At 52.3% G+C, this 67,796-nt stretch overlaps 5 protein-coding genes across 9 annotated transcripts; 1 reads left to right on the top strand and 4 right to left on the bottom strand.

Annotated features, from left to right (window-relative positions):
• Positions 1 to 21,167: 21,167 nt before the first annotated feature.
• On the bottom strand, positions 21,168 to 33,019 carry OSBPL7 (oxysterol binding protein like 7). Of its 3 annotated transcripts, none has more exons than XM_055407684.2 (23): positions 32,866 to 33,019; positions 31,380 to 31,529; positions 31,154 to 31,279; positions 30,922 to 30,975; positions 30,233 to 30,346; positions 29,811 to 29,921; positions 29,599 to 29,716; positions 28,849 to 28,952; positions 28,428 to 28,520; positions 28,218 to 28,350; positions 28,033 to 28,127; positions 27,743 to 27,838; positions 26,984 to 27,121; positions 26,321 to 26,414; positions 25,421 to 25,653; positions 25,146 to 25,283; positions 24,303 to 24,366; positions 24,124 to 24,202; positions 23,151 to 23,295; positions 22,912 to 23,056; positions 22,699 to 22,825; positions 22,361 to 22,483; positions 21,168 to 22,172 (listed from the first exon to the last, which is right to left on the bottom strand). In XM_055407684.2, exons 2-23 carry the CDS (start codon positions 31,452 to 31,454, stop codon positions 22,064 to 22,066), a joined length of 2,514 nt encoding a protein of 837 aa, XP_055263659.2. In that variant the 5' UTR covers positions 31,455 to 31,529; positions 32,866 to 33,019; the 3' UTR covers positions 21,168 to 22,063. The 3 variants fall into 3 exon arrangements, 2 of the variants coding, with proteins under 2 accessions (XP_055263659.2, XP_088685148.1); XM_088829022.1 differs by having other exon boundaries at positions 31,380 to 31,478; positions 32,866 to 32,994; XR_016035525.1 differs by lacking the exon at positions 21,168 to 22,172 and having other exon boundaries at positions 22,699 to 22,781; positions 31,380 to 31,478; positions 32,866 to 32,998.
• Positions 33,020 to 34,628: 1,609 nt separating this feature from the next.
• Positions 34,629 to 39,952, bottom strand: MRPL10 (mitochondrial ribosomal protein L10). The gene is made up of 5 exons (XM_055407683.2): positions 39,816 to 39,952; positions 38,222 to 38,391; positions 36,883 to 37,047; positions 36,485 to 36,629; positions 34,629 to 35,594 (listed from the first exon to the last, which is right to left on the bottom strand). The coding sequence occupies exons 1-5, from the start codon at positions 39,865 to 39,867 to the stop codon at positions 35,338 to 35,340; spliced, it is 789 nt and encodes a 262-aa protein (XP_055263658.1). The 5' UTR covers positions 39,868 to 39,952; the 3' UTR covers positions 34,629 to 35,337.
• Positions 39,953 to 40,034: 82 nt separating this feature from the next.
• LRRC46 (leucine rich repeat containing 46) lies at positions 40,035 to 44,418 on the top strand. Of its 2 annotated transcripts, XM_055407681.2 has the most exons (9): positions 40,035 to 40,191; positions 40,279 to 40,353; positions 40,454 to 40,562; positions 41,843 to 41,951; positions 42,757 to 42,803; positions 43,089 to 43,198; positions 43,387 to 43,456; positions 43,623 to 43,771; positions 43,976 to 44,418. In XM_055407681.2, exons 2-9 carry the CDS (start codon positions 40,344 to 40,346, stop codon positions 44,344 to 44,346), a joined length of 975 nt encoding a protein of 324 aa, XP_055263656.1. In that variant the 5' UTR covers positions 40,035 to 40,191; positions 40,279 to 40,343; the 3' UTR covers positions 44,347 to 44,418. The 2 variants fall into 2 exon arrangements, with proteins under 2 accessions (XP_055263656.1, XP_055263657.1); XM_055407682.2 differs by lacking the exons at positions 41,843 to 41,951; positions 42,757 to 42,803.
• Positions 44,419 to 44,947: 529 nt separating this feature from the next.
• Positions 44,948 to 48,651, bottom strand: SCRN2 (secernin 2). Of its 2 annotated transcripts, XM_055407678.2 has the most exons (8): positions 48,538 to 48,651; positions 47,991 to 48,164; positions 47,503 to 47,684; positions 46,744 to 46,943; positions 46,084 to 46,299; positions 45,798 to 45,963; positions 45,528 to 45,708; positions 44,948 to 45,265 (listed from the first exon to the last, which is right to left on the bottom strand). In XM_055407678.2, the coding sequence occupies exons 2-8, from the start codon at positions 48,162 to 48,164 to the stop codon at positions 45,107 to 45,109; spliced, it is 1,278 nt and encodes a 425-aa protein (XP_055263653.2). In that variant the 5' UTR covers positions 48,538 to 48,651; the 3' UTR covers positions 44,948 to 45,106. The 2 variants fall into 2 exon arrangements, with proteins under 2 accessions (XP_055263653.2, XP_088685147.1); XM_088829021.1 differs by lacking the exon at positions 48,538 to 48,651 and having other exon boundaries at positions 47,991 to 48,230.
• Positions 48,652 to 50,227: 1,576 nt separating this feature from the next.
• Positions 50,228 to 59,040, bottom strand: SP6 (Sp6 transcription factor). The gene is made up of 2 exons (XM_055407676.2): positions 58,808 to 59,040; positions 50,228 to 56,583 (listed from the first exon to the last, which is right to left on the bottom strand). The coding sequence occupies exon 2, from the start codon at positions 56,523 to 56,525 to the stop codon at positions 55,398 to 55,400; it is 1,128 nt and encodes a 375-aa protein (XP_055263651.1). The 5' UTR covers positions 56,526 to 56,583; positions 58,808 to 59,040; the 3' UTR covers positions 50,228 to 55,397.
• Positions 59,041 to 67,796: the final 8,756 nt, after the last annotated feature.

The following is a 67,796-nucleotide window of genomic DNA, read 5'->3' as shown; positions in this document are numbered from 1 at the left end:
CTCTCACGTTGGCTCTGGGCTGGCCAGGGACCTGCTCTAATCAGCACACTATGGTAGAAGTGTGCCAGTTCTGGGTTTAACCTTAAGAAGGTCTGGCATGTTCCTGTTAGTGTTCTTGACAGCCCTGAGCCACCATTTAAGAAGTCCAGCTACCTTGCTGGAGAGATCAAGTCAAGAGACTGAACAAAAGTCACTTAAATTGCATACAGCAAGTGAGATCTGGTCATCCCTGCTTAGTGCAGCTGTATGGACCACTGGCAAGACCAATAGAAGAACCATCCATAGAGCCCTGTTAAGAGGACAGAATCACGAGCAAATAGTTGTTTCAAGACACTGAGATCTGGAGTAGTTTGTCATACTGCAGGGAATGACTGAAAACCAAAGGCAATATATCACATACACACACACACACACACACAGAGTCAGAAATCCTAGAAATTAAATAAATATTTGATTTTCAGGGGGGAGAAAATTTCAAAAAATGTTTGACTAGTAGTTGGAAACAGCTGATTAGTTAACTGGAACATTGAACTGAAGAATCTCCCATAATACAATGCAAAGGAGGATGAAAGTGATAGAAAGAGTAAGTGAGAAGCTTAAGGTATTTGTAGAATTTTCACATACATCTAATAGAAGTTCTATAAGAAGAGAACAGAGGGTAGAGGGTGGGAGGAACAATGAAGAAATACAATAGCATTTCTTATACATCTTCAATTTGAGAGAGTCCACCAAGTCTAGTGGAAGAAAAATTAAAAGATCAACCCACATACACGTTGTGTTGGCATTTTGGAGTCCAGTGATGTTGAGAATATTCTAAAACCAAAAGAGTGGGGAAAGCTAAGCAGATACCCAGCATACTGTAATAGGTGATGGAGAACTGAGCAGGAGTTGACAGAGGTGGGAGGAGAGTTGGCCTCAGAGGGGCAAACCAGGGACTTTTTGAAGTGATGAATCTTGCATGTCTACACTGCTGTAGTGATTAATGACTTACACATTTGTTAAAACTCAGACATATATACCAAAAAGGGTGATTTTTACTATACGTACATTTTTTAAATAAGTAATTTTTAAGGACTATGTGGATAGATCATGAATCAGAATGACTTGAGTCATGAACACAACACAAAGCTGGAAGACGAGAGAGAAGTAACCTAAAAGTTCTAAAGGAAAAGATTTTAAACTTGAAATCTTAAATGCACCCAAAATAACTTTCAAATGAGGAGGCAAAGTAAAGAAGTTCTTGGGTATGCAAACCTTAGTGAAGTTTAGAACTCATGAACTGCTCAGTTGCTCAGTTGTGCCCGACTCTTTTGCAACCCCATGGACTGTAGCCTGCCAGGCTCCTCTGTCTGTGGGATTTCCCAGGCAAGAATACTGGAGTGGGTTGCCATTTCCTCCTCCAGGGGATATTCCCAAGCCAGGGATCGAACCTGAATCTCCTGCCGCTCCTGCATTGGCAGGCAGATTCTCTACCACTGAGTCACCTGGGAAGTTTGTTGCTGCTGCTGCTGCTAAGTCACTTCAGTCGTGTCCGACTCTGTGTGATCCCATAGACGGCAGCCCACCAGGCTCCCTTGTCCCTGGGATTCTCCAGGCGTGAACACTGGAGTGGGTTGCCATTTCCTTCTGAAGCTTACACACTCTCTAAAAGAATGGTTTGAGTATGCACTCAAGAAGTAAAGGCAATGAATCCAAAAAAGAGGGAGATGTGGGGTAAATAAAGGTCAAGGGACAAAGAAATTAGTGTCCTTAAGCCTAATTAATTGTTGATAAACAAAAAGGAAAAGAAATAACAAGCTGAGAGGCACACCTCAGGCTATCTCACTGTGGGGGGTTGGCAGCAGTACTGGTTGGGCTCTGGGGAGAGGATGCTTCTGGGGGTCTTGTTTAGCCCAGGAAAGTATTATGTATCTGTCAGGATGACTGATGTAGTCCTCCTCATATGCAAATGGAAAGATACCTGAAATATACTATTAGGTTCAAAAAGAAACAAAAGTTATAGAAGGATATTTATAGAATGATTGCTGTTTTAAAATACATACACACACACAAATACATACACATATGTAGTTTGCATGTGTAAAAACATCTGGATGATGCAACTGACATAGGACTCAACAATTGCACTCCTGGGCAATTATCCCAGTGGAAAAAAAACATGTTAACACAAACACAGGGATGTACATGAGTGTTCATAGCAGCTTTGTTTGTAATACAAATAAATAGAATATAAGCCAAATGCTGGAGGAGGGCATGGCAACCCACTCCAGTATTCTTGCCAGCAAGATCCCATGGACAGAGGAGCCTGTCAGGCTGCAGTCCATAGGGTTGCTTTTGAACTGTGGTGTTGGAGAAGACTCTTGAGAGTCCCTTGGACTGCAAGGAGATCAAAACTGTCAGTCCTAAAGGAAATCAGTCCTGAATATTCATTAGAAGGACTGATGGTGAAGCTGAAGCTCCAATACTTTGGCTACCTGATGCGAAGAACTGACTTGTTGGAAAAGACACTGATGCTGGGAAAGATTGAAGGCAGGAGGAGAAGGGGACAACAGAGGATGAGATGGTTGGATGGCATCACTGACTCAATGTAAATGAGTTTGAGCAAGCTCCAGGAGTTGATGATGGACAGGGAAGCCTGGCATGCTGCAGTTCATGGGGTCCCAAAGAGTCGGACACGACTGAGCAACTGAACTGACTGACTGACTAAACCCAAACATTGGAATCAGCTCAGATGTACTTCAACAGATAAATGGTTAAACAATTGTGATACATACATACCATAGAAAACTACTCAGCAATAAGAAGGAATGAACTATTGCCACGGACAACAACTTGGATGAATCTCCAGGGAATTAAAAAAAAAAAAAGAGCCCTTCTCAAGTGGTTGTATATTGTATTATTCCAATTATAAAATATTTAAAAATGACAAACATTTGGAAATGGCAGTCAGTTTGTTGTTTGCCAGGGAGTTAGGGGTGGTGGGGAGACAGGATGGAGGAAGGGAGATGTGGTTATAAAAGGGTGGCAGGAGAGGATCATTGCAATATTGGGACTGTCCAGCATCTTGACTGTACTGGTGAATACACAAGCCTGCACAGGTGGTAAAATGGTACAGAACTAAACACACACACACACAAATGATGAGAACAAGTAAAACTAAAGGATTCTGAAAAAATTGCATGGATGGTATCAATATTAACATCATGGCTGTAATACTATAACACTATAGTTTTGCAAAATGTTACCAGCGGGGGACACTGAACCAAATATCAAATCTCTCCATTATTTCTTTTAACTGTAAAATGAACCTCCGATTATCTCAACAACAACAACAAAACCCTTGAACACGTTTACTGCGAAATGATAAGACTGATGACCTTGAAAAGTGGGGATAGGAGGAAGAGTCACTTATACATTTTATTTTGTATGCCTGTAGTGTTTCAATATATTCTACATCAAGAAAGCATCACTTCTGTAACAAAAAAAAAAGCAAATCTTTGTCTAAATCGCTTTAAAGACAGATATATAAACATAAATATGTTAATTTTGTTTGTTGTATTAACAACACATTTGCAGTTTATCTTAGTGTATGGTGTTTGGTAAAAATTTGACTTTATTTTTGACCAAAATGGTTTATAAACTATTGCAGTATTGTTTGTCAGACTCTTCTTTCTTTCCCATTGATTTATGATGCTGCCTTTCAGTTCAGTTCAGTTCAGTCGCTCAGTCGTGTCCGACTCTTTGCGACCCCATGAATCACAGCATGCCAGGCCTCCCTGTCCATCACCAACTCCCGGAGTTCACTCAAACTCATGTCCACAGAGTCGGTGATGCCATCCAGCCATCTTATCCTTTGTCGTCCCCTTCTCCTCCTGCCCCCAAACCCTCCCAGCATCAGGGTCCTTTCCTGTGAGTCAACTCATCGCACGAGGTGGCCAAAATATTGGAGTTTCAGCTTTAGCATCAGTCCTTCCAGTGAACACCCAGGATTGATCTCCTTTAGAATGGACTGGTTGGATCTCCTTGCAGTCCAAGGGACTCTCAAGAGTCTTCTCCAACACCACAGTTCAAAAGCATCGATTCTTCGGCGATCAGCTTTCTTCACAGTCCAACTCTCACATCCATACATGACCACTGGAAAAACCATAGCCTTGACTAGATGGACCTTGGTTGGCAAAGTAATGTCTCTGCTTTTTAATATACTATCTAGGTTGGTCATAACTTTCCTTCCAAGGAGTAAGCATCCAGTCCTGTGGATGCTGCCTTTAGTACAGGCTAAATTCTTACATGTGCTCCTGTCTCCTCTGCTCTGTGTTATTTTTCAAAATACATTTGATGATTAGTAAAAAACACATGTGACCTAATTAATTTAGAAAGTATTTTAATATCTGATACAAATTACTTAATTTAACATCTATTTCTCAAATTTCTTTTCTTAAATGGTCTCATGTTTATTCTTTCAAACATCTAGAAAATCAATAGCATTTAGAATCACATTGTCTTGTTGCAAAGAAGAGGCCATTCTTAATTATTTTACTACAAAATAATTTATGTTCATAATAACAATTCAAACAATGCAAAGTCATAAAGACCATGATATCATTTCTCTCTCTCTCCCCCACCCTATTCCATCCCTCTGACATAAATACCGTTTAGAGTTCAATGTGTATCCCTACACACCATTCTTTATGCTCATGTGAAAATGAAATTTTTAGTTCGCTCAGTCACATCCTACTCTCTGGGACCTCATAGATTGTAGCCCACCAGGCTCCTCTGTCCATGGAATTCTCCAGGCAAGAATACTGGAGTGGGTTGCCATTCCCTTCTCCATGGGATCCTCCCAACCCAAGAATCGAACCCAGGTCTCCTATATTGCAGGCAGATTCTTTACCGTCTGAGCCATTTTATGCTTATATAAACAAATATATATACACATTGATGACTTTTTCCTTTTCATAAAAAAAAATGGATCATATTATTTACATTACTCTGAAATTTGCTTATCTTATTCAAGAGTAAATAATAGAAATGTTTCCTCGTCAACAAACATAGACCTTATTCATCATTTAATTTTATAATCTAGCTTTTCTATCTTTTTATCATACAGTAGTTTAAAGAACTAAATTGTTCTGGAAGATTTGTTATGAAAAGCTTTAGCCTCTCACATTCCCTATTCTTTTTTCCTTGGAGGCAATTCCCTTAACTCTCTTAACTCAAAATAACATATTCATATAGCTACTCAGGAAAGATTTTGCTTTGTTTTTCAATTTTGATAGATTATCTATTTACTTCCCAGGATGGAAAATAAGGATTTACCTTCCTCACCTCCAACCCCTACTCATACCTCCTCACTTCTCCACATAATTACATCATAAATATGGCTGAAACCTGATTGACTAGATCAGTGGTCCGTATTCACATCACTGGGACCATGTAAAGCCCTGTTTACAGCTGAAACTCACAGAAGTCCTATGAGTACTTTTCTGAGCAACATTTTTTGCCCTCCAAAGTCAGTCATTGTTTTTATTTGCTTATTTTTCTAGAAATATATCACTACTTCAACCCCAAACCTTTTGCCAGTTGTCCAAATTGTTTCTCAGTATTTTCAGTTGCATCGGGTAATTTGATCCTTTCATCTTATGGAAGAATCTTTCCTGAGCAGAATATTTCCTTCTGTTCCAGTCTGGGCTGGCCACTCTCCGCAGTCATCCTTCTGCTTCTCCCTTGGGTTGAATTCCTGATGCCTGTTTTCCCTGTTTTTTTCTTTCTTGACCTCCACTCTCATTTTGGTAGAATATATCCTTTAGTAACTTCCTGAGAAGGAGGACATGGCTTGTATTTTCAGAATCTGTACATCTTGAATTCTTGGTTTCAATTCATGTTAAATTGGTAGTTTTTGTGGGTACAAAATTCTAAGAATTAACTTACCCTCAGAGAAGTAATGGTTCATTTTCTTCTGATTTCCGGTGTTATCTTTGGGGTTTAGAGCTTTTCTGGTTTACATTTCATATGGTAAATTTTTTTTTTCTTTCTCAGGAAACTTGTAGGATATTTTCCTGGTATTTGGAAATTTTGAGATCGTGTGCTTTCATGTGAATCTGTTTCAGATTTTTTAGTCAGTTTATATTTTTTTGCTACACGGACTTTTCTCTAGTTTGATGAGTGGGGGCTACTCTCTAGTTGCGGAGGGTGGGCTCTCATTGTGGAGGCGTCTCTTGATGAAGAGGACAGGCTCTGGGGCACTCAGGCTCAGTAGCTGTGACACACAGGCTTAGTTGCTCTGAGATATGTGGGATCTTTCTGGATGAGAGATCGGACACGTGTCTCCTGCACTGGCAGGTGGATTCTTTACTGAGCCACTGGGGAAGCCCTGAGTTTTTAATCAGCTTTATCTTCTTTGAAGAAATCTCTTCTGGGAATTCCCTGATGGTCCAGTGGTTAGGACTCCTCACTTTCACTGCCTGGGTTCGTGGCACCTCTCCACTACCTAAAAAAGAAATCCCTTGTAAAACCTTCTGGTCAAAACTCACACCTGGGAAAGCCTTGTCACCAGACTTTTCCAAGAGCAAGTGACCCTTTTGTCTGCTTATGTTTGAGGATAGGACACGAAACATTGGAGTAGCTGTTAGTGGAGTAGCTGAGCTTCATCTGCTGTGGGCTCATGTAGGGGTCCAGCTGGACCTTTTGAATATTTCCTCATAAGCTAGTTAGATTCCCTAAGAAGGTCCCTTGGACCCCTTGCCTATAAAGTTTAAATCTTGAGGCCAGTGTCTGGGTGCTGAGTAGAAGAGGTCCAGGAAGGGGGTCTCAAAATTGATCAGAATAGTAATTCCATTCTCAGCTGCATCTGGGACCTCACAGGGCAGAAATGATTTATTTTAATCTCTCCACACAATAATTTTTCTTTTGGGAATTGGAAGGGGAAGTTGTTCAGCTGTGTTGAGTATGAAGAGAATCAGAGGATGCAGATGTCTCTTAAACAGGGTTTTAAACAATCTTCCTTTTCCTTTTTTGAATCTTACCTTCTACCCCATTTCCAGAAGTGCCTGGTACCTTCTATGCCAGAGCCTTTGGGAAATTATGTAGAAAACAGGTTCCTTCCTTGGCTTTTCCCACTGCTAACTGTATGGTCATTACCACTCACCATTTGTTCCCAGTTGCCAAAATTTTGTTGATACTGTCTCCCATTTCAATTGCTATGTTTTTCTTTTAATGTCTATAAATAGCTGTTAAAAATAGCCCATGAATGTGATAAGCAGACTGAAGTTTTGCTCCATTAAAGAAACAGAGAATGGTAAAAATGGTAAAAAACTAAAGTAACAATAGGATTACTTTTCCTTATTTTTAATCACTCTAAAAGAGAATTTACTTTAAAAAATAGCTCAATATAGATCACATACCTCAATATAAAACTGTAAAACTTCTAGAAAATGTAGGAAAAAATATTTTTTAACATTAAGTTAGGCAAAAATCTGCTAAATACGATACCAAAAGCAAAAAAAAGAAAAAGCTGATAAAATTGGACTTCCCTGCTGACGCAGTAGATAAGAATTTGCCTGCCACTGTAGGGGACACAGGTTTGATCCCTGGTCTGGGAAGACTCCACATGCCACAGAGCAACTAAGCCTGTGCGCTGCACCAGAACTACTAAGCCAATGCTCTAGGGCCCACCAGCTGCAACTACCAGGCCTGCATGCTGCAACTGCTGAAGCCCATGCACCTAGAACCTATGCTTCACAACAAGTCACTGCAATGAGAAGCCCATGCACTGCAACAAAGAGTAGCCCCCACTTTCCTTAACTAGAGAAAGCCTGAGAAAAAACCAAGGAAGACCCAGCACAGTCAAAAGTAAATATATAAATAAAATAGATACAATTGGACTTTATTAAAATTAAGAACTTATGCTCTTCAAATAATACCAGTAAGAGAATAAGAAGACAAGCTACAGACTAAGAAAATATTTGCAAGATAAATATCTGATGAAGGACTTGACCCTAAATATATAAAGAGCTCTTAGAATGCAATAACAAAAAAACAGCCCAGTGATAAAGGGGCAAAAGATTCAACGAGATGCTTCAATAAAGGAGATATATTAATGAAAAGCACATGAAATGCTAAGATCACTACTCTTTGGAGAAATGCAAATTAAAACCACAATGAGATAACACTACACATCTATTAAAATAGCTCAAAAATGGGAATTCCCCTGGTGATTAGGACTTGGCGCTTTCACTGCTGGGACCCAGGTTCAATCCCTGGTTGGCAAATGGAAATCTTATGAGCCATGCAGCTAGGCTAAATATAAATAAAATAGTGAAAAACAAACAAATTAAAAAATTCTTAATAATACACGTGGTGTTGAGAATGTGGAGCAAGTAGTAATATAATCCATTCTGAGTGGGAATGCAAAATGGTACAGCCACTTTGGGAAACAGTTTGCAGTCTCTAATAAAGTTAAAGATATGACTCAGCAGTTCTACCCCTTTATATCTATCCAAGGGAAAAGAAAACTTAAGTTCACACAAAAATCTGTACTTGGATATTTATAGTGATGTTATTCATAATTGCCAAGAACTGGAAATAATCCAAATATCCTTCAACTGGTGAATGGATAAACTATGATACATCCATACAATAGAAATCTACTCAGCAATAGAAAGAAATGAACCATCGATACACCCAGCCACATGAATCTCAGATGCATTATAGTAAGTGAAAAAAACCAATTCAAAAGGCAATATATATTATACTATTATTCTGTTTATATGGCATGTTGGAACAGGAAAAACTATGTGACAGAAAACAGATCTGAGTTTGCCCGGAATAGGGTAGGGGAAGGAGTTGACAACACAAAAGCACAGGAGAAACTGTGTGTGGGGGTAACAATATGCATTTGTTGAAAATGCATAGAGAAAGTAAAAATGCATAGAAAAAAATTTAAAATGAAACAGTACTTCTAAAATGGTGAATTTTACTGTATATACTATACTATAGTATAGTATACTATATACTATGACTATACTTCAATTATTAATAAATATTGCCCAAATGATTCAATTTGATTTATTATTGGTGATTTGGCAGAGAGAAACATCTTATGCGTGTGTACAATCTGTCGTCTTTACTGAAAGCCATTTCATACACATGTGAAAAGCAGCCTTTCCATTTCTATTTTGCTGGATTAATCCATTTGGGCCCATGTGGGATAGTAAGGTTTTTGCCATCAAAACCAAAGCTGTAACAAACATCCACTTCTTGTTTGTACTTTTACTGTATGGGATATGACTTTAAAATTAGAATGCCAAAATCAGAGGGCACTTCTCTCTCTGACTGGGTGAAAGCAGACAGTGAAGCTTCTAAACCTGAGTGAGGGACCTGGAGTCTGCTACCTAACACAGCAGAGCTCAACACATCACTGCCCAGCCCACTCACCTAGGAGGATATCAAGCCTCTTTCCCAGTGACTGCCAGCCCTACGCTACACAGGCTCAGAAGTTTTAGTAACAGTCAAACAATTAGTCCATTGCTGCAACTAAATTGATGTGTATAAAATTTTAATAACACCTGTAAATTCTTTAGTGGTATTATAAAAATGTCTGTTAATATGACCACAGCAAGGAAAAATGAATGCATAACATGGAAACAAATGATCTAAAAAGTAGCATTTATCATCGCCTTCAGAGACAGGAACACGAGTGATTATTTTCCCCTTTCTGTATTTCTGCATTTTTTCTATATATTAAGTGATAGTCACTCAGCTGTGTCTGACTCCTTGCAACCCCTATGGACTGCAGTTTGTCAGGCTCCTCTGTCCATGGAATTCTCCAGGCAAGAATACTGGAGCAGGTTGCCATTCCCTTCTCTAGGGGATCTTACCTAGCCAGGGATCAAACCCGGGTGACCTGCGTTGTAGGCAGATTCTTTACTGTCTGAGCCACCAGGGAAGCCCATATATTAAGAGGATTGGGTTAATTTGATGAAGTTTCTTTCCATCTAGAGTAGTCCATCTGCCCTGTCCTTACCCTTCTACTATTAAAATTATGTTGCTGAAGAAACCAGGCCAGTTACCTTGTAGAATATCCCATATTCCATATTTCTCTGTGCTTTTGGGATGGAATTTAACTTTTCATTTATCCTCTGTATTCTCAGAACTTAAAGTTAGGTCTAAAGGATTGATTCAATTCAGGTTCAACTTTTCTCTTGGATAAGAACATTTCAAAGGTGGTACTAAGTCGTTCACATCACTTGTCCCCAGAAGGCACATAAGGCACTTTTCGTATGAAAGGTTGATGAGCGGCTTTACAGTGAAGGCTTCAAGCTGTTACCTCCTGAAGCCACAGGTCAATATTGGCACCACGAAGAATGGAACAACCTGACATTATGAGCCTTCTGGGCATGTGCAGGACCTAGCACCACCTCTGAAATGTTCTTATCCAAGAGAAAAGTTGAACCTGAATCGAATCAAGCCTTTAGACCTAACTTTGTGTTCACAGAAAACGCAGAGGACAAAGGAAAAGTTAAATGCCATCCCAAAGGCACAGAGAAATCGGGAATATGGGATATTCTACAAGGTAACTGGCCTGTTTTCTTCAACAGCATATTAACAGTAGAAGGGTGAGGACAGGGTGTACTACTCTGGATGGAAAGACACTTAAGAGATATCATCAAGGACAGTGCATGGACCTTGTCTGAATCCAGATTCAAACGACCCAACTGTAAAAAAATATTTGGAACCCTTGAAAAATTTGAAAATGGACTAGATGTTACATGACACCAAAGACTTATTATTTTTTAAGGCATGATAATGGCACTGGGGTTTTGAAGAAAACATCCATACATTAAGCGCTTTCCCTGGTGGCTCAGTGGTAAAGAATATGTTTGCCAATATAGGAGACTCAGGTTTGATTCCTGAATTGGAAAGATCCCCTGGAGAAGAAAATGGCAACCCACTTCAGTATTCTTGTTGGGAAATCCCACGGACAGAGGAATCTGGAGGGCCATGGGGCTGCAAAGAGTTGGATATGACTTAGCAACTAAACAATGACAATCCATACATTAAAGACACATACTGAAATTTATAGAATTGAAAAGATGTGAGGTCTGGAGTTTAAAACAATCATAGGAAGAATAGATTACGCAAGTGTGGGAAAAGTTTGATAATTGCTAGTTCTGAAGGATGAGAATATGGGGGTTCATTGTATGTTCCTTCTACATTGTTTTATAATGCTTTTGTAATAAAAATTAAACATTTATACAATATATGATTATATTGTGAAGATCACGAATGGTGAGTGGGTATCTTAGGATAACATTTCCAGGGACAACATCATACATGATGCAAACGTTGCTTCTCCTCAAGTAGCTCAGACAGAAGTGCTCAAACAGTCCCAGTAGTGAAAATAAGTACAATGATACCAAAGGAGCAATTTGGATCAAAAAGTTTCATCAAATGAGAATGACAAAGAAATATCTCTATTCTAGTCTATGATAATTTTATATAATGACACTTTCAATATAAAAGTGTAAAGTTTGCAATTTAAACATTTTTGATAGTAAAAAACAGTGTTAGAAATGAAGAAATAAAAACTTTCATTTCTTTCAGCACCAGGTAAATACATCCATAGGCTTAATTTTTTTTTAAGATTCTTTTAAGGAATATTCTTAATCTTCATATCTTTTATATTGCATTTTTGGTTCATGTAAAAATATATATATGTGGCATATGCCTTGGACTTAAAGTGTAATATTAAAATAAATGCCTATGAATCACTCAATTAAGAACCAAAACAATACCAATAACTTTGCATCTATCTGTGTCTTCCTTCCCTTACCCATATGCCTGAGTCTCCCCCAGAGTTTATCATTATCCTGAGTTGTGAGCTTATTACTTTTTTGCTTAAAAATTTTAATCCAATGTTCATATATTCTTAAATTATTATTTAGTTGTACTTATTTTTTAGCTTTCTAACTCTTTTAGAAGTTCCTTGGGATTCTAGTCTATTTGGTCTAAGACATGATGTCTTAAACTCTATTTTCACCAGGGTGAGGGAGGAGTTTGGACCCTTCTTGAGACTGGAAGCCATAAAGCCACTGGAGCTAATTTCATAATTAGCATCAAATCTTTCCAACCTGTTCGGTAGAATGGCTTGTGAGTTGTCAGCACCCTGGACAGATCAGAATCATCTCAAGTGCTCTGCTGCCTTCCCTTCTCCTGAAAAAAAAAAAAAAAAAAAAATTCTTCTCATTTCACCCCTCTGGTTTTTGTAACATTATCCTAAATCATCAGCGTTCTGAATGAGGGACCCATTGACTCTTCTAGTTCTGGTATTTGCCCAAGTTGGGAGCCAAAGGATTTGTACTGAGTCTAGGGGTTTGGAGATAAGATGCTTAAGGCTTCCATCTCCCCTCCACCTGATATTTTTCTCATATGTAAAAATATGCAAGAAAATATTTTCCTTTTAATGTTGACAATATGATTTTCTAGTGTCTGAAAACATATTTTCCTTCCATGTAATGTTTACATCATATTTCAGGCAAAACTTGACCTCTTCAAAATCCTGTCAAATCACAGTGAGCAAAATTAACCCCCTTCAAAAATATTACTATTTGCTAACCTCACATCCATTAAAATGGCTATCATAAAACTACAAGTGTTGGGAAGAAGAGGGAAACCTTGTATGCTGTTTGTGGGAATGCAAATTGGTGCAGCCACTGTGGAAAACATCCTCACCGACATTTATTTGTGGTCTTTTTGGTGATAGCCTTTCTGACAGGTGGGAGGTGATTTCACACTGTGGTTTTGATCTGCATTTCCCTGCTGATTTGTGATGCTGAGCATCTTTTCATGTGTATATTGGTCATCTGTATGTCTTCTTCAGAAAAAAATGTCTATTCACATCTTCTGCTGATTTTTAAATCTTTTTCTGCCTATTTAAAAATCTGTTTATTTGGTTTTGAAATTGAGCTGTTTATATATTTTGGATATTAACTCCTTATCAGTTCAGTTCAGTTCATTTCAGTCGCTCGGTCGTGTCCGACTCTTTGCGACCCCATGAATCACAGCACGCCAGGCCTCCCTGTCCATCACCAACTCCCGGAGATCAGTCATTTCATTTACAGATATTTTCTTCCATTCAGTCTTTTCCTTTTGTGGCTGGGTTCCTTTGCTATGCAAAAGCTTTTAGGTTTAATTAGGTCCCATTTGTTTATTTTTTATTTGTTTCCTTTCCTTTGGGAGACAGATCTTTTTTGTATTTTCTAACTGTCCAAGGATGAACATGCGTTATTTTTAACGGGCGGATGGGGTAAAAAACCAACCAACCAAACAAACAAAAACCAAGGAAAACCCAAGAATCTAGAAAGGGAACTTGGTCACTACCTCCTCTTCTGACAGGGGTCTCTAAATTATCCTGCCTTCAGGCATCTCTGCCTCCACGCCTCTTGTCCTCATCCCTTGCGGGCTCTTCCAGCCCACGCAGCTCCTTCTCTGTCCTCCCCTCGGTCAGGACTTCCTTTTCCAGATGGTCATCCACGGGACACATTTCATACCTATGAGATGGAGAGGATGAGTGGTCTAGGCTGTCGGGGGAGACTGTCCAGAACTGGGTCCCCAGGCCCCTTGCCCCCTCTGCAGCGGGAGCGCTGCAGCCGGAGGCGCGGTCCCGTGTCCCGCAGCGCCAGGTGAACCTGTTGGACCAGGGCACCCGCGATCGTCTGAGCGGAGGAAGAGCGCGGAGACTCCAGCCGTTCTGCGGTCTCCGGGTCTTCCCCGCACCCCAAGCCGCGCAGCTCCTGGGGAAACGCAGAGGCGACTGAGGACTCGGCGCGCCGCTCCCTCCCGCCTGGCTGGCGCCCTAGATCGGGCGTCTGCGGTCCTCGGGCTCCACCCCGCGGCCACGGGGCCAGCTGCACCCGGGCTGCACGGCTCTGGCCCCCAGGGCTACTGCGAATCTGGATCTGGGTGTCCACACGCGCCGGGACCACCTCCCACCCCGGCCACCCTGTATCGGTGCCACAGGTGAAGATGAAGGTTAAAGTGAAGGTGATGCCTGGGGCAGGTGCCCATTTCTGCCCCCTTAACCTTCATCTTCATCAGCCTCGGACGTGTTGCCCTTTCAGGACTTTCTGACCACTTTAGCCTGGAGTGTTTGATGCAGATGGGTCAGGGGCTCCTCACAGTCTGAGGCTCCTTCATTTGGGAGGAGGGTCAGGCTAACAGACACAGGGGTGCTGTTTTCTGTCTCAGGGACTGATGGTGAGGGGCCCACAGAGTCGGGGGTGTCACCCTTCACCCTCCACCAATGCTTGAAGCTCACATCTTTTGGGGAAGATGCTCTGTATCCTTCTTTTCTTGACAAAAGTATTGCGAAACTTAAGGCATCGACTGGTGTCTGCGTGCCCGCACTTGACCTCTGCTTCCTTCTTTCTCAGGAGGTCTTGTACTGCACTAGAAGGCAGCAGAGCTAGTGGTGACTCTGGTCAAGGTCATCTGAAGCCACCCTTGTCCCGAGTCCCACTGCTTAGAGAACGCTGGGTCCCACAATCTCTTTTGAAAAGGAGAGAAACTGGCCCATTATCATTATACCCACCCTGGTGGTGGTTTAGTTGCTAAGTCCTGTCTGACTCTTGAGGCCCCATTGACTGTAGCCCACCAGGCTCCTCTGTCCATGGGATTTCCCAGGCAAGGATATTGGAGTGGGTTGCCATTTCCTTCTCCAGGGGATCGTCCCAGGCCAGGGGTCAAACCCAGGTTTCCTGCATTGTGGGCAGATGCTTTACAGACTGAGCCACCAGGGACTCTCCAATATCCACTCTACAGAAGAATTGGAGAAGGGCAGAAATGGCAGAGCCAGAGCCAGAACTTAGATCTCCTGGTTCTAAGTTCAGGGTTCTCACCTGCCCTCTATGCCTTGAAGGTAGTGGAAGGGGAGTGTGCTGGTTTCTGATGACCTAGCTTGGAGGAGAAAGGCTGCCCTGGGCCTCTCTTGCTAGTATTGCTGGTAGAGATGGGGAGGCCTCTTCTCTAGCTCTGTCCAGGGTCCTAGGCCAGAGGACTTCCCACAGCAGCCAAGACTTCTCTGCTAAAGTGGCACTGGCCTAGCTTCCTTCTCATCCCCAATCTCATCCTTCCCAGGAGGCATAATGACACTCCTTGACACCCCACACCGCTCCCACACACACACCATGCACACACCCTTGAGAAGCACAACACAAAGAGTCTTCCCAGGCCCAGGACAGGAGTACAAATGCAGGCCGATATGCATGTGTACTAAGTTGCTTCAGTCATGTCTGACTCTTTGTGAACCCTATGGGCTGTAGCCCACCAGGGATCCTCTATCTATGGGATTCTCCGGGCAAGAATACTGGAGTATGTTGCCATGCCCTTCTCCAGGGGATCTTCCCAACCCAGGAATCGAACCTGCATCTCCTGCATTGGCCAGTTTGTTCTTTTCCACTAGCACCACGTGGGAACCCCTCATGTATTAAATACTGTAAACCAAGCTAACAAAGAAAATATGATCTATTGTCCAAACTTGACAAAATGTAACTTCATTATGACCTGAAAGGTCAGGTTCCAATTTAGAATTTCCAGACTCCTCCAAGTCCCTTACCAATGAGGGGAGACCTGGCACTAGGCCAGTGGCAGACCCCCATTTCTGTCATGGGTTGGAACTGCTCATGCTGGCAGGCAGTTCACCCTGGACACGGTGTGCCTGGGAAAGATCCCTGCGCTGTGGTCTAGAAGCCAGTTGGTCAGGAATTCCGTCCACCTTACAGACCCCTTTCCCCGTGGGAGGGGCGCTGTCAGAGGAAAGCCAGGACCAGACCTTTCAAAGCTGAGGGCGCTGGCAGGGGCACCTCTTGTCTGGACTGAAGGGTGGCCCGCTTCCTACTCTGCCTTCTACCTGCCTTTCTCTTTGGAAGTTCACAGTTAGGGGACCTGACTAATTCAGTTTCCTGCCCCAGTATGTGATGGATCTAAGGGCTACAGAAGCAGGAAAGGTGTTAATAGAAACTTAGTGGAAGCTTAGGGGCAAATTCTCTTTTAAGGGCTCTGTGTGGGGGGGTTGTCTTAAAACAGCCCCTGGGACAGTTGTCTAACAGTGAGGAGGCACCAGCAAGCGGGGTTTGGCCACATGCCCCCAGACCTCCAGGGCAGTTTCTGGGTATGGTTGGGGACACTTGGGTTTCCCAGGAAAGGGGGTTTCCTGGCCCAGTGAGTGTTTTCTGAAGAATAAAGGAGGGGACTTCACTTAGTCCCTGGTGGTCCAGTGGCTAAGACTGTGCTCCTAATGCAGGGGGCTCGGGTTTCATCCCTGTTCAGGGAACTAGATCCCATATGCCACAACTAAGAGTTCACATGCAATAACTAAGACCTGATGCAGCCAAATAAATAAATATTTGAAAAGAAAAAACAGTGAAGGTGGACGGGGGTTGAGGGCACTGCTGATAAATGGTGTCTGTGCTGTGAGCTGGGCGCCAGCCACTGAAAATTGTAGAGGTCTGATACTCTGAGCCAACAGTGGGTGCAGCCAGCTACTCAGGATGTGCCTGAATCGGTCCTTTCAAGACACCCATTCGCCCTCTAGAGGATGCTTGAAGCATCTCACCGCCTCCATCCTGGATACAGGGACTCTGAGGCCAGCTCTTTGCATTTTCTCCTTCTAGCTCCTGTCCAGACCCTTCCAATTTCTTCTTCCATCTACGGCCTCTGCCATAGTCCAACACACCCATCATTCTGAGAGGCCTCTCCTATTAGGAACCAGCAAGGCCCAGCATCCCCAGCATCCTGGCATCATGGGGCATGGTCCCAACAGTCTAGATTTATCCATAGGAAAGCACCTCTCCAAATACGTTAGGTCCCGAAAGCATCTTCCAGCAACCTGAATATTTTGTACTACATGATGACATATGTTCATGAGACATGGATAGTCTCATTAGCTCCAACTTTCACCGCCAAGATTCTCTCAGCCCCCAGGGGCACCCTGCCCCGAGCCCCATGCCGAGCTGACCCAGTTGTAGTGGGGATCTTGAGAGCTCTCAATAATCCCTCTCTACATGGGCTCTTAGAGAGCAGGTGAGGGGAGGATGGCAAGAAGCAGGGTGGATCAGTCCCTGAACTTTTAGGTTAGTTGGCCAGGTGAAGAGTCTGAATGAGGAAGAGGTAAGCAAGACTCAGCTCAGGCCAGCCTGTGAGGGTCCCTGTGAAGCTCCTCTGCCCTCCCTGATCACTTAAGGGGCACAGAGTTGGCCCCAGTGGGGAGAGTGCTAAGCCCCATCTCCTCCTCTGCCCATGCTGGAACCAGGTGGTCTCTGAAGGGGAGAGTCAGTTGATCAGTGGGTCCTTTCCAGGAAGGGGAGTATCATTAAACTAATGACCAGCTCCCTGAACTTTCCCTAAAAAGGATCCCAGGAAATGTGCTTGTGGAGAATGGAACTAGAATGAGAGCACTGAGGACAGGAGAGCGTGTACCCTTTTGGGGACAGACTGAAACCAGCGGACTTGGAGTCAGGCACCAGGACCTTTGCATCCTGAGTGGGCGTCAGTCAGACCCTGAGGGCATCCCCACCACCACCAATGTGGCGTTCCTTCTCCCAGCCATGGAGCAGGTGGGAAAGCCCCTCTCATGGCCACGTGGGCCACATGATATCAGGGAGCAAGGAAGGGGTGCCTCCAGCTTGAGGTGATCAGATCCACACTCTGTTCTCCAGAAGGGAATAGGAAGTGCCCCCAGAGAGCTACACATCAGCACATAACGACTCCACCCAAACACCTGCACTAGGAGACGATCAAACCCAGGCCCTGCGTCCCTAGGGTGACCCCAGTCCCCCTCAGGATGCCTGCCGGGGAAAGCTCAATGCTGCCAGCAGAATTCACTGCTTTTTCTAGCCAACACCTGACCCAGGCCCCTGACCTCCCTTTCTTAGAGCATTTACTCAACAGGGCTTGTCACTGTGATTCCTTCCTCTGTCCCTCCTCCTCCAATGAGAGTGTTTTTCACAAGAACCTGAACGCCACTTCTCGATGTCACTCATCAGGAAGGACAGAGGCCGTGTCTCCTGGTCTCTCTCGAAGGACAGACTCCTGAGATAGTGGCCGCTCGTGGGCACCCTGGCCTCAGCGCACTGACTCTCCTAACACTGTAGTTTTCTCTTCTCTGAAGCTGCTTGAGACCCCACTGCCCTTCCCCACTCCTTCATGCTGCCCTTAACCGCCCAGGGTCCTCTGCACAGATGAGAACGGAGCCCAGCTCTTTCCACTCCTGTTGGTAGTCAGTGAGGAAAATCTGTTTTCACCACTTTAAAGTTCGACTACATTTACCTTTGACGCAGGCTCCTGGCCTAACCCTGGTTCAGCACTCCCTCCCCTCTGCGGTTCACTACAAACACACACCCACCCCAAACCACCCTTTATTCAGAAGATCCAGGGAATGGGGCCTGGGGGCAAGTTTTAAGTGTTTCTGGCCTTTTTTTTTTGCCCCTTGCTACCTGGGTATCCCCAACAGCAACTCAGTTGTTATGCTGTTTTCTTTTTTTCAAAGATTAAACCACTGAATTGCAACTTTTATTTACAAATTTCATCTATATCTATAAAAACCAAGATAACTGATAACTTGATTTCAACTCGTTTGGACAGCAGTTGAAGTTTTACATTAAAAAAAAATGCAAAATGTCAACTAAAAAAAAGAGACAAAATGCTGGGACATGAGTTTGTACTTAAATTCTACCAACTTCAACAAATAGAGAATGGGAGCGTATCAATTCACATCAGCCCTCTGGTCCGAAACACACTTTCCACTGGACAATTCTTATTCACTCTTCTGGGTGGGCGCGCGGGTGGCTTCTTCAGTCGTTAAGTTTTAAAAGACAACTTGAATCTCTCTAGGTGGAGCGATTTGGGGTTGGAGGGTCCACGGCAGGTGAGCTGAAGACTGACAGCTCTTGCGTGCCTCCCTCACCCTCTGCCACCATCCTCGGGCCCTGGTTTTCCTCTGCTGTTCAAGCTCTGATCTCATCTGGGAAAACAGGCCCCTGGCTTTACAAACTGGTGTGTCCCACCTTTCCTCTTTCCCAAGTTGAGTCAAAATATGGGCCATTGAGCCCACATCCTCCCCTCTGCCAGGGACTGCCGCATCCTCTGAGCAAGACCTGGGGTCTGGGCTGGGCTGCCCTGAGGCCCACAGGGAGCAGTCCTCCTATGCATCCATCCTCAGACTAAATGGAGAGGGCTTGAAAGGGGGCCTGGCCTTCCTTCCTCAGAGCAGACTCGAGCACCCTCCATGCCTGTCTTCCTGGAGCCCGGAAGGTGGCCAGCACCCTCTGTACCCACAGTTGCTTCCTCCCCTCCACACTGTCCACAGAGCGCAGCCTGCAGTCAGAAATCTGGGCCTCCCCTCAGCCTGGCCTGAGCGCCCCCATCAGCAGCTGCGCACCAGGCCCTGGCTGGGTGGGGAGGGCTTCTGAGAGACAAGGGCCCTCCAGCAGGAATGCCACAGCAGGACCAAAACCAGCCTGAGCACCTTCCCTCCCGCCGCTGAGCTGGCACCGGGGAGGATAGAGGATACTGGTCTCCATGGCAAAAGCCACAGATGACCTGGTTCCTGTGGGCAGAGGAGTTGCGCCTAGTCTCCTGTCTCCGTTAGAAAAATACCTTTGGAATTCGGTCTGTTTGAAACTCTAGTTCTTAAAACATGTGGGAGTTGAACACAGGCTGGTCGGTCAGCCTGTGTATGACTCTGGGTAGAAAGGGTCGGGAAGAGAGCACACCTTGTTTTAAAAAGATCCTGAATGTGTGCAGGCTTTGGCTTTTTCTGGAATGGGTTGAGGTTATTTCTGGTGCATGTCAGGACAAACGTGTTCCTTTTAGCACCTTCTGTAAATAAACTGTGGAAATGTGGACCACACACCCCCAGGGGTGGCGGTGGGCCGGGTGGGGGTGGGGCTGGAGGCGAGGGAAGAAGAAAGGGACTAGCACTAGAAGGGCTGTTTTAGCTCAGGGAACCCCTGCTGTTCTTGCTGCTCCCCTGAGAAAGCATGACCTCCTCTTGGGACACCCCTCACACCAGAGCAGAGCCTGTGGGGGCAGTAGGGTGGGCTGAGGGGCTAGGAGACCACTAATGAAATCAGGAGCCTGGACACACGTTCTCCTTTAAGACACAAAGGAAGCCAAATGAGGGAACGGAGTCTCTGAACAGAAAGGTGAAGCGCTTGGTCAAGGTCAGGACAACTCTGGAGTAACAGGGCTGGGGTTTGAACTTGGGAGGTGGTGGGGGTTGGGGCGGAGAAATGCAGCTTGCGCTGTTCTCCCACGCCTTCCAGTCCCTCCCCTCCCCGCACCCTTTCCTTGAAAAGTCACTGAGGGAGTGAGACGGTGAGCACAGACCTGACCAAGGATGCGGGGGTGGGGCCCAGGGGCCACCCAGGTTTCTGCCTGGTTGAAGAGTCTGGGTTTTCCCTGAGGCACTCAGAAGCAATGGATGTGTTTGAAATTTATTTCTCTTTTAAAATATCGGCCGGAAAGCCAGCATTAAAATGGAAGTGATTGGAGGCTCTGAAAGTGAAAGAAAGTGAAGTTGCTCAGTTCTGTCCGACTCCTTGCGACCCCGTGGATTGTAGCCTACTGTCACGTGAGTGTATGCTCCACGATTCTTTGTCTCGTCACAACAAAGATTTGGAGTGACGTTACCAGGCTCCTCAGTCCATGGGATTTTCCCAGGCAAGAATACTTGGAGGATACTGCAATAGTCCAGGTGAAAGTTGATGAGGGCCCAGTCTAAGCCGGGTATCACTGGGGAAGGGGCCAGAGCTGAGAGCCACTGAGGTGCAATCAAGGTGAGGATTAGGGAGAGAGATGACAGTGGGCCTTTAGCCCGGTGAGTGGGGAGCTATGGACTTCCACTGAGCTTGAGCCTGTCTGCCTACTGCCTGCTCGGTCATCTCTTTGTGACCCCATGGACTATGGCTCCAGGCTCCTCCGTCCACAAAATTCTCCAGGCAAGAACACTGGAGTGGGTTGCCATTTCCTTCTCCAGGGGATCTTCCCCACCGAGGGACTAAACCCAAGTCTCTTGTGCCTCCTGCATTAGCAGGTAGGTTTTTTTTACCAGTTGAGCCTCGAGGAAAACCTGAGCTTGAGCACACGTGTTTTTAAAGGAATGCTCACAGGCCAAAGTTTGAGACAGTCTTTATTGGAGCTTGGAATGTCATAGCAATTCACCTTTATCAGAGGCAGACTGGTAAGATGAGCAGCAACAGCAGCAGGATGTCCGGCCTACATGAGGAATCCTGCTTGCCCGCAAGCAGTACACAGACACAGACACACACACACACTTCTACACAGATGCTCACATGTGCTCACTCACTCCTGGTGAGTCAGAGGCCAGGTACCCTGCCTGCCCTGCCTGCTCTGGGGGGATCCGCTGAGCTGAGACTGAAGGAAACCACTTGAGGACCAGGGATGAAGGAGCTGCCGGCTGCAGGCATTTTTGTGGTTTGGGAGAAGGGGATCCGGGAGGATGGGAGAGACTGCCAGGGCCAAGCAAAGGGAGCCCCCCTGGGCCAGGGCATGGAGAGAAGATTCTGGAGATGGGGCATGGGAGGGACAGGGGTGGGAGAAAAGGCCATCCCCTCTCCTTCACTTACTCCAACCTCACAGCCTCACAGCTGGGGCCGGAGTCCTGGGCCGAGGAAGCCTGGGGAGCATCAAGGGGTCCCCTGTGTCCTAGGAAGGCACTGAAATGGGGAAGATCTTGGAGGGCCTGGAGACTCCCCCAGGTACCCCAGGGAGGGAAGGAAGGGGGATGACAGAGCAAGGAGGCTCTTACATGCCGGTTGTCTTAGGGCAACAAGACTGGGGAAGCACGAATCCTGCTTCCCACCCCAAACAAGGGGTGGGTGATGGGCTGAGATGAAGCCCCTCTGGCCGGCAGAGGGGAGAGGGCCAGAGCCAGGGCTGCCCCTTCGGTCTCCAGGGCAGCGAGTGGGAGAGCCTGGCCTCCCAGGCTCTCCATGTGTCCGTGGGGGCAGGAGGGAGGAACCGAGGCCTCCTGCCCCCGGGGCCTGGGCTACCAGAGCACGGCCCCGTCCAAGTTCCCGTAGCCCGGCTCGGCCCGCAGCCGCCAGTACGTGTTGTTAGTCACCCACCACTCCTTCCCGCTGCTGTCCGTCTGCCGCCTGGAGGAAAGGGGCCGGGGAAGGAAAGGAAAGGGGTGAACACCCAGCACTGAGGCCGGTCCCAAGATGCTGCCTCACACTACGGGCCCCACTCAAAGCAGCAAGGGACTAGTGGGGAGGGGGTGGCCCTGAGTTCAGAGAAAGGCAGAGCAGCAAGGGGGTGGTGGCAGAGGGGGGCGGGGAGGCACCTGAAGAAGCGAGCCTGGTGGACAATGTTGTTCTCCTCCATCACTTTGCGCCTGTCTCGCTGAAGCTGCTCGATCCTTCTCTTCTGGGCCTCGGCCGCCTGTATGTTCCCCTCCTCCAGGTACCTGGGCACCCAGACTGCCGTCAGTGGAACTGCCCCACCCTCAGGGGCCCCCAAATCAATCCAAGGCTTCTGTCCCTGCCCAGTTCTGCCCCCAGACAGGTCCCATCTCCCTGAGGCAACACCAAGAAGGAAAGATACAGTCCCAGGTCTGTTCAGAAACCCCCATGGGGAGGGAGAAGCCCGGTGCTTCCAGAGTGGCTCCCGCCTGACACTGACCTCTGGTCTGGCCGGAGCCGCGTGTCCGTGGAAGGCAGGGACCGTTTCAGCTCTGCGGTCAGCTCATTCAGCTCCAAGGCAAACTGAGTGAAGCCGAAGTTTCGCTCATAGTTTGGGGGCATTGAGTCTAGGGGGAAGGCAGGGGGCTGGGGCAGGTGGACTGTGCGCAGCTGCCCTCACTCCTGCCCAGCCCACCCCGAGCACCCCACTTACTGGGCTTCCAGATGCACTGACCACCCGGCGTGGGTCCACGGTACAGCCCCTCATGCCACTTTCCAAAGAGTCGGTGGAGGACACGGCCACTCCGGCTGAACACGGCCCCCTGTACCTCATGGATGTTGGAGCTCCAGTACTTGGCCTGGGGTGGGGGTGCAGCAGGGGGCTTAGGAAGAGGTCCCCTCCCCTCCTGGAGGGGTTACTGGGGCGGAGAGTGGGGGCAAGGGGCCGCCCACCTTGCAGAAGGTGAGCTTGCAGTGGCAGGAGCTGTCCTGCGTGTTCCGGATGAGCACCTCCCCGTAGTGCTCGATCCAGCGCTGGCCACTGAGGATGTTGTGAATGCAGGAGGTCACCTTATTCCACTCAAAGTGGTCTCCAAACCTGAGACAGAGAGAGAGCAGGGCGGGTGAGGGGCAGCTGGCTGGCCCTGGGGAACAAGTGCTACCCTGACCCGGGGAATGTCTCTCTCATCGGAGCCGGTCACGTGGGTCTGGGGAAGGAACCCCGGCGTCCTGGTTCCAGCTCGTGGCCCTTCCATGAAGGATGACATATTTATTAAGTAGAGCGGCCTTCCCAGAGAGTACTCAGCTAACACATCTCCATTTGCTGAGAAAGCTCCTAAGTGCCTAAGTCATGGGAGTGAAGGGGACCATGGTGGGCTGATCATATACAACAGCCTGTTCACTACCTACTTCTGCTGGCTATTACTTATTACTCTTATTTTATAGACGAGCAGACTCAAGTATTTTTGCTGCTGCATAGCTAACTGTTAAGTGGCAGAAGTAAGACTCCCACCCAGGACTCTGGACCCTGAAGCCCAGGGTCTCCTGCACCCCTCGTACTGGCCTCTGGTTGCAGTTCCCCACCTGTAACGTGAGCTAGATGAGGGTGCTTCAAATACAGATTGTGACTTGTCCTAAAACTACTTTAGGTTTCTGTGTGTGTGCATGTGTGTTACAGTACACTCGCTTCAAGTCTCAGATGCATTCCTTACTGTGAGCCACAGTCAAAAACTGAAAGCCTCTTGGTCAGATGGCCTTGATGAGCTCTTCCAGCTCTAAGACTCTCCCCTTTCTTTACTGCTGTAAACACGGGTGTGAAGTGTACAGACACTGCCCCACCCCAAGTAGCTTCAGGCGGCCTCCCCAGCCCAGCCTGGAGTGTGGCCTGTGGGCTGGGCCCGGCTGCCCAGCACTTAGGAACACTCACCTGGGCAGGCTCACGTTGACCGTCCCAACAGGCACAATCTCCAGGGATTTGCCCCAGAACTTGTTCTTCCACTTCATGTCTGGAGTTGGGTTGGGGGAGGGAGAGAGACAGCAGAGGTAAGACCAGAGGGTGTTCCAGCCCCTCCCCATCTGCCCTTCACTCCCAGCTCCAACTTTCACCTTGCCAGAAGATGAAGTTCTCAGATTCTGCATGGCACGCTGAGATGGGGGGGTGGTGGGAGACCTTGAGAAGCAAAGAAGTTCTCGGGAGGCTGCGCCTGAGGACCGTGGGGTCTTGCTCCTGACCCCAGGCCCCCAACACCCCTCACTTTCACCCCCAGTTCCCCTGCGAACCAGAAGACCAGCCAGTTCCAGGTCTCTTGTCCCTGTCATCCTTGGCCACCACCCAATTTCCATCATCCTCTCCTTTCCCACAAGCTCCAAATTTCTCCCTTCTCGCTCACTCCCCTCCAGGGCTCTCCTTGCCTCTCCCCATCCCCTGGCGCCCACCACTGCCTGAGTGTTCTCTACAAAGTGCAATTCTAAGAATGTCACTCTACTGCTTAAAACCCTCCCATAACTCCCTGTGGCCTTCAGGATTTAAAAACCAACCAATCAACCAATCAACTGTTCCTTATCTTCACCCACAGGGCTTCTCAAGGTTTGGTCCTGCCTTGTCTTCCAGGCTTGTCTCTAACTCTTTCCAAACGTGCTCCATCCATTCCTTTACACTGCCTGGAACAGCCTGGTCTCCCACCTCCTTGCACACTTGGCCAACTCCAATCCATCCTTCAAGACTGAGCTCAAGATCATTCACTAGAGCTGAATAACCTTCTATGAGCTTCCTCAACCCAGAAGACGATGCAGGTGTTTCAAGTCTATCTCCTCAAGGAGTGGGGACCTCCTTTCCTGACTGCCCATCTGCGGGGTGTTCTCACCCCTGCCCTGGCCCCTTGAAGCCTGGATCCTCCCTGGCCTCATCCACACGGCTCCCCCAACAGCCCTCTTCTTCCTGGCCTGCACCTGCTCACTGATGAAGCGGAAGCCTCGGTCAGGGCGCTCACACTCATAGGTCTCCCCCAGGACAGGGTTGAAGGGTTTGCAGCCCGCCCGGTGGTACGTGGAGGAGTAGGCAGACACCGCAAAGGCTGCAATGTACACCTGCAGGGGCGGAGCACCAGGGGATCAAAGGAGATGCTACCCCACAGCCACCCAACCCGGGCCAGCACGGGGGCTGGGAGATGGGGTCGTGGGAGGTGGCAGCAGCTGGAGCAGGGTTGGGGCTGGGGCCGGTGTACCATGCGCTCGCAGGGGTCGGCGGTGCGGCTGGCCCGGTCTAAGAGGCTGCTGTACTCCAGCTCCTCGCAGAGCCGCTGCAGGGTGTTGAGCGGCTCGTTGAGCTGCACTGGCATTGACACCTTGGACAGGTCCTTGCCAATGTTGTTCCGCAGGATGTTCCACAAGCTCACGTCAGTGCCGGGCCCACTGGCGGCCGGCAGGCATCGGCGGCGGGGCGGCCCCACGGCTCCTCCTGGAACACAACCCGCCTGTCCCTCTCCGCTGCACGCCACATCAAGGCCCCTCCTAGGCTCCTGTAGCCCCACGAGGTGTGCTCACTCCCAGGCTCCAGGCTCAACTCACTACAAGAAGCTGGGGCAGGTGGCTGGGGGCTAATTCTTGATGAGCTCCGGGGATTTACGTGGGCACAGGGCTAAGAACCAGAGGACGCATCCCACTGTTGGAAACGGAAACCCTGTACCCCAGAATCCCTTCTTGAGTCCCATCCTTGGCTTCTACTCCCTTTCATACACAGAATCCAAGGTCAGGATGTAGATTATCCAGCCCATTGTATAGACAAGGAAACAGGCTCTGAGGAGTAAAATGACACTATAAAGCCATGCTGCTATAATCAAAGGTGGCAAAGTGGGCTCTTCTGCCTCACTGAGGCCCACATGAGCCTGCTCAGAAGCCCAGCATGGAGGCCGGCCCCAAGCTGAGCCAGCCCCACCCCCCAGAGCCACCGCTGGAAGCCAGCCCATAGCTGAGCCTTCCTCACTTCCAAAGTCACCTTGGAGTCAACATCCAAAGCCATCAGCCCACCAGTCCTACATGGGACAACTTCCCAAGGGGCCTGGGCCCAGACACACTCCGTTTCTGGGCCCACCTCCAGCCCTCCCTCCTGCTCGCCCGGTGGGCACCTTTCGGACAGCGCTCGGCTCCCCGGAGATCCAGCACCTCCTCGGACAAGCTGGTGGTGACTTCACTGGTGCACGATTCCTCCTCCTCCGAGCCCTGGGCCAGGACAGATGACAGGCCGGGCAGAATAGGCCTCCCCGGGCAGCTGGGCAGTACCCAGGGCCTGGTGAGAATCTGCCCAGCTAGCCCTTTGGTGGGAAGGGGAAGAGAACATATATGGGGGGCCTGAACCCTAAGACACTGCCCCAGGAGGCCTGGTGTCATGGTGTGCCCTGCCCCATTGGGAGGGAGAGGGCCCCCAGCTCAGGGACCTGGTGGGCATGAAGGGAGGGAAGTAAGGGATTCCTGGGATCCAGGGTTGGGAAGGCAAGGGTCAAGGGAGTGCAGAGGCTGAAATGGGGTCACAGAAAGATGACTGGGGGTAGAGCTGAGGCAGTAGTTTCAGGAGAACCCAGGAAGATAGAGGACATCAAACTGGAAGAAGGGTCCTCAGCAGAGCTTTGTAACAGGGCCACACAAACCCAGCAGGTCTGACCATGTTCCCAGAGAGAGCGGCTGAGCTGATTAGAAAGGGCCTGGGGACCTACTGATTTAGTCTCCCGGAACCCCAGCCCTCTCTTCCCAGGGTCCCTCCCCTCTCACAGGCAACTTCCCCCTTCCCTCACCTCATTCTCAGAAGAGCTGGCAGAGAGGAGAACCTCACAGGCATCAAAGAACTCTGTGTGGGAGTCAGCAAGGGATAGGACGCTGCTCTGGGACAGCTGGGGGGTCAGCTCTCGCCCCTTCAAGTACAGAGCTTCTTGCTGTGGGAGCAAGACTGGTGTCGGCCTGAGGCCCAGCCAGGAGAGTCGGGCCGGGCTCCCCTGGCCTGACAGTTCCCTCGAGAGGAAGTGTGACTGGGGACTTTTACTGTCTGAGCCGTGCAGAGCAGGAGGAGATGTGACGGGGAGTGAGCATCATGCGGTACGAGGTCTGGGGAAAGATCCTGGCCTGGGAGTGAGGAGTCGCGGGTTCCACAATAACTGCCTGCATTTCCCGGCACTGACTCGAGCCCAGCTCCACGCCCTTGGCATGTATCAACTCAATCCCGACATGTAGATTAGGGACTATCACCCCCACTCTGTAGATTAGGAGACTCAGGGTCATGAGGCCAGCATGCAGTACAGCCAAATTCAAACCCATATAGTACAGGAGCCTGGGTCCATCATTAGATCCTTTAAGGCTCAGTTTCCTTATCTGTGATCTTGAGGGTAAGAATCGGCTTCCTCATGAGATCCTGACTTAAAAGTGCTCTACACATTATTAAGAAATGATCCGGATATGGCTGCTGCCTGTGTTCTGTGAAAGGGGCTGGAGTTGTGAAAGCGAACCCTGCCTTCACTCCTGCCGAGAAAGGAGGGCCCCACCGCCCACCCAGCTCCCACCTCCTCGGGATTGAGGGAGCTGAAGGAGTCTGCAGTGGTGTCGGAGGAGACAGACAATGAGTGGAGGCGCCTCGGGCCGGCCGAGGTCTCAGAGACCTGCGGGGAGAGAGTGAGGCTGCAGGTACAGGACAGGGATGGGGGGAGCCCCCCACACACACTGAAGGCCTGTCAGGCAGGGCCTGCCTCAGCCAACCCCCTTCCCGGTCCAGCCCTGCGACCACCCCCAGGCCTGCCCAGGCCTGCCATCTTCAGGCCGCTCCTCCCACTGACCGCCCTGTCCCCAGGCTCACCCCCAGCCTGGATGGCTCCGAACTCTGGTGCAGGTCCCTCAGTCGGTCCCATTCAGCAGTGAGAGCGGCCAGGACGCTGCTGAGCGAGCTGTGCACTATGGGGGGCAGGGCCGGCCATCAGCCTCCCTTCCTCTCCCTCGCCCTCCCCCGACCTGCTCCCAGCCACCCCTCCAGCTCACACTTACCCTTCTGGGCCAGGGCCCAGAAGCTGCGCTGCAAGTGGGCATAGTCTGGGGGCGGCAGCCCTCGGGGGCCCGAGGGGTCTCGGGACTCCAGGTAGCGAGACAGGTTGGGAACTGAGCCATGGAGACGACCCACCTGTGGGTGAAGGGGAAGGGTGGAAGGGCCCAGCCTCCTTCAGCGCCTCCCGCCCAGCGTCTCAGGGGCCACCTCACCCGCCCGATGGAGTCGTCCTTGGCGAAGCTCTGGGTGCACCACATGCGGCTGGTCCGCTTCCCCTTCTTGGGTCTCTCCGCCGTCACCGAGGCCTGGAAAGTCGACGTGGGTGAGTTTTGGTCTCAGGGTGGAGAAGACCCCCAAAGCCAAGAGACAGGCGGACGGCCATGGAGGAAGAGGCAGAAGACCGACAGCCTGGCAGCTGCCTGGGCACAGGGGGAAGGGGTCGCTCCAAAGGGGCAGAGAGACAGCCCGGAGGCGGCCTGGACACGGTGGGGAGGGGCAACTGGGAGACGGTGGCTCTCCAGGAAATGGCGGCATGTAAGGGGGACAGGGGACCTGTCTGGGGAGGTGGTGGAGATTAATACGGCAAGAGGGGAGAGAGCCCTGGGCAGGCCTCTGTCTCCGTCTGGACCTCACCTGGTGTGTGGGGATGACAGGGGCCGAGGGAATCCGGTGCAGGGACTCCAGGCTCTGGAGGAGTCTGTGTAGTTCCTGGAGCTTGCCCTGACACTCTGAGAGCTCTGTGGGAAGGATGGATGAGGAAGGCCCTCTCCCAACACTGGCTGGCTTCCTTCCCTCCTCCAAAGACTTCACCAGCAGCCTGGGGAGTCCCGACAGTGCCTCCCCTATCCTGCTCACGAGCCCACAGCCACCCCCAGCTCCCACCCTAAGGTTTGGCCTCCAGGGAGCACCCGCACCCCAGTCTGCGCTCTGTCCCCAGACCACACTTCACCTCAGCTGCCTCCACACAGGCCAGTGGCCCTCACCCTTGCTCTCCCAACTCGCTCTGCATTTCCCTCTCCCAGGCTAACATCACAGCCCCCAACTCTAGGAACCTGATGCCAGAGCACACCCGTTCCCTGGCACTACTCCTCAGGACCCCGCCCTGTGGTGGCATCCGGGATCTTCTTTGTCACGAGTCCCAGCCCTGTGTCCAGCTCTACGTGCTTAGAGCACGAGCCCCACCATGTCTGTGAGCCTGAGACTCTGGGGGTAGGGCCTGAGAAGACCTGATCAGCCTAGAGGTAGAGGCTGTCTCCCCCACAAGACGGGGGCTCCCAGAGCAGGAAAAGAGGTCACAGTTTCTCCTCCTTGTGACTGCTGACACCACCAAGATACAAGAGCAAGGGCCCTCCCCATGGAGGCACGGGGCCAGGGGTCCCTCACCATGAGAGCAGCGGTCCAGCCCATCACTGTCCCTCAGCCAGGAGGACACCTTCTCCCGAGGTCCAACCCCTGGCAGAGCCAAGGCACTACCCGCTGCCGGAGGCTGGGCACCGGGAACCTGTGGGGCGAGTCAAAGGTCAGGAAGGCGCCTCCTCTCTGAGTCTCAGCCTGAATCCTCACGTGACCGAGTCCTGCCCCGGGGCCCATCTTACCTTCCGGTGGGTGGTGCTGGGCAGCAGGCTTCGGGGCACATCCAGGTGCTGGGCTGAGCGGTGGGCACGTAGCTGGGCCACCCAGCTCTGGAACAGGTCCTGGGACTTGATCTGCAGAGGTGTTGGAGAACGAGAGGGACACATGAAGGGAAGGATTGCTTTCTAGGGGCAAGAAGTTGGGGCTCTGGTCCCCAGCAGGCAGGATCTCTCCCTGCAGCACTAGGATGGCGCAGAGGCCCCTCTCTGGGCCTGTTCACAGAAGAACCAACAGGGCCAGTTTGCCGCTGGCTCTTGCACATGGTGGGAACTCCCCTCTCGTCAAACTCAGGTGGCCCCTCGGCCCTTGCCCCTCTCTCCTGAGTGACCCAGTGCCTCTGCCAGGCTGGGCGGGCAAGCCACCCCCTGCCTCCCACGGATGTCACCTTGAGGTGGTAGATGTTGTCTTCAGTGTCAAGGTCAATGCGCTGGGCCTTTTTGTTGATGGACATGACTGACAGTCGGACATCAATGGAGCCATGGAGCTTCCCCTTGGTGATCTGGGATGGAGAGACCAGAGAGGGAGAGGGAGATGAGTTGAGGCCACCGGGGCCACCATCCCCTTGAGGTCATGCTAGGTTCAAAGGTCAGGCAGCAGGTTCACCCTCAGGCTCAAGTGACAGTGTCAGCAGGACATGTCAGGCGTCCTCCTGTGCACTGGACAGCCTGCCGTGTCACGCCACAACCAGAGCTCCAGGGAGTCACAGAGCGAGGAACACTTCCCACCCTCAGGAGTCCGCAGGCAGGGCTGAGGACAGTGAACCTCCTGGAGAGAGCCTGGGTGTCTAGGCCTTTGGTTCCTGCCTGAGCATGGTACGAGGACAAGGATGATAAAGGCCCTCGGTCTTGGGCACTAATCTGTCCCAAGAGCCCTCACCAAGGACTCTACAAGTGGGTGATCACCTTCTCTCCACCTTAGGGGTGAGGAGTTGAGACCCAGGGAAGTAACCTGCCCAAGACTCCACAACCAGAAAACGGCATACCTGGGATTCGGGCCTTGCTCTGGGGGATTCCAGAAGCCCCCGCCTGCCCAGGGCCCCCACCAATCACACCCGCAGCCGAGGCCCCAACTCACATCTTGCCGAGTTGTCGCGTAGTGAAGAATCCCATCCTCGAGCACGAAGTATCTCTGTGAGGATGCCCAGAGGGAACAGGACCGGGGTTGGGGGCATGGAGAGGAAAGGGTGTGGGGGAGAGCAACCACACGGAAGTTTCTCCTCACACACAGACAGCCTGCGCTGCCCAGCGGCCCCACACATCCCTTCCGGCCCCTGCATCTGGCCCCTCCCTCTGCCCTGCCACCCTACCTTGTGCCAGCCCTTCAGAGGCCACTTCCTCTTCTTGAGCAGGTGGCCTTCCTGCCTCTCGGGCATGATACCCTCTGCCCCCAGCCGGCCCCGAGGCTCCTCCACCACCTCCCACAGCTCGGTGGCCTGCAGTCCAGGGCAAAGGGTGGGGGAGCGGGGAGCGGTGAGGCAACCACATCTGTCTGTCCCCCTGCCCTCTGCCCCCGCCCGCTTCCCAACCTCAGACCTGCTGGGCACTGCTGGGCTTTGCAGACTGAGTGCTCTCGGCCAGGGAGGGAGGGTCCCACTCTTGGAAGTCCATGGGGAAGGGAGTGGCCACTCCCTGCTGTGGACGGAGAGCAAAAGGGGAGGGACGTCACCTTGTCCTGAGGGGGCCCTTGAAGCAGAGAGAGACACTGTTAGCACAGACTTGGCTGTCACCTTCCCCACCTCCACCCCCTCCTGCTCCCTCTGAGTCTTGAGAGCCCTAGCACATCTTCCGCTCACCTGCCAAGCCCATCCCGAGCCCATCCCCACTCTGGGCAGGTCTCCCTGCCCACACCCTCCGGCTGCGGCCGCTGCCCAGAGAGGTGGAGTGCACAGCAGGCAGGCCGGTGCCAAGAGAAAACCTCGAAAAGTCCGCTCCGCCCCACCTTAGGCACACACACATTCTCTGGCTCTAGGACACACTGGGTGCTTTCTCTGGAGGATTCCCTGGGGATAATCAGAGGTGAGCCGGGCAGTGAAGGAAAGGCTCCAAAATAGGACAGAGGGATTCAGGGACTGGGCAGGCAAGATCTCACCCTAGCCCCCCTTCCTCAGGATCCGAACCCCACTACCACCACCACAGAAGTGCAGGCACCCCTGCCATCAACCTTTTACAGAGCACCCCCCAACCCTTGACCCCAGCTCCATACAGAGCCCCCTAGCTGCCTGACCAACTGGCCTCCGTATCTTCTAGCTCACAGGCTCCCATTGTTCTGCCTGGAGAAACTGAGCCCTGAGACAGCCCCCATTCCCCCTGGGCCCCCCATCAATCATTCTCTTAGGATGCCCACTTCGGACCCTCGGTCCCCGCCACCCCCAACCTCCTTTTTCCCATCCCAGTCCTGGGGCTCCTGAGAAACACCATCCACCTGGAGAGAGCTGGGGACAGGCTGGTGCAGACACATGCTGAGGTCCACACTCTCCCCTCAGCCGTGCCCACAGGCGCCCTGGGCACCAGTCCTGGCCATCCTGACTCCACGGGGAGATCAATAATGCATGAGACTCTGAGAGGTGGGGGAGGGGACTGGAGGGCAAGGTTGGCCTGAGGCCGGGGAAACAGCTCACATCTTCCGATGGAGCCAGCAAGCACCTGAGGAGCTGAGGTCAGGAGGGACAGGGATATGGGGGGTGCGGGTGGCGGGAAGGTCAGGGCTGTGGGGTCCGTGCTACGCTACGAGAGGCTGATCTGGGGGAAACTCCTGCATTTAGCCGTTGGAAGTTCCCAAACTCTTCCAGTATCGGGACCTCTCTGTACCCTCTTCCTGGCCCCGTGGGATCCTGGCCCCTCACTGCTTGTGCGTGGTGGGGCAGGCTCTGTCACGGAGGGCGCAGGTCGAGGTGAGCCAGGTGGATGCTCTCTTTCCAGCTCCATTCCCGCCCTCATCTCCGGAGCGGTGACCCGCCAGCTTCAGGTGGGAGGAGGCCCTCTCAGGGAATGTCAGCTGATGCCAGAGCAGCCCCCTTACCCCAGGGTCCATGGACGCCAGTGCTCCTTGGCCCAAGCACCGCTCCGCTTCTGAGTCACGGTCTCCGAGCCGCCTGCTCCCTGCTCTGAGCCGAGCAGTGGCGGCAGCTGCGGCAGGAACCAGGAAGGAAGGAGACGTCGGAGCCTCCCCTCTGGCCGGATCTCCTCACCTCCCCCTCCTGGGCCCCTCCTCCTGCCGAGCTCCAGGCGGCCGCTCAGCTCTGCCCCCCTGCTCCCCGGAGGACTCAGGGCTGAGCCGACTCCCCAGCACCCAGGAGGCTTGGGAGTGAGGACAGAGTCCCCTTTGGGCACAGCTCCAGATAGATCACAGAGTACTGGGGAGTTGCTGGCCTCAAGCCAGCAGTGGTAAAGAATTTACTCATACCAGTACGGCCTTGACCCGTTCGTACCCAAGGCTGTTAACCCTCGCTTCTCATTTTACAATTGAAAGTAGGTGGCTAGATTTGGAGCCAGCAGAGCTATCAAGTTGACAGGAAGGGAGGGATGCCCCGAGGGGACACAGCTGATGGTGCCAAGGGCACATTCAGCAGGGCAGTCAAGGTTAAGAGGGCCACAGAGAGGCTATCACTGGGGGTGATGCACCACCAGGTCAGGACACATGGGGGCCGGAAACACCTGGGTGGTAGGACACCCCCACCCACCCCTGGCCTACCAAGTCTGGATCGGGAGCAGGTCCAGGGCAGTAACCAGCTGGCTGGTAAAGGGCTAGCTCAGCCTCCCTCTCTGAGCACCTTTGCCCTTCTACTAGTGTCCAGCTGCTCAATTCTAATTAAAAACTTGTTCTTGCTGAAAAGTCTGGAATTTATTCAAGTGGATGTGAACTGGACTGACAGCTTTAAGTGCAGTACAGCCCCTTTCTAGAAAGAAGTGGGTTTTGAATGGTGTGGCCTCAGGCATCACCAGCTGGTGAAGGGTATGGTCTGAGGTTCTTTGATTCCCAGTATGTGGGCCACTTTCCCATCCAGCTGTCACCGCCTGGGTCTTGGCTTACCCTTCAGGGTCTTACATCTCTCAGAAGATGCATGCTGTTTCATTCAGAACCTTGGCACTGTTTCTGCCACCCCAGGAGGGCGCTGCTAGCACCTAGCACTGTTCTGGAGCCAGGGAGAGCACTGAGCAGCACTGGCCAGACTAGCTCTGGCACCCAGGAGCCTCAAGGGCCTTTTAATTTACTTTATGTTGATTGAGCATCCCTGGGCGAAGGGCACAGAGCTGGGCACGGTGGGAAGCTGATCCTGGACCAGGGAAGGAAAAGCTGCCGGAGATTGCCACTGCCAGAGCAGCGTCTGCCCAGGACTGAGGAAGCTGTGGCACTGCTCCAAGTCCCAGAAATGATCCATGGCCACCTCCATGCATCACCCGTGTCCGCCTGGAACGTGCTTCCATCAAGGACAAGGGCGGGCTCCAAGTTAAACATCCTCCATGAGAAACTTTCAGTTCCCTGAGACCTGGATGAGGCCTCCTACTCAGAGCCTTCAGACCCCTTCATTAAAACAGAATCCTGGTTCCCCCCTCCTCAGCTCTTTTGTTTTGAACCACCTGAGACATGTCAGCTACTTGGTAAAGCGGGCGGCTGCCTTCAAATGGACAAGCATGTAAGCAGTGTCATTTGTGGCAGCAGGTACAGGGAAGTGGCGGGCTTGGACATGGGAAAAGGGAGATGTTCCAGGGAGCGAAGTGAGTCAGAGATGACCCTGGGAATATGTCCACAGGGAGGATAAGCTTATAAACAGCAAAACACAGTTAAGTAAAATGGATTTCACTTTATCATAAAGCAGTGCTCCCAACTTTCCCACGACATGACACACCCCGAGGGTACAGGATTGACACTCAAGCACTCTGGGGATCCTAATGAGAAAGCTCTAGTGTAGGAAACCAGGGGAGCATCTCACAGCTGAAAAGAGCCTGGTTCAGTCCCTGTGCTGCTTCTTATTAACAGCATGACCTTTCACAGGCCATTTAACTTCTTTTCCCCACAGTCTTCCTGTCTGCGAAATGGGGATAATTATGTGAGAAATCAAGGAACTAGCACATGTAAAGTGGTTAGCAGTGAGCCTGGCACAGCAGGCTCTCAACAGATGCCATTCTCAGCACAATTAACTACTCAGCTGAGCTATTCTGGCACGTAGGAGCCACAAGGGGCTAGGCTGGGAGGCGTGTGCAGCAAGGCACAGTGAAAACAGAAGACAGGGCTTCTCCGCCTTGGATCTGGAAAACGGAAAGAGATGGCTCCTATCAGGTCCCAAGTTAGGAAAACTAAGAACAAAGATAGTGATTACAAGCCTCCGTCCTGAAATGGAATTCCCCTACATCTCTGGGTGACCATGTACTGGAAGAGATCATTGTCAGTAAAAGCCAGGTAACAATGCCACTCCCCACCCTAAGTTCCCCATGTCTCCGACAGCCAACAGGGCAGAGTGTATTTATGGGCAGGCTGGGTACAGGAGGCTGGCTACGAGTCCTGAACAGGTTTGGGAGGATCCGGCTGCGTGCTGGCTGGCACGACGGGGTCCCCCTCGTGCTGTTGTCTGGAGTACTGATCCAGCAGGGCAGTCAGCTGGAGGGGGTGGTGCTGAAGCAGGGAGTGGGTCCGGGCTGTGAGGAGGGTGAGCCCTCCTATCAGCTCGCCCTGTGCCAGGGCCAGGCTAGGGAGCTTGGAGTAGTTGATGAAGCCCTGCCTGCTGAGGATGGTGTCGTCAATACAGCCACCTAGAAGAACACAGGATCAGCGAGGCTCCCACACATGATTTTCCTCTTCAAAGACAACAGTCCCACCCCAGGAATTTGCTCTCCACCACCCTTTTCCACCTCCCAGCCTTCCTCCAAGTCCAGTCCCCACCTGTGTTCCACCCCACTTCCAATGTTTCAGATCAGTCCCCTCCTCTTCTTCCTAACTCATCCTGGAAAACCCTTCCATGTATTATGTAACCCCCACAACATCAGCGTTTCCTCCTAAACTTCCTTGAAGAACCACGGAGTGTGTGTTGATGGAGGCGGGGGCGGGGGTGGAATTTTTATTATCTGTATTATATACACAGATTCCTGCCCCACCAACAGATAACTGTGAAATCAGCATTCTCTAAAAGAAGTGCCTCCAGGGTTTCTCAGCATCAGAGGAATCCTGTCCCTCAGCACCCTTCCCTTGGCCTGTTTAAGTATCTTCATCTGTGTGGGTTTCAACACCCACTACCCCCTTACTGGACTTCCCTGGTGGCTCAGTGGTAAAGAATCCACATGCTAATGCAGGAGACCCGGGTTCAACCCCTGGGTCTGAAAGATCCCCTGGAGGAGGAAATGGCAACCCACTCCAGTATTCTTGCCTGGGAACTCCCATAGACAGAGGAGCCTGGTGGGCTATACTCCATAAGGTCGCAAAATAGTCAGACACGACTTAAGGGATTACACAAACAACAAAACACCCCCTGACTAGACTCCAGGTGTCTGAACTTCCCCTCCCCAGAGTGACACAGGCAGGCCCCATTGTGAGAAGGGGTCCCCTCCAAGCATGGCCACAGCTTTACCCACACGAGCCTTGAAGGTGACACCAGGCTGCTGGAGCACCCACTCCACTTCAGCCCCACCCCCAACTGGCTGCTCACCCAGCAGCGGCAGGAAAGGCACACTCTTCAAGATTCGCACCATCTCCTTGACCTTGGGTTCTTCACTGACCAGCAGCAAGTTGTGCCCCACGAAAAGGGGCATCAAGTTTTGGTATTTGGAATTCTCCAGGAAGGGCTTTAGGATCTGGACCGGCAGGAGAGAAGGGCTTACTGGGGTTGAGTAGGAGGAAGAGTCACCCACCTTGGTCACAGGCCATACCAGGCTGTGGGCTCAAGCTCATGAAGGCCTCCTCAACCCCTAACACAGTTCAGGCCCCAGACTAGAGAGCTGCCATGGAAGGGAGCTGGGAACGCCACTTCTTGGGGGAGATGCTGCGGTGTCACATTGGGGTGGAGTGGGTGGGGAACAAGGTGGGGAATGAGGGTCCGCTCCCTACCTGGTTGGGGAACACCTTCATCACGATCCTGTGCTTCCGCAGCCGGTGCCGCATGAGAAGCTTGTCCTCCGCGCTCATAGCCACGTTCTGGCAGACAGCTATCATTCGGTTGTCTCGGAAAACTGCGGCTATCTCCCGACGGAGAAGCCGGATGAGGCCTGTCTCCTGAGGTCAAGAAGGGAGGACCAAGGGGACATAAGCTGCCCCTTCCAGCACTCCTTACTCCCTCAGGAACGGGTGCCAGAGCTCCCACTGATGCCCAAGTGAACATTAGGGCACAGGAAGGAGAACCAGGCCCCTGACTCTCACTCCACCCTTTCATTTCCATTTGATAACTACAGGCTTCAGAGCAGTATTTTTATTATTTTAAAATTTTATACTATCGTCTTTTTAAGGTGCCCCGCGGCTTGTGGTATTTTAGTGCCCCGACCAGGGACTGAACTCAAGACTTTGGCAGTTAAAGCGCAGAGTTCTAACCACTGGACTGCCAGGAAATCCCCTGGAACAGCATTTTTTTCCCCCTCAAATGTTAAACTTTTTATGTTGTGTTGGAGTGCAGCTGATTAACATTGTTGTGGTAGTTTCAGATGAAAAGCGAAGAGACTCACCCATACATATATATGGAGCCACTCTCCCCAAACCCCTCTTCCATCCAGACTGGCACATAACATTGAACAGAGTTCCATGTGCCTAGAACAGTGTTTTTACAACCTGAGAACACTCAGTCCCTTTGAAATGGACAACAGTCTGACCCAGCTAATGGTATTTTGATAATAATATTGTCAAAATTACTTAATTATCCCTCTGACACTGTACTCATGTTGAATTCTTTTACCAATTTAAATACAAGATTACTGTTTTGCAGTGTTGATTCAAAATTAAGGTATTTTCAGAGAACAAGACTTCATTTTCTCAAGACAGTGTTTCTCAAAGTTGAGAACTTGGGGAGTTGAGAGCTACCATCAAGTTAACAATACTCCACTGATCTTTCTGTCCTTTTTCAAGGACCAAAAACTTTGTATTGTTCCTCTAAGAAAACCTGGAAGCTTCAAGATCGGTGGGATGTTCTCCCTTCCCCTCACCTATGTGGAGAGTCTCAAGCACACATTTTTGGAGACAAGAGTGAAGGAAACCCACACCTGTCCAATCCACTGAGTCCAAGAGGCCAACAGAGAATCAAGGGCAGATTTCATTTTAAAGGATCTGAACTCTGGGATCAAAGTGGGGAAGTAACAATGTGGATGAACATGTCCTGCAGTGCTACCTCATTATGGCCACAGAGAATATCACTTTAATCCACCATCCCACCACCACGCAACATGCCCAGCCTCCTCCTTACCTCCTGCGGGGGGCGGGGAGGGGGTGGCAGGCATCTTGGGTTGATAGCAGGTTTGGGGGCAATATACTCAGTCACAGCCATCAGCTTCTGCCGCTCAAAGTGCATCACACGACGGTGGCGAGTTACAGCCTTGGAGCCATAGCGGATGACCTGGTGGGTGGGCAGCCGGCCTGGGAGAAAAAAGGGCCATGTGATGAAATGTAGCCTCTTGGAAGCCTTAGTCTGCTCCAGAGACAAAGAATCCATCCGCTATGCACGAAGTTCACAAAGCTAGCCTTGGCATTGAGTGGAACAAGGAAGTGTCTGCTGGAAAGCCTGAATCCCCAAACCTTTTCTTCTCTTTAATAGGTGACCTTAGCTCAGGTGTTTTATCCTGGAGGAGCCCACTTCTCCAGCTCTTCTTTATGCCCAGAGATGAGGAAAAACAGGAACAACGGAGAAAGTATTTCAAACACATTTTTAAAAGGAAAGAGTTGAACAAATTTTTTCTTAAGTGACCAAAGAAAAATTTTATGTTTGAGAGCCATATGGTTTTTCACTACTACTCAACTCTGCCACTGTATCATGGAAGCAGCCATAGTCACTATGTAAACAAACAGATGTAGATTGTTTCTAATATAACTATGGAGAAAAGACAGTGACCAGCCCTGCCATAATTTGCCAACCTTAAGCCAGTGGTTCTCAAAGTATGCACTACCACCAACTCCCAATCCAACATCAGCATCACCCAGGAACTTGTTAGAAATACGTCTCAGGCCCTGTCCTAGATCTCCTGAGTCAGTAGCTCTGAAGAGGAGCCCAGAGAATGGTGTGTTAACAAGCCCTCCAGGTGATACTCATGACTGCTGAAGTTTGAGAATCACTGCTCTAAGCACTACTCCTTCCCCCAGGATTTGAAGCAGGAGGGAAAAGTTATACTGGTCTCACATCTCCCCCGAAACAAGTTTTTCTCCTCTCTACTTTTCTTTTTCACAGGCACTGCTGCAGAGCACCCCTCAGAAGACAAGGTAGACACTCGAAATACCAAGGCCAAAGAAACCCCTTCACTCTCAACAAAAGGACTCTGGTTACAGCTTCCATTTTCAGCCCTCCCCAAGCCTAGGATGGGATCTCAGGGAAAGTTTTAGTCAGAAGGTTGCTCTAATAATCAGAGAGCATGGAGATTTTGCTGAAGTGAGAGGTTTTCTTGCTAGTGGCCACAAATCCTAACTGTTGAGAGCACAAACTCTGTTATGAGATGGAACCAAATTTTTGCAGTTTTATTGAGATAGAATTGACACACATGGAGCCAATTTTCAATCTTTCTTCTGCCACTTACTGGCTGTGACCTTGACCATTCAACCAGTTTCTTCACCTGTACTGAGGGGAAGAGAACGCCTTCTTCATAGGATGCTTTACGGTTTAAATCAAATACATGTATTTATCACTGTGCCTGGTCTATACAAGGTACGAAAAATCACTCATTAAACTAATATCTACAGTCATCGGGAGCTGTCTGGGATCAGAAATCTGGGGAGAGGACCAGCAGCAGAGGAGGGAGACGAGTAGAGAGCATCGGCCAGAACGCGCCGCGAAGACGTGGGCCGCTCCTTACCCGCCTGGGGTAGGAGACCCCCTCGCAACATCCCAGCCACGGCCGCAGCCATCGCCACCGGAAGAAGGACCCGGAGACGAGCGCGACGGAAAGAGCTAAGGATTGTGGGTAATCCCAGGACCGGAAGCGGAGGGAAGAGCCGCCGGCTGGAGCAGCAATCTGCATGCGCCGAACCCGGAACCTGCGAGCCCGCCCTCCCCGGCGCGTCATCAGGCGTCCGGTCTCCTAGCAACGACGCCTCGAACCAAACTTTCCATCCGTCCGCACCGCTATCTAACTACAAACCCCCTGTAGGCGGCCTGGAAAGCCCCTATACACCCCTCAAACTCCAGATCCTCCACTTCGATTTACTTTCGTCTTCTGCCCCAGCCCAACGGTTAGCTCTGAACCAACCCCTTTCCTTTGTCCCCCAATTCTCTGAGCTTCTCTCTCGTCATGCAATCCTGGGTTCTTCCGTTCCCAGGGGCTGTCCAAGCTGCTCTACTTCTCTTCATTCCAATCGCTCCGCAAGCCAGCAACTTTTAGATCATGCCTGGAGGTGAGTAGGGAGGTGGGATGGTAGGCAGAACAGTTGGTTAACAGTAGAGTCAGGCCTCCAAGAACAAGGAAATGTAACAATTGGACTCATCTTTTCACAGCTAAACTTGCCCAGAGTCCAGAAGAAGTCAGTGGCGTGTGCATTACTGAAGCCCTCATCACTCGGCGGAACTTGGCCTTCCCTGAGGATGAGGATCTGTCAGAGAAGATGTAAGTGCACGGAGAGGAAAGGGGTGCTGGAACGTTGAAACACACAGAATGGCCAGTCCCCTGAGCGCCACTCATTTGTCAACTGACTTTTCTTTACTCTACACATTCAGTCAATGGCAATGTCCAGCTGATTCGTCCTCCTTAAAAATCATTCTATCTCTTTTTCACCATGCCCACTCAGTTGCTTTAAATAAGGGTCTAAAGTCATCACTTCTCAGCAAACTCCTAATTAGTCTGTCTGCCTCCAGTCCAGGCACCCCACACTGTTGCCAAAATGATCCTTTTAAATAACGAATCTGATCAGACACTCCCTGATAGGACCTTCCTTAACTTCCTAGCACCTCCAGAATAAAATCCAAACACTTTAGCCTGGTGCCTTTTCAACCTTATTTTTTGCCACTCTCCACAAGTGTGATTCCTCTAAGACCCCATGTTCTCACAGCTTAGCACTTACTACTCAGAGTGGTGCTGGGGCGGGTGGGCAGCATCTGCATCACCTAGGAGCTTGTTAGAAATGAAGAATCTCAGGCCCACTTACTGAATCAAGATCTGTACTTTAACAAGACTCCCTAAGGGATTCATGGGCACATTGCAGTTCAAGAAAGGCTGGAATCACACATACTATTCCTTCTGCTTGAAATGCCTTCTTATCCCCCCTCTCCGTCCAGTCTAACTCCTACTTATGTGTCATCTCCCCCAGGAAGCATTCCCTGAGTCCCTCTGGATTCAATGTATAGTCTATGTACTCCCTTAGTCCTCTGCACATGCTTCTGTCACCCATTTGTCATAGATGTTTGGCCAGCTTCCCTAGTAGTGATGGGCAGGGACTCTCTCATTTGTCTTTAATGGGCATTCAGTAAATGTTGCGGGATTAACGAATGGATGGGTGGAACAAGTGATTTTCCTTCCATGGACCACTCAGAAGGGATGTGAGAAAGGATCTCCTCTCTGTCCCAGCCCCTGCCTCCCCAACCCAAGCTGGCTGGAGGAAGTCTGCCCCCACATTCTACAGGAACCATAAGCTGCCATCACCCAGTTTCCCAGTCCAAGGACTCTCACTCCCCTCTCACTCTTATCCCTCCCAGTGCTACTGATAGATACTGAGGTCTCCAAGTCAACCCAGGTTCCAAATCTAGACCCCACCTCATGAGTCAAGCAGGTGTCCCTGACATCTGATCAGAGTCACTGAGCCATCCATCCCTCCTTAACACACCCTCCCCTCCATCTTCCTGCTAAGAGACCACAGAAGTGGCACTCTGTCACAGCACCCATTTGCCCAGGTTCCACACACTTGCTGAACTGCAGACTGTTCGCCTGGACCGGGAGGGAATTACCACTATCAGGAATTTAGAGAGCCTCCGGAATCTTCACAGCCTCTATCTGCAAGGGGTAATGTCCTGCCTCCTGCCCTTCCTTCTCTCTGGGGAGGGGACTCCATCTCCTTTGAGCCATGTCTGTTTAACCTGAAAGACGCCAGCCAGGTCATCTTGCCCATTTACTGGTGTTCAGGCAGGCAGACCTTCATTGAAACAGTTTCCAGATGAATCAGGAATTCTTCTATTGAATTGAAAGACCAATGCACCCCAAAGAGATCCTGACCATGCTTTTAAATCGCTGTTTTTCTATCAGTCACTTTTCTTGTTCTAGAAGTCCTAGATGGTGTCTGTCCTAAATCTCTCATGTTATACAGCTCGTGTCCATTTCCTGTTTTGAAGGAAAGGAAGATTCCTCTGCATCCTTCAGAACCTCGAAGGCTTTTTGGTAGGGGTGGGGGTTGGGGGCGGTTAATCTCTAGGCTCCCTCAGGTTGAATATACCCAGATCCCTCCCAAGTTTCCCCCACAGACACTGGTCAGATCAAAGTAGGACAGGTTTGTTCTTCCCTTTGTGTGTACAGTCCACCACCACTTTCCGTTTCCTGGCTCCCCCTTGGTTTCCTTTCTCTGATGTCCAGGTTGTGGGGTGATCAGGGTAATTAAGTTTAGCCAGCCCCAAGTTTGTGTCCTCAGCCATCAACTTTGAGAAAGCAAATCATTCCAAGGCACTCTCGACTTGTTCAAGGAGTGGGGTGATCATTCCCAAAGGGCCAGATCTCCAGCCTCAAGAGTAGATATGGTCTTAGGGCTTTGTCCCTTTAAAGGGACCCCACTCAACTGACCTTAGCTTGGTTTCCCCACCTTGGTCTCTTCCTGCAGAACAAGATTCAGCGAATTGAGAACCTGGCCTGCGTGCCCTCCTTACGGTACATGGTGCCAGGGCTCTGGCAAGGTTGGGGGAGGGGAGAAGAGCTAGAATGAAGGGGAGGAAACCTGGTAATACTCCAGAAAACTGGCTCAGATGTCCCCAAGCCCGGTTGCTGGTCAGCCAAGGACCCCACAAGCCTAGCTCTGCTTCCCTCACCCCAGGAGGCCCTGTGTCCCCACTCATCCAGCTGCTGAGCCAGGGGGACCCGGGGAACCTGGGGCCCCCATCCCTTCCTCCAGCTGTTCTGTGATTCAGCTATCTTTCCCCCTCCCTTCCCCTCCAGCTTCCTGTCTCTGGCAGGAAACCAAATTAGGCAAGTGGAAAACCTCCATGACCTCCCACACCTCCAGTTTCTGGACCTTTCTGAGAACCTGATAGAAACACTGAAGCTGGGTAGGAACACCCTTGCCCTGACTCATGGAATAAGTCCTGGGGTGCCCTCCCTCCTCGCTGCCCTCCTCCCTGTGCTTGCATCAGCAGCACATCCTCCAGGGGGCCTGGGGGGCTGTGCAAAGGGGCAGTGGCTTTGCACTGGAAGGTGGGGGTGCGAACCTCATCCCCCCTCTCTTTGCTGTGTGCAGATGAATTCCCCGAGAGCCTTCTCATCCTCAACCTGACTGGAAACAGCTGCACCAACCAGGATGGCTACAGGTGAGGAGAAACTGAAGGTTCCTGTGTTGACCTGACCACAGGCCCATCTTCTAGCTCAAGAACATCACCCCTCCCGATGTGGTTGCTGCGGCTGGTGTCTGCACATCCTCCCAGCTCCACACCCAGGATGCCCTCCTGAGTAACCTCTGCTCTTTCCGCCCCGCAGGAAGCTGTTGACAGAAGCCCTGCCACTGCTCCTAGACCTGGACGGGCAGCCTGTGGCAGAGCGCTGGACCTCGGACGAGGAGGATACAGCCTTCAGTGATGAGGATGAGGAGTTCCCAGAGCTGAGAGGCCCATTCTGCTCAGAACGAGGTGACCCTGCTTTCCAAAGTGTGCAGCTGCCCTGTGGGGTCCAGGAGAAGCTAAGATGGGCAGTGGTGTCTGGGAAGGTGGTCCCAGGGCCAGAATAGTCCTTCCCCACCTGCTTTGTCTCCTCCCCTCTAGGGATGGTAGGGGAGAGTTTGCTTCTGCCAAGCCCGGGGCTCTATCCACCACCCACCATCCCGCCCCTCACAGGCTTCCTCAAGGAGCTGGAGCAGGAAATGAGCAGGCACCGGCAGCGCAGGCAGCAGACAGCCCTGATGGAGCACCAGCTGAGGGTGGAGACGCAGCCCACCCTCACAGACCTCCCCCCGCTGCCGGGGGCACCCATGGCTGGGGACAGCAGCCCTTCCGTCACCCCCACGCAAGAGAAAGAGACATCCCTGGAGCCTGCTTCCTTGCCACAGGCCTCCTCTACCACCAAGAAACTGTGCCATCTGGCTCCCAGGAGCCAGCAAAGCACTGCGCAGGCAAGGAAAGGGGCCAGAGCGGCCGCAGCCCCCAAGGCCTCTCTGGCTGGGGCCCCCAGCACAACCAAAACTGTGACCAAAAGAACCAAGAAGTGAAATGCAACCCACTGCTATCAGCAAAGCCCCAGGCACATGGAGGAACGAGGAGTGGGCCTCTCCTTGGCCTGAGAACCCTGGCCTGTGGCAAGAGCCTGTCCGCCAATAAAGCATTTCCAGGCTCTGTGTGTGTCTTCTGCATCACTTGAGGCATCTCAGGGCAAGCTGTCAGTAAAAAGCACCGAGAAACAATAGCAGGAATACAGAGCCTGATTCTGAAGAACAGGATCTTTCAGGAACTGCCCAAGGGACCCACCTGGCTTCTGAGCCGCCAGGAGGCAGGCACTGCCTGGTGGAGATGCCATCTCATAGTAGATGCATCGCATACCACCGCCCCCCAACCAGGGACTGCCCTTCCAAGGTTCAAGCCAAGAACCAAAAATGTGTGGTTGTAATTCTCCCCATGAGCAGCCACCTGCTGTACCAGCCATGCTCCTCCATGTTCCCACATTCTGGGGGCCACCTCTTCTCTCAGGTTCCTCCACCACCTAAGTCAGAAGAATGTGCTGCCCAGCAAGGCTCCCAGAGGCCCTGCCGCCACCTCAGGGCTGACCTTTGTCCTCTCTTGGCCCTCCCACCCCCACTGGACCTGGACACTGAACAAGAAAATAGAACGCATTTATTAGGGCGAAGGCCGACCTGGCCACTCAGAACAAGGCTGGGGTGGGGGATGAGGTGAGGGGATTGCTCTAGCCCTCTACCCCACGGGTCCTGTGTCCACCGCAGCCCCCGGCACCCCAGGCCAAGTCAGGGGCTGGGCTCAGGCATATGCCTGGCTCTCCTTCTCCACAAAGGCCTGGAAGAGGCCACCCAGCTCCTGGGTGGGTGGAGCACACTCCCTGGTCAGTAGCCCCCACACAGCCGTCAGGCCTTCCTGCTCCAGGTCCCGCTGCTTCTGCCGAAGCTGCTGCCCCCGAGCCTGCCCAGGAAAGGCAGCGATGATGAATCCCCAAGACAGGCTTCCCTCCAGATTATGGGGTAGGGGCAGATGGCTGCTGTCTCACATAAGCAGGAGAAAGGATATACACCCAACATTCTCCAGGGCTGACTTTGAAGGGAGAGCTACTCTCCTCAGCTCTAGAGTCTCCTTCGCTCCCAGTTCCCCTCGTATTTTCAGAGTCCCAGTTGGGGTAGGGGAAGTGCATCATCCCCCCAGGGTAGCCCTGCTTCCCCGGGGTTACCTGCTCACTCTCCATCAGCCCCAAGGCCACCTGGTGTCCACGGTAGAGGGGATGCCGGCGATCCACCTGAGTCTGGAATCGAGGCAGGCTCCGAACAGGGTCCTGTGCTCCAAAAGTGGGAGACAGCACCTGGGGGGCCTGGGCCGCCCCCACCCCAAAGATGAAAGGTTTGAACACTGACCTAGTGGGACAAGGATGGAAGTTTAAGGGCTCTGGTACCCTTCTGTCGCCCTGCCTGGGGCGCTCCCCCCAGCTTCCCCACCCTCTCACCGGGACGGGTCTGGTGTGGCAGTGAGGAAGTGCACGCAGGGTTGGGCGGGGTCCCGGGGCAACACGGACACCATGCTGGCCGTGGTGCGGAAGCCCCCAGAGTCCATACAGATGCCGCTCTCCTTGTCCCTGAGGATGCCCATCATCACCTCTGCCGTGATACCCCCTGCCAAGGAGGACACAGTGAGGGCCCCCGGGGGACAGAAGGGGCCCTCCGGCCTCAAAGTAAGCCCCCTGAGGCTGTGGGAGGGAAGAGAGCTGGGCCCCATGCTGTCCACTCACTGACCTTGTTGCTGCTGCAGCAGCTCCCGCCCGGCCCGGAAGCGGGCCTTGGCAGCCTCCATGCGCACAGGCTGCTGGCTCAGGGAGAAGACCTGGGCAAAGTCAAAGGTGCCCTGCCCGTCCCACCAGCCCTGGGCCCGGGCGTAGGGCCGGAGCTCAGGGTGTTCTGCCGAGATGTCCTTGCCGATGCTCAGCAGGTTGGAGATGTTATGGACCCCCTCTGCGGAGGAGATGGGGGGTCACTCATACATCCTTGAGCCCCTGTCCTGTGCCAGACACTCAGCTAGGCTCTGAGAACACAGTGGTGAAGAGGACAAGACAACCCTCATGGAGGGGACAGATAAACCGATCACACAAATAAACGAGAGCCGGCAGCTGCAGGGAGCATCATCATGAAGGGACCCTGGCTTGTGTATAAGGGAGAAGCCTGGCCACCAGGAAGTCCAGGAAGGCTCCCCAGAGGAAGCTGCAGGCTGAAGCACAAGAGGACACAACCAAGTGAGGGGGAGGTGAGGTACCCGAGTGGGCTTATCTCCCATGTCCCTGGACGTCCCCACCATCCAAGACATTTGCACCTGGATCAGGCCTTCCTTGCCCCCACCACCATTCCCACCCCAAAAGGAGAACGCTTTTGGGAGGCAGTCCGCAGCACCAGTTCCCTCACCCTGGATCCTCTGTGCAGCCCACAGCCTCCCCGCTGTCTCCAGCACCCAGGCCTCAGTCCGGTCGGCCAGCAGGAAAGTGTTGTGGTAGCAGAATGGCGTGGGGTCCTCCCGGCAGCTGCCCCCCTGCCCGTAGTGCTCCAGCAAGCCTGTGATCACGTGCAAGGCCTCCCGGGCAGAGCTGCCCCGTTCCAAAGCCAGCCTGGTACAAAGAGTCCAGGGGACAGAAAGGCAATGGGGTGTCAGTGCTGACGGCAGAGCTTCAGTGGACAGAAGAGTCCCAGAGAGGTTTGGTGATGAGCCCAAGTCACAGAGAAAATCGCCACCATCTATAGGCTTGTGGTTTTCAAGCTGTGCTCTGAGGGGTTCATGAAATGGACTGAAACACATTCTTGGAGGAAGAAGTGCCCTGAGCCCTCCAATCTTTTCTATCAGAGCTGCTCCACGTTTACTGGTTTTACAAACCAAAATTCTTCACGAGATTTCACTTGAAAAAAAAATTTCCTTCTATTGAAAAAAAAAGTTAAACCACTGCTGTATTTCTGGGCCAGGAGACACCCAGAGCTGGCTACATTTGGGAGCTCCTCACCGGACTGCGGAGACGGGGCCAGGAGAGGGGACGGGAGAGGGCAGCCTACCTGGGGAGGACGACAAAGTGGGCAGGAAGGGGGAGGTGCTTGGGGGCAGGGAGGGTGGCCTGGGTCAGTGTTCAGCCCCAGCTGTCTGCTGTATTGAGGGGACGAAGGAGGGCAGGTCCGCACCTGAGCAAGTCCATTCCCAGAAGGGCTTCCCCTTCCCCGACTGGCTCCTTGGTCCACACTGCCTCATTGCCAATGCAGACACCATGCTCGTTGGCACCCATCTCAGCCCCCCACAGCCAAGAAGGGCGGCTCAGGATCACAGCATGGGTCTCTGACACCTGTTCCACCTCAATGTAGGTGCACTGCAGATGCGGGCGAAAAAAGGGGAGATCCGCTTAGAAAGGGGGAAGGTACCTTGAAAGTGGTGGCGCTGTACCCATCACCCAACACAGCCCTTTGAGGAAGGTCTTATTATCCCTACTATACAGATGAGAAAACTGAGGTCGACAGCGGCTAAATAACAGGTTAGGTCCCAGTCAGTAGACTTAAAGCTCATGTTCTTTTCACCACATCTGGTAGATTCTCGGGTGGGGGGAACAGAGGAGGAAGGTTTTAGAAGAATACCTAGTTCTGCCCCACCTCCCAGCACTCTATAAGACCTAACCCACCTGGAGGCGGCTCCCAGGGGCGTGCGTGCCTGCCGGTACAAACACCACCTCCTGCACCTCATCCCGGGGCCGGTCAGAGTTCTTGGCAAAGATCACTGCTGGGAGGGCCGATGCCGGGGGCACAGAGACAAAGCAGTCGCAGGAACATGGGGTGTCAGGGCTCCACGATGCCATCTGGGGAGAGATGGGGATGCGTGTGTCCCTCTCAAGCCACCTCTCCACCATACTGACCGGGGAGCGGTCCTAGGGAGCACTCCTCCCAACACGTGCGGACACTAGGGGAAGACACTGCGACGGGTTTGCGGCGCACGCATGTTCGTTGCTCGGCGTGCGCGAAGGAAACGCCCACTCTCTCCACGGGCTCCAAGTTTGGGAATCGGCAGACGGGCGCAGACCGCCCGCTCCGAGGGCCCTGCTCTACTCGGGAACGTGACACTTCAGGGCAGTCGCAGGAGCGCCTCCCTCGCTACCCAACCTCTCTCCAAGAGTCCCAAGCCCCTCTTCTGTCGGCCCTTTTCTCGCTCCCCCAACACTTTATGGTCCTCACCCTCTCTCCGTGCAAATCCCCAGCTTAGTCCGGAATCCCACAGCCTCCGCTTCAGGTAAGGTCTGTCCCAGGGGCGGAGGCTCCTGCAAGTGACCTGGAAGACTTTGGACTCGGGGGCGGAGTCGAAACCGAGCGCCTGCAGTTCTTCCGTTTTCCAGCAGAGCGCGCGCCAGCACCACTTCTTGGAGCGAAGCGGCCTTCTGAGTCCCGCTGCCTGCCCTACCTGCGTGCAGCTTTTAGGCTGGGTAAAGGCTGCGACGAATCCGCCAGTTTCTCCAGTGGGGTCACTGTCGGGAGAGGGAGCCGGAGGTGGAAAGAAGCCCACGTGAAAAGGGAAGAAAGGAAAACTTGGCGGATTCGTTAGAGAATGTGGACTGCTAGGGCATCTGGAGATTGAGGAAGAACCTCAGCTGCTGCTGCTGCTGCTAAGTCGCTTCAGTCGTGTCCGACTCTGTACGACCCCATAGACGGCAACCCACCAGGTTCCTACGTCCCTGGGATTCTCCAGGCAAGAACACTGGAGTGGGTTGCCATTTCCTTCGCCAATGCATGAAAGTGAAAAGTGAAAGTGAAGTCACTCAGTCGTGTCCGACTCTTAGCGATCCTATGGACCGCAGCCCACCAGGCTCCTCCGTCCATGGGATTTTACAGGCAAGAGTACTGGAGTGGGGTGCCATTGCCTTCTCCAAACCTCAGCTACTTGTGACCTGATTTGAATTCCAAAGGCACAATTCCAGGCTGGTGCACCCTCCTCTGCATCCCCGTCCTACCCTGTTCCCCCAGCTCCTCCCCATCTCCCACCTCCCACTCCCCAACCCCTCAGAAATAAGATCGAAAAGAAAGAAAGATCGACAAGAGTGGTCACAGGCCAGGAGGCCTGGGAATAATTTAAGTGAATCCCTTTTAAAAATTTAAGGCATATATACCTGGTGGCTCAAATGGTAAAGTATCTGTCAGCAATGCGGGAGACCCGGGTTCAGTCCCTGGGTGGGGAAGATCCCCTGCAGAAGGGAGTGGCTACCCACTCCAGTGTTCTTGCCTGGAGAATTCTGTGGACAGAAAAGACTGGGAGGCTACAGTCCATGGGGCCACAAGGAGTCAGACACAGCTGAGCAACTAACTCATATGCACAAAATCCATTCTGAGTCCCCAAAGGCCAATTCTTCCCCACAGTGCTCAAACTCATTGAAAGTTAGCTTTAAAAGGAAATTTGGAAATTTCGAGTCCAAAGATTTGTAACCAAAACAGCAAAGGAGAAATCTTGGCCAAGGGGGCGTATATCCATATGGAGGTGGACTCTGATCTCAAATATTCTGCTTTCCAGGTCATTTTCTTGTATAAATCATCTCTGTAACCAGCATTTAAGTGAATGCATCTCACTCCCATTTGCTTTATGGAGCCCTCCGGAATGTGGGGAGAGGAGACACTGCAGGTTATATACTTTGCCCACGTCCACCCTGCCAACCAATCAGGGCTGCTGCTCAGAGCTCTGGCCACAGCATCCCAGCCTGTTGTCATTCCTGGGATGGGAATAAAGGTGGAGGTTGAGGTTTCCCCAGGAGGTAGGCTGTGGGCAGCTGTGGGAGTGATGGCTGGGGAAAACCTACAAGATAAGGCTGTTGGGACATCTGAAATCTGAGACATTTTCTTTTTTAAAAAAGATTGTTTATTTATATTTTATTTTTCTGGGTCTTCATTTCTGTGTGCGGGCTCTCTCTAGTTGCAGCAAGAGGGGGCTGCTCTCTAGCTGTGATGCCTGGTCTTCTTGCAATGGTTTCTCTTATGCGTAGCATGGCTCTAGAGTTCAGGTGGGTTCAGAGGTTGTGGTGCATGCCCGGAGGCATGTGGAGACTTCCTGGACCAGGGATCGAACTGTGTCCCCTGAATTGGCAGGCGGATTCTTAACCACTGGAAAGTCCTGAGACATTTTCTGATTGCCTCCAGATAAACAAGGTTGGTTCCCAAGAGGGTACTGTTTCCAGGGAAATGGGTGTCACTTTCAGAAAAGGGACTGCCACTTGAACAGAAGGTTGACCTAGAAGCAGGGCTGGAGGGAGAAGAGCATTACCTGGAACTGTGCAGACCAGCATCTCATCCTGCTCCTTTTTCCTGCTATAACATAGCGCTGCAGGCCTCTTCGGGCAGGTCACTTTACCTGCCAGGGCCTCAGTGTCTCCAGTAACGAATGAAGCCATTGGACTAGAGCAGTGGTTCTGAATCATGGATGGGGTGAGGAGGGATTGTATTTCAACCACACAACTCCCATTGCATAGCACAATACTTTAATACTCTGCTTCTCAAAGTGTCCGAGGATTGCCAGCATCAGCATTATCTGGGAGCTTGTTAAAAATGCAGAATCTCTGGCCCCACCTCAAACCTATTGAATGGGAATCTACATGCTCACAAGACCCCCAGGTGTAAAGTTTAAGAAGCGCTGCTCTACTGCACCCCCAAGGGACATAACTTGGTGGGATGTTGGGGCGTGAATCGGGGTATCTGGAAAAACTCCATGGATGGTTCTAATATGCCCTCTTCCAGGTGGGAACCACTGGACTACTTGGTTCCTGAGATTCTTTTCAAACCCACACTGCTCAGATGCTGAGCAGTCAGACTAGCTAGGATTAATGGGAAGTGAAGTCTGCTTCTGGTGTGATGTACAGGGTGGGGGTGGGGTTTTGAGGTTGCCACTGGACGTTATTCTAGAAGCAAACATCAAGGCTGTGTGGTGATCAACATTCAATACCCGCCTCGCTGAGCTGGAAGGCCAGTTCACGTCGTACTCTTCCCCAGGTGCCCGCTGGGGGGCAGGAACAGGCAGGAGGAGAGGCCTGGGGCCGTACAGCAGTCACCAGCTGCAGTTCTCAGGCTGCTGGTTCCCTTGTCACTTTCCCGTTCCTGACACCACTCACCCACCCTAGAGGGCTTCTACTCCCACTTCGCAGGAGAGAAGAGAGTGGCTCAGAGACGTTGCCAGAGGGGTCAGACCCATGTTCTTATTTCCCAAACTTATTCTCAGTCCCTCTAGGACTGTCCTGCCGGGGTCAACAGAATTGAGGGGTCAGAGGTGGCCCCAGGCCCCACTGGGGGAGGAGGGGGCAGCCAGGCAGCATTGCTGCCAGGGCCAGCGACTAATCGTCAGAGCCCCACCAAAGGCCCCCGCTAAGAATGCAGGTCAGCGGGAGGAGCTGCAAGGGGAGAAGGGGCGGCCCCAGCCCTGCCCAGACAGGCCCAGCCGGCCCCACAGCTGCCCTCCTGTCCCCTGGGGGCAGCGATGGGGGACAGGAGGAGAGGATTCGCCAGTAGTCTGCATCTCCAGAACCAGGAAGACAAAAAGAAGAGTTGCAGGAAGCAGAGTGGGCCTGAGGTCACAGGAACGCACCTCCACCCAGGCATCTAAGTCAGCAGCATATGAAAATGAACATTTGGCCCCCTCACCAGTCTGCTCTCCACTGTAATCCCTAAATCATGCTGATACCCCCATTTAAGAAACTTTAGGACATCAGACTCTCCCAAACAAGTGATGGAATTGGCCAACCTGAGTACCAGACTTGGCTCTGAGAAAGTTGGTTAGGGTTAGAGTGAGGGGAATAGGAATCCCACTAGGGTAGATAATTTTGGCCATCATGTAGGATGGGAAGATGGAAGAATATAGTAACCTACTCTGCACCCTTGGAGCCAAACACTGATCCCTATCAACCTTCCTAGGCCTGGGACTCTGGAGTCATGAGGCTTTTACTCTGACGTGTCAGGCACTGACTGTGCACCAGGCAAAGAGCAGCCTGGAAAAGTATGCATTCGCGCATATCTGGGGGTGCCCCATGGACCCAGTGAAGTACTTCTGTGCACACCGCGATTGTGTAACTGTGGCGGGTCTCTAGCTGGGAGCTGCAGTAGGAACCTTTCCTTCATACTTTCCAGCTGGGCGGGAGCCCATCAGATATCTGGGCTGCCTTTCATCACCTTGTCCCTGATAGGGATCATCCTGGGTGAAGAAATCGCTGTCAGTCACCTCCACCTCACTCACAACCAGAAGGCCTGATTGACAGGCACACCCCCACAGGGGCGGGGAGAGAGGGCCAAGAGGCTGGCCATCTCTGGGAAGGCAGGGAACCAGCATTCTTGGTGGAGGAGGCTAAAGAAGGGGCTTGCATGTGGAAGAGGAAGGAAATATCTAGAATCTTTTCATCTCCACAGGTGAAGACCAGGGAGGGACAGTCGGCCCAGCTATCAACCCTGAGGGAACCCCACCCTCCTCCTGCACCAACAACCTCCGGGCAGGGCAGGATCGGACCCTTCAATCAGCTCAGCTCTGCCCCCAAACAAAGGGAGGGGAGGCTGCCCAGGGCTTCAGGATCAAAGAGAAGTGTCCACCCCACCCTGCAGCCAGCCTGGTCCTCACTGCTGAGGGACCCTGAGTCAAAAAGGAAGCCAGAGCTGCGAGACAAACGAAGCAGTGATGTGGCTGATGACTTTATTATGGCATAAAAAACACAGGCCGCTTCTTCCTCCTCCTCCCCCCACCCCCCTAAAGTGGGTTCACAGCAGTTAAAGAAAAAAAAAAATCCTACATTTCTCCTCTAGGGGGCTGCCTAGAAGGTGTAGACAGCCAAGCAACCTCCATCTATAAAAGAGGGGAGCAGAAGAAAACCTATCCCAAGCCCTCACCCACATACCTTAAGAGCTCGGGGCCTCCATGGGGGGACCATCCACACCCCCCTCCCCAACACCCACTGGGGAGTTCCCCTGAGAATGGTCACTGGGAAAGACTGTCCTGGTGGCACAGGAGAGGGTGGCTGGTTTCGATGGGTGGAGGAAAACGGCATCTCACACCCATGGAGCCCTCTCTCCCTCCCCCTCCCCCTGTCCACCGGGCCAGGCAACCTGCAGGCACTGCCCATTCTCTTCTGCCCCCAACTCTCTCCACAAGGAAAGGGACCTCTGGTGAGATAAGCAGGAGGTAGGGACAGAGGGAGCATAAAAAAAGGACGTGACTTCTTAACCTACCCCATGGGTCCTTCAGGGAGAGTCACCCTATCCCTCATAAGAAGGGCTCTCTTTTACACAAACATATTCCCCCTCTCCAGATTCCAGCCCCACTTCCCAAAAAGCACCCAGTCCTTGGACTGGGCTCCAGCATCCCCAAGGAAAAGATGCTATGGGCCTTAGGTCAGAGGACCTTGGCTGGGTTGAACAAGACGGGGTCTCCCTGGCTGGAGACCCCAGGCTCAGTAGAGAAACACACATACGCACAGAAATTCACACATACATAGGTACACACAACATGTACACACATGTCCTAATATTAAATAAAATACCCTTTGCTTATAACTTAAAAAATCAATACACAACTAACCCTTGCATAGGGCTCTAGGTGGAGAAAGAAGGGCAGGGAAAAGGGAGGTCAGGGGAAACCTTAAGACCTCTATCTGGAGCTTGGGAAAGCCCACTAGCTCCAGGGTCCTATGGCCCACCAGACCCTTCCCCCATCAGCTTCCTTCCAAGTGCCTGGCTCAGCCTCTGCTGGCTTCCCCCCGCCCCACAATCCCCACTCCAGGATCACCATCAGGATGTATTTCTAGCATCTAAAGAAGGGAACAGGGATGTTTCCTGGACATCACCTCAGAAGGCAGACCCCCTCCAACAAGAGAACCTCTTCATCTGGAAGGGGAGCCTTCTAACACACTCTACAGGAGGAGCAAGGCTGGTAGGCAGTGGGAAAGGGGAAGGTCGAGCTAAAGAAAAAGTAGGGCTTAGCTTCTCCGCTAAGAAGCGGAGAAGAGAAGATGGCCAGGCAGGGACAGACTTCTCCACTCAGAGCCAAACAGTTGCAGGTGGACATTCCCACCTAACCCCACGCAGCCGAGATAACCCTCTTCCTTCTATCCCTAAGGGGAAGGCAAATGCTGAGGGACCTAGGGTGAGGAACTACATCAATTCTGGAGCAGGGGCTCCTGGCTGCCTTGAAGGACTACCTGGGGTGACAGACCAGAGTGGGCTACTGAACTTTATTTCTAGAAAGACCAAAAGTTAAGGGCAGAATCAGAGAGGGAAAGGCTTATTTCCACTCCCTGACCAAATTCCTTTCTCCCGTTTTTTTCAGAAGAGACTTCCTTGCTCAACCCCCACATCGAGCTCTCTCCTCCACCCCACCGGTCTTGCTGGAAGCTGTCGCGGGATTCTGGCCCTCTTCCCCTCTTCCTTCATGGCTCCATTAGACTGGGTCTGGAAGGCTTAATAAGGAGGCACATCAAAGGCGTTACTTCTGTGGTGACAACCCTCCCAGCCAGATAGAATCTCCTCCCTTAGGGGGACCCCCAGCCTCTGATACCCCCATCTCAGCTATCCCTCTGGAAACCCTGGGGTAAAAGTAATCTAAGGGGGATGAAAGGGACCCGGGGCGCAGGGCGGCTCTGGACGCCCTTTTATGTCCCGGTTCCCAGGCGCTAAGGACGTGTCCAGACAGCTAGCCCCAGCGCCCGGGGCGGCCCCACTCCCCTCTGCTCCCGGGACAGGCCGTCTCCTCCAACCTGTGCCCTCCGCCCTCCAGCCGCCACAGGGGTATCCCTCCCCAACCCCCAGCCCTGGGGCCTGAGTGAAATAGAGAGGAAGAGGAGAACTGACCGGCATGCGCAGCTCCTCCCTGCCCAGTCAAAACAGTCAAACGCGTCTGGCCCGTCCAGCTCCAGAGACTACGAAACCCCTAGCGCCCCGGTTCCCTGACCCCCACACCACTTTTCCTCCCTCTCAATAAATAACCACTTTCTCCTCTTACTCAAGCCGCCCCCCACCAGGGCATCAGGCCCGAGGGCTCTCTTCTGATGGCCCCAGGGAAGACCAGCGGGGAGGCAGGACGGAGGAGCTCAGTTGGAGGGAGCCACGCTGCCCTCAGGCTCGCGCTTGCCTTTGCCCCCGGGGGGCTCCACTCCGCCAGCCTTGCCCTCGCCCGCCGCTGCCCCGGCTGCCTCCTCTTTGGTGCCCTCGTGGGTTTTCATGTGTTTGGCCAGGTGGTCGCTGCGCATGAAGACCCGGCTGCAGACGGCGCAGGGGAACTTCTTGGTGCCGGTGTGGGTCTGGAGATGGCGCTGCAGCTCGTCAGAGCGCGTGAAGCGCTTGCCGCAGAAGAGCCAGTTGCACACGAAGGGACGGTCGCCGCTATGCCAGCGCAGATGCGCCTTCAGGTGTGACGTCTTGGCGTAAGCTTTCCCACAGCCCGGGATGTGGCAATTGTGCAAATGCTTCTTCTTGCCCCCATCGGGCCCGCATGGAGCCCCCAGTCGCTCCGCCTCCAGGCAGTTGGGACAGCGGCAAACGGTCTGGCCTGAGCTGCGGGGCACCGACCGCCGGGAGCCTTTGGGCCGGGCCGCCCCGTCCAGACTGGTATCCAGGCCCTGGGACTCTGGGGCGGCCGCTTCCAACGCCTTCGCCCCGTCGGGAGGCCCCAGGAGGTGCTGCCCTCCGGCGGCTGGGAGGAGGTGGTGCGGGTGTGGGTGGGGCGGCGGGGCGCAGAGCTGGTGGTCCCCGACGTAGCCCCCCAAGCCAGCCTGAAGCGCCCCGGGGTGGCCAGGTGAGGTCAGCGCGCTCTGAGCGTGGGGGAGGTCCATCCAGCTGGTACCCGGATGAAGGTCCCACCACGAGCCATCCTCGGTGCCTGGGTGTGTCGGCCGGAACCAGGATTCGTAATGGTGTGACATGTCCGGCTGCAGGAGCTTGGAAAAGGGTCCCGGGACCAAGGGGCTGTCGTTTTCCAGGTCCTCGCAGGTTACCCGAGAGGAGGCCCCCGGCAGCTCATAGCCCTGTGAGAAGTCCACCTCGGGGCCCAGCGGGAGGCTCTGCAGCTCTCCAGGCTGCAGCGGGGAGGGGTAGTCCCCGGCCTCCGGGCTCGTGTGGCCCTGGTATGTTTGGAGAGGCTGCAGGTCGAGGCGCGGCGGGGAGGCGGCAGGCGCGTCCGTGTGCTGGCTGCCCAGAGAGCCGCAGACGGCGGTTAGCATTGCCGGGATCCGGGGTGGGATGGGGGACAGGGATAGTCAAGGACACCTCAGGTGGGACCTAAAGGAGGCAAAGAGGAGACAAAGTGAGGAAAGTGACTGGCTCATTTTCCTTCCCAGCCCAGATCCCCTCCCGGGCCAAGTGCTCCTTTCCCACCCCCAGGTGAAAAGTGGGGAAAGCACCTCTGGGTGTGGACTAAGAGTGCTAGGAAGGGTTGAGGGTGCCAGGCCCTCCACCGCGGGCAGATGCTGATAGAAGTTCACCTTCTCCTAGGTGATCCTTCCTATAGGACCCAGCTCATCCTGGGGGTTGGGCTGGTCCCAGGTGAACAGGTCAGATTTACCTAGATTACAGTTCTAGAACCATCCTAGCTGCCCAGCTGGGTGTGAGGGGCAGTGGTATTGCTCCCATATCCCTCCGCCAAAATCCCCCCAGCAGATCTGCTGCCCGCCAGAATGCAGAATCTAAGCTCATCTCTAGTTTAAGTCCCCACCTTTCCTCGGGATTAAGCTGGGGAGAGGGAGGTGTTCTAACCCAAAGCTTAAAGTGACCTGACTTCCCAAAGCCCCACGCAGGTTCTGAGGTTTTAGGAAAAGAGCCCTCTTTCCATTTCTGAGGCGTGCTCAGTGAAGAAGAGCATTTCTCTGCCCTATACCACTCCCCCCAGCTCCCTGCCTGCTGGATTGCCTCAGCCCCACCAAACCCACTCCCATACCTGGCCCCCATTCCCTTTCTCTCTAGTGGGGACTTCACCTTCCCAGGGTACGGGTACAGTGACAGTTTCCAGAGGACATCTCTCTCCCAGAGAAAGCTAAGCCCCCCTCTCTGGCCTGACCTACACCAGCGCCCAGCCAGCTTTCTGGCTGCTAGCTCTGCCCTCCTCCAATCTAGGGGAGACCCAGATATGAAGGTTGGAGGGGTCTGCTTTCCCGGAGAAGGGGTCAGCCAGAGAAGAGCTTACCAGCAAGTTCAGGAAGATAAAATTGCCACCCCCATAAGGGATTCAGGGACAGAATGGGGGAAGCAACAGGAAAAGCCAGAATCACACAGAAATTAAGAGGAAGAATTACCCAGAGATATTATACAGGGAGTGCATTCTAGACTTGAATCGTTTTTAGGAGCTCTCCACATGATTCCAACATGCAACCGAGTGTTGAAAACCACTGCTCCTGGCCAGTCCTCTTATTTTATTTTTCAATCCTCATTTTAAAGAAGAGGAAACTGAGCCATAATTGGAAAAAGTCACTTGAAAAAAGACATTCAATCTATTCATTCAATCAATTAATATGTATCTCCGTGAACCAGGTCGCTCCACTCCTGGTCTGTTTCTCTTCCCTTAAACCATTGGGAACCTAAAGACCACCCCCCTCCAGAAAGAGTGGGCCACTTTCTGGAACACATACCTGTCACTTGAAGGTCCCCCTCATCTCACCACCTCTCAGTAAGATCTGGGAGCCCTGCCCTGATGCCTGGAGTGTGTGAGTTCGGGTGCCTGGGCCTTCGCTGATTGTGGCGGGAGGAGTGGTTTACGGCAGGGATTTTCCCCTCCCAAGTCAGTATTTGGAGGACCTTACAATCTTCTGCTTCTGGGGGACCAGGGAGGTCGCCTCGGTTGTCTGGGAGAGGGAGGTAGAAGGGAACTAGGGCGCCTACTCAAGCTCCTGCTGCCTCACCACAAGAAAGGAACTGGGTGAAACGGCAGGAACAGAGCCTCAGGCCCAGGCGGGGCAGCCCAGAAGGGGCTGGGTGGGAGCAGTGAGGTCTGGGACCCTAATAGCTTTTGGCGCCTGGGAACTGCCCCAAGGGTTGGAGTGGGGGTTGGGGGACAACCTAACGATCCAAGCTCCAGAGTGGCCTCTCCAGCCACAGGGCCAGGGAGCCCAATCCTGGGATGCACTAGCCTGCTATCGAGATCTCGGTAAGGGAGACAGGCGGGCGCGTACCCGGGCTTGCGGCTCCCTAGACGGGAAGGCGGGTAGAGACACCCTTCTTCCCTCTTCCGCCGGCTGCCTTTCCCATCACCGGCGCTCAGGTGGTTAGGACTTCCGTACTCCCCGTCCTCAAGTTTCCAGTCCTCCAGCTGTCCCAGTCACTCCAGTTTCCCCAGTCTCCAGCCTCTCCCTTCCGCCCCGTTTTCACTCCGCCGGGGCTCTAAACCCCTCAGATTCTTTAGGACCACCTTCCCCCGAGGCCAGAGGAAGCTGCAACGCGTTCCGGGCACGTCTTTCCAAGGAGATCCCCGATGCGCGCGCCCCTTGCCGCCCCGACCCGGGCGGGCTCCTACCTCGAGTGTGCGCTCGGGCTCCGGGCACGGCAGGCTGGCGCGCTCCCGAAGGGCGCTCTTGAACCCCGCGCGCCAGCGGGCTCTCCAGCGGCGAGCGGCGGGAGCCGAGGGCTAGCGGGGGCAGCGAGCAGACCCGGCGGCGGGCGGCGGAGGAGGGGCGGAGAGAGGCGGCGGGAGGGCGGAGGGCGGGCGGGAGCCGGCGAGCGAGCGAGCGAGGCCAGCTCCGCCCGTGACTCACCGCGCTCTCTGCCTTCATCCTCTGCCCTGCGCTCCTTTTTCCCCGAACTCACGGCCCCGCCCACCTCACCTGCGGCCGCCTTTAACCCTTGCGGGCTCGGCCGGAGCGGGCCGGGCCCAGGGGAGAGGGCGGGCGGCGGCGGGCGGGGGGAGGGTGATCTCTAACTAGGTCGCACTCCGCCCCCTCCCTTGCTCCTCCTTGGCCCCTCCACTGCTGGGGCGAGGGGCCTGGGCGGAGTGTCTCCCGGGTTCTGGGGCCCGCCCCATCGAATGGAATACTGCCCTCGAGCTGGCTGGGTTTGGCGGGCACGCAGGACTCAGACCCTGCGGGAATGGAGGAGGCGGGTCCTGAGGGTGATGCCGAGTCACCCTAGGGCGCCGTTTGCCTCGACGGCCCTCCACCTACCCGCCCACCCCGGTGGGGCAGAGCTGCCCCAGAACGGAGAGGAAAGAAACAGGATTGAGCGCCGAGTATGTGTCCGGTCTACCCCAGGCCTGGGCCGTGAGAAGTTGGTCTTGGCCGCGGCCCCCCTTCACCATTCCCCCAGCCGCTTCTCTCCACGATCACCAGTCTTCCAGGTTCTTTGCGTGCTCTCTTGCTTCCCGGCTCTCTGGCCACTCACCGTTTTTTGAGTAACCTCATCCTCTCCTCTTCCCACCCGTCTGGCCGGTCTCCACCTGCCCCCTCAGCTCTCACTCTCTATCTACCCTTGGGCAGCAACCCCAGCGCCTCCCAGGTCCGCCTCTCAAACAGTCGCGTTCCCTCGGACGCGAAGGTTCTCAGCCCGCGCCCAGCCCCTCTCGCCCTCTGGCACACCCGACTGTGAAAGTCGGGTTAGGCGCTGGGATAGCCTGGGGAAAGGACACTTCTGTAAAGACGTGCGCGACCCCTTGCCTCACTCCTTCCCAATTCGCATCTGAATGTCTAAACCCAAGGTTCATAACTTTGGGGAAAGGTCTTGGATTCCTCTGAGAAAAACAAATGCACAGTGCAGCCCTCTGCAAAGTTTCAGGGCGTTTGCGACGCCCACCTACAAACTTCTCTCTAGATCGGAGTTGATTGAGATAACCAGGGCGGATGAGTCGGGGAGTTCCCGTCTCCTCCCCGCCCGCCTGGCCTGGGCGCCGGGCTGGGAGGCTTCCTTCCCAGTGGGTGCCTCCCCGTATTTGCCGCTTCGACCTCCTGAAGTGACTCTTCTGTTGCAAGGGGAATTCTGATCAACTTCCTAATCGTTTTCGTTGCCCCGGCTGGCTTTCCCTATGCGCTCCGCCATCTGCTTTTTAGATTTCGTTTTTGTCTTTACATCTATTTCGTACAGCCTGAGTGGAATTTAGGCTGATTCATTTTAACAGATAGAGCCCCGCTTCCGCCGCAGTTGGTTTACCTGTCCTGAATAGGAAGTGCAACTATTAAACTGCCAAACTGAGTCCACAGGGCACTTGAAAATCGATCTTTTTGTGTATGGTTCCCCACCACCAAACATACACATTCTCAGATCCAGAATCAGTGTTTGATTCATCTGTGCAAATCCCTCGTTTGTAAGACCCAGTTTCCTTATCTGGACAACCTGGGTACAAGTCGGGAGAGTTTCCTGGGGCTTAGAGAAATTGATGTTCCTAAAGCATGTAACCCGTGGGGCCCCTGGTAAGCTCGTAGTAAAGGGAAGGTATCGTTTATAGTGCTATAATTATTAAATAAGTTGGTTCCCAGCAAATGTTTGTTGGATTAAGGTATATTCACAAAGATCTTTGGGCTGGAAGTTGACAGACCTAAATTCTATCTCCAGCCCTGCATTTGCTATGCTGATCTGGTGAATCAGGTTGCTCTGAGCCTCAGTTTCCTCCTGAGTGAAATGCGGTTAGAGCAGCCGCCCTGTGGGGTAAAGGACGGGCGGGCACTTAGGAAGGCGGGAGGCGCCGCCCAGATGTCAGGGATTGCACTTTCTGATTGGGATTTCATTCCTGACTCTTGGGCCCCTGAGATGCCAATTCTCAGGAACGGCTCTGGGTCTTTGTGGCCTCGGCTGAATGGACACCCCCTTTCTGTCCACATGGTTTTATTTCCATGCGTTCAGCCTGAAAATCTTGACTTGGATTTTGCACTTGAGTTCATAACCACATCTGGAACTTCTGGAATGGAGTTACAGGCTCACATCAAAGAGCCTGCTACTCGAATTTCTGGGTTAAGTCTGATTCGAACCCTAGGAATTCTCTTCCTCCTCCTCCTCATCCTCCCAGCAGCCCACTGACCTCTGTTTTAACGCCTGAGCGCAGATCTAACTCTCAGTGGGAAACCCGAGCCCCTCTCTCATTTATGTATAGGCACCAGCTTGTCTTGTCTTCCTGTTTCCATCCATCTTTCCCTGGAAAGAACACGGAAAGGTATACTGCCCCTGGATGGTAGACATCCCACCGCGCTTTCACCCTGCCCCCTCTTTAACCCCGCCTGGTCCTGACCCATAGCCACCTGGGTTTCCCAGAAGCAAAGATTCCCTCCATCTGCCTGGAGCTCATTATCATTGTGAAATTCAACAGTGCAGTTATCTCAGAAAAGTCAGCCTTCCTCACTTCCTGCCCTCCCTGGGTTTCTGCCTCTGACTCAGGACAATTTCTTTCTTCCAGATCCCCCTCTGCTTTTGTTCCTTTGGTTCCAGCCCTTTCAATTTCCCACTTGCTATGAGTTTCCTTACTTAATGATGCTCATAGTCTAATGTTGACATGACTGCCAAGATCACCCCTGCCCATGGCCTTGATATCTCACTTCAAAGTTGAAGCACGCTGCCCCCCGAGATCTGTTCAGGACTTGGGCCATTTCTCGTCCCCCAAAAGGGGTAGACAGATTTTGCCAAAAGCGTCTGTCTCCCATTCTTGCCACTCCTCTCCTTCTCATGCCTCATTTATAGTCAGCAATCCACTTTGTAGCTGGAGCAGCCTTGTTGGTCTCCATGTTCATTATAACCAGCATTTATTTATTGGGCACCTACTGTATTCCGGGTGCTTCACACAAACATCTCTAATTCCCATGAGCATGCAGCAAAGTAATTGTTATTATCCCCCCATTGTACAGATGAGGAAGCTGAAGTTAAACGACTTGCCCAAGATTACAGAGCTGTTCAGAGACAGAGGAGGAAACCAATTCCAGATCTGTCAGGCTCTAAAGCACACATTCTTACCCCTGTTCAATCTAGCCTCAGCAGTAGTGAAGGAAATGGCAACCCACTCCTGTGTTCTTGCCCGGAGGATCCCAGGGACGGGGGAGCCTGTTGGGCTAAGGTCTATGGGGTCGAACAGAGTCGGACACGACTGAAGCGACTTAGCAGCAGCAGCAGCAGCAGTAGTGATGGCCCTGGAAGTCTGGCTCCCCTAGATCCTGAAGGTGGGGAGAACTAAATTCTTAAAATATTCCCCAGCACAGAGCCATTAAGATCCTGATGTTAAGATAGGACAAACTGGTCCCATCTTGGATTGGTTTGCTATGGTCCCTTCCAAACCTCAAGTGTCCCTCTGTAGAGATTGTACTATGAGAATATCAAAGCTATTCTGCCCATAAAAATTGTCCAGTGCGAACCCTCATTTTGAAATTAAATCCCAGAACGGGGAGGCAAGTAGCTCAAAGTCACACAAGAAGTTAGAAGCAGAGCAGGGGCCAGAACCCGTCTCCTGATTCTTGGCCTCCTAGCTGCTTGCTCTCCTTTACTCCCAACCCCCGCCTTCAGGTTGCACTCAGCAAGCTGGTGACCACAGACACTAATACCTTCCTCATATCCCCTCCTGCCCACCCCCCCACCTCTCCCAAACTCCTGGGAAACTGGATGGAGTCCAGAGCTAGAGTCAAATGTTATTCTTGCATTCATCCTTTATTCACTTACTGAGAGCCTACCCAGGGCCAAGCACTTAGCGCCCAGCATTAGTTGCTCCGTCAAGTCTGACTCTTTGCGACCCCATGGACTGTAGCCCACCAGGTTCCTCCATCCATCCCTGGAATTTTCCAGGCAAAAATACTGGAGTGGGTTGCTATTTCCTTCTCCTTCCCTCTTTGGGGGTCTTTCCAAAGCACTATTTGTGCACTAATTCTATTATAAACCCAACGTCCCTAGCATCACACTCACTCTCAGTGTGAAAGATGAACCCAACTGAGGCTAGTACATCTCTGTGTGTGTGTGTGTGTGCTCACCACACCTGTGTGTACCTTTAGGGCTGGAATGTGGGGCGCTGGTCCTCTCTCCTCCATCATAAAGGATGGTCCTCGCAGGACATAAACGTTGGCTTCCCCCTTATGACTTTTGCAGATATGCTATCATGTACGGACTTCCATGTGGTTGAGTGTGTGCCCTGAATGTCTGTTACATTAGCCCTTCTATTTTCTCAGAATGAAATCCTCCGTCATCTATCAGTTGGTGAATCCCCACTCTACTTCTCCCTCAGATCTCAGCCCAATACAGAGACCTCCAAGAATCCTCTTTTGTTCTCCATGCAGACCCCTCCAAGATCTCCCTCTTATGTTCCCCTCCCCAGTTCAGAGAGAATCAAACTTCTTAACCCCTTCTCAATGATCCCAACTTTGGAGTGGAGACCTGGTCCTCCTGTCCCCTAAACTGGACAGCGAACAGCCCCTCCTTACCAGTCCATGGAGCCCAGAGTTGGCGGCAGCAGTGAGGGGCAAGTGGGGGTGATGGAAGAGTCAGGCTTTATAAAGGATGCAACAGTCAGAGCCAGAGGGGGAGGTGAGAGACTCGGGCAGGGATGCTGCCAAGTCCTCACGGCCTCGGAAGCTTTTAGGATAATCCAGGAAACAGTGGCCCCCGGCTGTCCTGGGGGAGTGGTGGGGCTGAGATCTGAGTCTCTGAAGTCTGCCAAGAAAGGAGGATTTCAGCTGGAAGAGGCAGCTGGGGTGGGTATGGGGGGATGCTGGACATCCTTCCCTCCCCAGAGGTTGGACAGGTGACGGGAGAGGGACAAAGTGGTTCTCCCAGGATGGAGGAAATGAGAGCATCACCAGAGGAAAGAGTTGGCATGGCAGGAGCTCTCCAACTCCATCCCCCTCCTTTTGTTTCCTCCATGGACATGGAAAAGAAAGAAGGCACTTTTGAGACCTCTCTCTCTCTCTCTCTCACACACGCACGCACACACACACACGCACGCACACACACTCCTTCACGTGGTCTGTCCCTGAAGAGCTCCCCAGCAGTGTTCCTGGCTGTTCTGGCACCTGAGGTGGGTCTCTCATTCTCTGCTGGAGCCTTGTTCCTTCTCCCTTTTTTTTTGTCCCCATTTCAGTTACTTCTCAACTCGGAACTGCCAGGAGGGTTCAATGTAATTCATATTTTTGGATCTAGGATCTCTCATTGTCAAATAGGAAGGGAAGACATTCTCTGTGAGTTAGGATACGGTGGGGCAGCTTGGGATGGACAAGAGTTCACCTAGGACCAGAGGCAGAGCCCAGCCAAGAGCTTTTTATAAGGAAGTCGGCCATCCTGGAATGCCAGGAGAGTGAAGAGGCTGGGAATACAGCCTACAAAGGGAGAAGGGGGCTAGAGATGGGTTTAGGTGGACCCGCATGGTCCCCAACCACATAAACTGAAGGGTAGAGGGATTGTGTATTTAGGCATGCTGACTAACAGGAGTATGTCCTGGAGGAGAGAGGGACAGAAGATCAGGAAGGGGAAAGCAGATGAAACAGGCTAAGACCAGTTTCCCAAAGCTCTCTTAAGCTAGGAATTCTGACCCACATAGAATAGCCTGGAGACTTTTCATGTGACCACATCCCATTCTTGACCATTGCCCAGTGCCCTCGGCACTGGGGACAGGAGCTGCTGTGCACCCCCTATGCACGCACAGATCCCAGTAGCCCAGGGCTTGCCTGCCACCTCCCCCACCAAGTCTCCCACAGGGTGAGTCAGGGCGTCTGCACCCTGAACTCTTGTCCTGCTCCTCCCCCTACACCCCCAGAAATCTCTAGACTGGGGATTCCCAGTCCCTTCATTAGCTTTTCAGTAATTATCCTGTAAAGGCCCCGACAGGTCCTTCTTCTACCCATTTCAGAGATGAGAACATTGAGGCCCTTAAGAGTGCAAAAAAGCTCAGCGGAAAGCCACCCATCAGGCGGGAGAGAGTAGAGTGGTAAGGGGCTTAGGAGTCACGCTGCACCCTCTCCTTTAATCCCAGGCAAAATTAAGAGGACAGGGCTCATGTACAACTCCCTGGGGGAGCCCAGGCGTCAGGATGGAGGCAGGCTCCAGGGAGGGGCTTCCCTGGCCCTCCCCACCTTCCAGCCCAGAAAATCAGAGTGAGGGGGGAGACAAGCCGAGGAGACCACACAGGTGGAGTAAATAATGTTAATACGGGAGCATTATCACTAGGGCATTTCCTCATGGATAAATGTCTCAAATACCAAAGGATGCCTCCAAATTATAGTTAATTACAGAGTTGATTTGCATAAATTATAAGGTGAGCATACAAATTCTTTCAATCGGTTCCATATGCTTAGGTAGCAGGTCCAGTCCAAAATGGGAGAATCTTGGGGTGGGGGATTTGGGGGGAGGAAAAGGATGAAGCCCTTGGCTTGGACCTGCTGGCCCACACCCCTCCCCAGCTCTCCGATCAGTAGAGAGTGCCTGGAGACCCTGACTGGTTTGCGGGGAGGGGTTTTACCCAGATCCTGGTTTACCTGGACCTTAGCTGACAGGAGACCCCCTTCCTCCTCTCTATTCGCACCTTGGAACAAAGTGCTTTCCCACCAATGATGAGGTAGGAAAGTGGGGGTGGGTGGTGCGATGGGGCCTCAACCTGCATGTGGGGGGTGGGACTCTGGAGCCCAGGCTTCCAGTGTTCAGAGGAAAGAGAGGGTGTTGGATGAAGCTGAAGACCCAGCAGGGTTCATCGTAGATTCAAGCCCCTCTTGCTCTCAGCTCCCCCTCCAGCCACCCCCCGCCCAGTTCCAGCTCACTCCCAGAGCCAACCCTCCGATCCCAAGTTTGATGTTGCCGCTGCCGGCACCTTCCAGGTGGCTCCTCAGAGGCTCAGACTCGCAGACTTTTGTCTCCAGTGCCTGGGCCCGTTTCCTCTGCCCTCGCCTCCCAGTCCCCACCTCCTCCCTTACCCTCCTCTAGCTGCTAAGACTCTACTTCCTTCTCCAGCTCTCTAATTTGTCCCTCCTCCCCCCGGCCCCCATCCTCACCCAGAGGCCTGTCTCCCACTCTTCTCTCTGCCTCTGTCCTGGTTCCCCAGGCTCCTTCCCCCAGACATCCCGGGTCCCCTCTACACGCAGCTCTCAACTGCTTTTCCGTCCCATCAAGAGCTTTCTGCTGCCCAAGCTGCTTACCCTCCTGCCCTCAGATTATCCTACCTCATGCCATCCTCCAAATCCTTACGGTGGTTATTTCTCTCATTTTTCCCCTATAAACCTACTCCAAAGGCAAGAGCTACTGCGTTAGCTTGGGTGGGGAGGGTTTGAGGAGGAGGCTGGACTAAGGTCCCCAGACGTGTGTGGGTGAAAGTTTACCTTTGTCTTCAAATCTGAAAGTAAGTGAGGGAGACAGAGAGGAGAAAGGAAGGAAAAAACAGTTTTTGGTACTTAGTAAGCACTGCTTAAGGGTTTCCCAGGTGGCACAGTGGTAAAGAATCCATCTGCCAATGCAGGAGATGTGGGTTCAATCCCTGGGTCGAAAGATGCCCTGGAGGAGGGCATGGCAACCCACTCCGGTACTCTTGCCTATAAAATTGGGGTGGATAGAGGAGCCTGGCCGGCTACCGTCCATGGGGCCACAGAGTCAGACGTGACTGAGCACAATAACAACAAATTTTGCTTAAATATTTATTGAATGAGTGAATGAACAAGTGAACGAATGATCCCTGATCTGTGAAAGTTCTAGAGAAGTGCCAGTTTGGTGAGAGCAGTTCCCATTCCCCCCAAGAAAGCACAGCAAGGGTTTATTAAGTGGTAGGAGGTTCTGAGGGGGATAGCGGGCCAACTGGGGTGAATAGCTGTCAGGAATCACTTCTCATTTGGATTCGGTTTTAGGTCTCCTAGGGGTTTTCTGCCACTTCTGTATCCTCCCACCCAAACTGTCCTGCAGACCAATAACAGATTAATCATCCTGAAATGCCACTCCGTCTTTCATCTCAAACATGTCCAGTGGCTCCCCAGTGCTGACTGTGACATTTAAGACCCTCCTTAAAAAAAAAAAAAGACCTACTTGGCCTCCATCACCTTCACAGTCTTCACTGGCACTAGTCCTTGTTCAAACCCTCCAGCCCAGCCCTCGCTGGACTTAATCTTCACCAAACATGTCTAGCCTTCCTACTTTTGCTCCAATTATTTCCACCCGCCACCCCGCCTATGCCCTCAAGAAAGCTTCTCATCCTCACGCTCCCGGCTCGTGCCTTCTCTGTGGAATCACCTCCTAGCAGCATGTCACTGGCTTGCTCCTCTGAACTTCTGCAGCACTGATTTCCACATGCTGTTTCCATGGAGTTGTCTTATCTTCCCTTCTGATCAGTAGACTCCTGGAGGGCAGGAACCATGTCCTTTCATGCCACAGGGTCTTCAGCACAGCTGAGGGAACTGGAAAACTACTTCCCTGGAATCGATGCTTTCAGAAGCTCCTTAGCTGAGTAGGATAGTGGTGAAGGCAGAAACCTGCGTCAGGAGGGAAGGCACAACAGACGCCTGGATACCCGAAGATCCGTGAAGAAAGTGAACCAGCTTCCCCATTAGCTGTCCCACCACCTCCCCAGTTGTGTGACGGAGGTG

This window comes from Moschus berezovskii, chromosome 20 (assembly GCF_049115385.1).
Source record: "Moschus berezovskii isolate FMDL1 chromosome 20, NW_MosBer_1.0, whole genome shotgun sequence".
In the NCBI taxonomy this organism is placed as follows: domain Eukaryota; kingdom Metazoa; phylum Chordata; class Mammalia; order Artiodactyla; family Moschidae; genus Moschus; species Moschus berezovskii.
The sequence above is the reverse complement of the archived record's forward strand: the minus strand, read 5'-3'. Positions and strand labels throughout refer to the sequence as shown.

Coding starts and splice junctions, on each gene's coding strand:
- OSBPL7 (XM_088829022.1), bottom strand. Junction 30,976..31,153: donor CTCTGAAGGGCTGGCACAAG/GTAGGGTGGCAG, acceptor GCATCCTCACAG/AGATACTTCGTGCTCGAGGA. Junction 23,296..24,123: donor GTCAACGTGAGCCTGCCCAG/GTGAGTGTTCCT, acceptor TCTCTGTCTCAG/GTTTGGAGACCACTTTGAGT.
- MRPL10 (XM_055407683.2), bottom strand. CDS start 39,867: ATGGCTGCGGCCGTGGCTGGGATGTTGCGAGGGGGTCTCCTACCCCAG. Junction 38,392..39,815: donor GGGTCTCCTACCCCAGGCGG/GTAAGGAGCGGC, acceptor TTTTTCTCCCAG/GCCGGCTGCCCACCCACCAG. Junction 37,048..38,221: donor CTCCCCGCCCCCCGCAGGAG/GTAAGGAGGAGG, acceptor TCTTGACCTCAG/GAGACAGGCCTCATCCGGCT.
- LRRC46 (XM_055407681.2), top strand. Junction 40,563..41,842: donor GAGGATCTGTCAGAGAAGAT/GTAAGTGCACGG, acceptor CCATTTGCCCAG/GTTCCACACACTTGCTGAAC. Junction 43,199..43,386: donor GATAGAAACACTGAAGCTGG/GTAGGAACACCC, acceptor TGCTGTGTGCAG/ATGAATTCCCCGAGAGCCTT.
- SCRN2 (XM_088829021.1), bottom strand. CDS start 48,215: ATGGTGGAGAGGTGGCTTGAGAGGGACACACGCATCCCCATCTCTCCC. Junction 46,300..46,743: donor GGCTGCACAGAGGATCCAGG/GTGAGGGAACTG, acceptor TCTCCTCCGCAG/AGGGGGTCCATAACATCTCC. Junction 45,709..45,797: donor GCCACACCAGACCCGTCCCG/GTGAGAGGGTGG, acceptor TTGTCCCACTAG/GTCAGTGTTCAAACCTTTCA.
- SP6 (XM_055407676.2), bottom strand. CDS start 56,525: ATGCTAACCGCCGTCTGCGGCTCTCTGGGCAGCCAGCACACGGACGCG.